At 41.1% G+C, this 72,089-nt stretch overlaps 2 protein-coding genes across 2 annotated transcripts in view; both read left to right on the plus strand.

Annotated features, from left to right (window-relative positions):
• The window catches only part of LOC109879761 (eukaryotic translation initiation factor 4E-binding protein 3-like), a 12,021-nt gene extending 10,268 nt beyond the window's left edge, over positions 1–1,753 (plus strand). The window contains exon 3 of the mRNA XM_031789722.1: positions 1,167–1,753. Coding sequence (XP_031645582.1) covers positions 1,167–1,195 — 29 coding nt within the window. The 3' untranslated portion in view covers positions 1,196–1,753. The remainder of the gene's footprint in view (positions 1–1,166) is intronic.
• Positions 1,754–18,088: 16,335 nt separating this feature from the next.
• Positions 18,089–35,738, plus strand: LOC109879770 (cysteine-rich and transmembrane domain-containing protein 1). Its single transcript, XM_020471936.2, has 3 exons — positions 18,089–18,293; positions 29,504–29,833; positions 34,565–35,738. The coding sequence occupies exons 2-3, from the start codon at positions 29,524–29,526 to the stop codon at positions 34,666–34,668; spliced, it is 414 nt and encodes a 137-aa protein (XP_020327525.1). The 5' UTR covers positions 18,089–18,293; positions 29,504–29,523; the 3' UTR covers positions 34,669–35,738.
• Positions 35,739–72,089: the final 36,351 nt, after the last annotated feature.

Below are 72,089 nucleotides of genomic sequence, written 5' to 3' on the forward strand. Positions count from 1 at the left end.
GAGATGGTCAGAGAGAAGGGAGAGGGGAGAGCGCTAGAGATAGACAGAAAGAGGGGGGTCAGAGAGAAGGGAGAGGGGAGAGCGCTAGAGAGACAGAAAGAGGGGGGTCAGAGAGAAGGGAGAGGGAGAAAGCAGAGAGGGGAGAGTGCTAGAGATAGACAGAAAGAGGGGGGTCAGAGAGAAGGGAGAGGGGAGAGCGCTAGAGATAGACAGAAAGAGGGGGGTCAGGGAGAGGGGAGAGCGCTAGAGATAGACAGAAAGAGGGGGGTCAGGGAGAGGGGAGAGCGCTAGAGATAGACAGAAAGAGGGGGGTCAGGGAGAAGGGAGAGGGGAGAGCGCTAGAGATAGACAAAAAGAGGGGGGTCAGGGAGAGGGGAGAGCGCTAGAGAGACAGAAAGAGGGGGGTCAGAGAGAAGGGAGAGGGGAGAGCGCTAGAGATAGACAGAAAGAGGGGGGTCAGAGAGAAGGGAGAGGGGAGAGCGCTAGAGATAGACAGAAAGAGGGGGTCAGAGAGAAGAGAGAGGGAGAAAGCAGAGAGGGGAGAGTGCTAGAGAGAGACAGAAAGAGGGGGTCAGAGAGAAGAGAGAGGGAGAAAGCAGAGAGGGGAGAGTGCTAGAGAGAGACAGAAAGAGGGGGGTCAGAGAGGGGAGAGTGCTAGAGATAGACAGAAAGAGGGGGGTCAGAGAGAAGGAAAGCAATAGAGGATGGTGTGCCTTCTCCACCAGTCATCTCGTAACCAATAGCAGATGCAGTCAAACCTTTGACCACACCAGGCCACACCCTCTCTGCTGTTGAAACAACGAGCTCTATTTAACTGGTTATCTAGTGTCCTTGTGCTGGCCTGACCTCAACTAACTCAGCACAGATAACCAACCTGATACTTAGTGACACTGTCCGCAACTAGTGCCCCCCAGACAGACAGAGGGGTTAAGAGGAGGGGAGGGGGAGGTGGGTGGATTGGGTTAGGGGATTGTGTCTGCTCTGGGAGATTTGTCTCTCCTGTCTGGAGTTGACAAAAACACGAAGTTGATAAGAAACATGAACACAACACTGTCCCCCCCCCCCCCAGTCAATCTGTTATTATGGGTGTGGTTAGGACTTAGTGTACAGATGCAAGTAACGACAGTTTTGTTAATGTCTCTCTTTTCTCCTCTCTCTCCCTCTAGATGACAGCCAGTTTGAGATGGACATCTGAGCAGTAGCTCTTTGCCTCCTGTGGAGAGAGCTGTTGTATCTTCTGTTCAGTTCTGATGTCTGATTGGTCCTTTACGACCAGCAAGCGTCACATATTCACCTTCTTCAACATCCTTTTTTTTTAAACTTGATTTTTTTAGGAAACTCCCCAAAAGAGAAAGGAGACGTGTTGATCCCTGAGTTAGAAAGACATGAAGCTGTGTATTAAACGAATAATACTTCAATGGCTTGGAAGAAGCAATCACTTTGTAACTTTGTTGGACAGTTTTTGATTTGTACATAAGTCAACGGTACTATAAAGGAGGGAAATGTTCAAGATTTTACATGAAAAGTACAGGGACCGCGGGATTGGTTGTGACGGCAGAGTTGCTGCGTTGTTTTTTTAAACGATAACTCTATTTTGGAGGGGCTGCTAGGCCTATGAGGGGTCCCCCTGTCTGAGCCTGGTCAAAGGTTCGAGGTGACTGTTGGACAGGCTCCTACATGCGTCTGTCTGTGGAGGAGGAACTGACATTTTATCAAAGTTCAAAATAAATAAACAAAAAGGACAAAACCTCAACTTGAGTTCTGTCATGTTGTTGTTGTTGTTGTTGCCTCATGCTTCCTCATGTGGTTCCTATTTTCAAACTATGCCAGAATATATATATATATATATATATATATATATATATACACACACACAAAATAATCTGGTGTGCTCTCTTAAATCAAAGGATTTATTGCTACTGTGCTTCTAGTATGTAACGTATGCATGTTCTAATTACTAGTCTGTTGCCCCAGCATATTCTGACCCAGTTAATGTATGTAGCCTACAGACATGTTTGTCTCTTCCCTATAGCGCCATCCCTCCAACATTAGCCTAATCTAATCAGAAACTGCCTAACCAACTATAACTATGTTTCCATCCAAAGTTTTTATGCGAGTAACGTCAGATAAAAAATGGTGTGATGGAACCAGCAAATTTGTCAGTACAATTTCCAATTGCAGACATAATACGCTAGACAATGCAGAATCTTTTTGTGTCGATAAAATGAATTATGCAAGAAATGGCAGTGAATCTTATGCGCAAATATTGATATAATAACATATTGGAGTCACGTGATTATATTGTGTTGTCCTCCCACTATGACTCGGTGAAGCATTCAGTTTATAGGTTACAGATTAAATGCACGCTTTTGGCTAGATCGCCCGTGCCACGACCAGGGTGGACAAATTCACTACTCTGACGCAACATTTTTTTGTGACAAAATCATGTGACGACCCTCCCACTCTGTCTGCCGTATTCTCTCTTTGTTATTTCCTTATTAGGATGCTGGTGGGCGGAGTTAGGAGGGTCGTCAGCTACATGGGAAACACCTGCGCCCGGTGTCTCCCAGGATAAATACACCACTTCCCCATTCATGGAGGAGACTCTCTCCATGCAGACACCTTTATAGATTTGGTTGTTTTTCTTGGTGGTTTTTTGGTTGTTTGCTTTAGCATCTTTCAACACCCTGCATTATCACATTCATGCATGCAAAACACTCACTTACACTACTGATTACTGATTACTGATTACAGACACCATTGTATATTATACTTAGTTACTTATTTAATAAATATATATTTTGTTACTCCTTATCTCCACGTTGTCTCCCTTTTGTTACGGGCTTTGAGCCGGTTCGTGACAATCATCAGTAGAGTTAAATGCGATGGAAACCCATTTCACTTTGTATTTGTTTTATTCTGTACAAGGGAATTTAACCGCAAAAGGTATTTTTTTGTGTGCAGTATGTCACCAGGCACAGCTTTTTACCGGCAACAATTAGTTTTGATAGAAACACATCTCTGATTTTAGAATATTCACATGAAAATATGTCGCCAATTGGATGGAAACCTAGCTATTGAGAAAAGTCAAACCTAGTTTGGATGGAAATCTAGCTATTGAGAAAAGTCAAACCTAGTTTGGATGGAAACCTAGCTAATACACCCGAAACAAGTCCTAGCAGTAAAGCGCGTGTTGACGCGTGTGCAGCTGTGGGGCAAAGCAGATGAGGTTGGCTTAGATTGATAACATGTAAGCTATATTTCATCTCCGGTGTTTATTTAAAACATAAATCAGCTAAACCGTCTGAACTAGGGTATAACATAATTGTATTAAGTTGTTTTATTTGAAGTCCTGGCTGTAGGAAATGAAAGCAGGAAACGACATGGATTTCATACATGCTGTCTGGGTCTTTCTGTTGTTTCAATTTGTTGCATCATTTCAAACACTGCCACCCCTCTCTCACACACACACCGGTCCACTTCTCCCCTCTATTGTAGCTTCCTCAGAACAGAAGTTAACACGTGAGCATGAAGTCCTAGGTGTCCTCTAGCTGCAGCTTACTGTAGAGTTATGGACTAACATTTAGGATGCATTGCCCGACATATGGCTCCCATTAGTAGGTGAACATGCTTTTTTCTTCCTAAAAAGGAAATTGCTCTCATTCTTTCCAAATGAAATTAAGTCAACACTGATGTTAGATCAGTTTTGGGTCTTAGTTAAATAGATGTATGATAAGGATATTTGGTAGCTAATGCTTTGTTTGAGCTGTGCGTTATAACAGCATCATATTGTCATATACAGTTAAGTCAGCATTCATTCAGTACCATCAGTATTCATGTTCCCCATGCAGAATGTGATCCCACCTTGCAGCATCATGCTTCAATCTACACTGAACAAAAAAAATATAAACACAACATGTAGTGTTGGTCCCATTGTTCATGAGCTGAAATAAAAGATCCCAGAAATGTTCCATATGCACAGAAAGCTTATTTCTCAAATGTTGTGCACAAATTGGTTTACAATTTGTTAGTGAGCATTTCTCCTTTGCCAAGATAACCTGGTGGGTGTAACATATCAAGAAGCTGATTAAACAGCATGATCATTACACAGGTGCAGCTTGTACTGGGCCTAATAAAACAACACTCTAAAGTCTACAGTTTTGTCACACAACACAATGCCACAGGTGTGTCAAGTTTTGAAGGAGTGTGCATTTGGCATGCTGAGTGCAGGAATGTCCACCAGAGCTATTTCCAGAGAATTGAACATTCATTTCTCTACTATAAACTGCCTCTAACGCTGTTTTAGAGAATTTATCAGTACGTCCAACTGGCCTCACAACCGCAGACCATGTGTAAGTAACCATGCCAGCCCATGACCTCCGAATCCGGCTCCTGCGGAATCGTCTGAGACCAGCCACCCGGACAGCTGATGAAATGTAGAAGTTTTTCTGTCTCTAATAAATCCCTTTCGTGGGGAAAAACTCAGATTGGCCTACGTCCTCCCAGGCCCACCCATGGCTGAGCCACAGCCGGTCATGTGAAATCCTTAGATTAGGGCCTAATGAATTTATTTCAATTGACTGATTTCCTTATATGAAGTGTAACTAAGTGGAATTGTTGGATGTTGAATTTATTTTGTTCAGTATAGAATAGCTCTAAAGAGGTCCAGCTGGACTGGAAGCCCAGTAGAACATGTCCTGTACTGGAAGCACAGCCCAGTAGAACGTGTCCTGTACTGGAAGCACAGCCCAGTAGAACGTGTCCTGTACTGGAAACACAGCCCAGTAGAACATGTCCTGTACTGGAAGCACAGCCCAGTAGAACGTGTCCTGTACTGGAAGCGCAGCCCAGTAGAACGTGTCCTGTACTGGAAGCACAGCCCAGTAGAACGTGTCCTGTACTGGAAGCGCAGCCCAGTAGAACGTGTCCTGTACTGGAAGCACAGCCCAGTAGAACGTGGTCTGGATCAAGGTTACAGGGGAAACAGATTATCTGGAGGTGATAGACATGAGACCAGCCAGACTCAACTAGCCTCCAGACTGATAGAAAGAGAAGATGCATAGTAACACAAAAACAGAAGTATACAGACAAAAGTACACAAACTTAACGCTCTTAAACAAATTAAAGAGCCGTTTGTTCTGAACCAACTTCATTTTATGAATAAAGAATCTTCCAAGAAAAATAAGCTAATTAACAATGAAAATTAAATCAAGGGCATATCAGTTGGGTCAAAATAAATCATCATTTCAGTCTTCCAAATTAACATTAAAAGTGGTTTCCCATAAAGTATTCTAAATCAATCTAAAATCTTCTGACATGAGAAGTTAAGAGTTTCTGGGTCACAACCATAACCCACATTTGTCATCAATAGCAATTTGACATGTGTACCGTAAAGGTCTCTTTACTGGGTACACTCTGTGAATGACTTCATATGATACAGTACTTCTTTCACCTTATTAGATGTATAATATTGGCTAGAAAGCAACAAAACTTTGTTCCAGTTCACTTGTCCTAGGGCTGCATTCCAGTATATTCTAGCAGAAGGAATAGTAACATCTTGACAGAGTTTTCTTAGATAATTGTTATTACATTTAGATTTTAAAACATTTAAATTCCTTCAAGCAGAATTGAGGCTAGAAATGACTCAACGGTTGCACTTGGAGAACCGCTATACTGCATTCTCCTAGAAGAGCACAGTACCAACCATTATTTGAAACTCCTCAGGACTGATTGGAATGGTTTGTGTTCTCATAAAGTCTGGATAATGATATAGTCACTCAATAATTGTTGATAATGCTGTTGTCAAACCAGTTCTGGAAAATGAATTGTTTTTACATCTTGTGTTTGTTATTCAGAAAGTATTCACACCCCTTGAATTTAAGAATAGAATTTGGAATATTATTCAAAAGGTTGGTGGAATTGAATTTCTCATAAAATGTAACTTTGAACTAAATAAAATGTCTCTTAAATTAGCCAATATCCATAAGCAAGTGTTACTATCCTGGTAAATTGTATACTGTATAAACATACTTTCTCCCCTCATAGGTGTTTGATTTGGAATGACAAGGACACAAAATATAAGAATAAATCTTTATTTTTCCAAAGATGGTTTGAGGACACAATTATTTCCTGAAAATGGACAACTGTATAATTAAGTTTTTGAATAAATATGTCATTTCAGTTACAGTGAACACCTACAGGGGCCTGTTGCACAAAAGTAGAATTAAGACATCCGGGATAAATGACTCAGCTGAGCTCAATGAAGCCAAAACATGTGCGTCCAGGCTTAATTGGTTGCACAAAGACCAAGCCAGGATGAGCAGACACGGATTCATTAAGCCAGGTGAAACCAATCCTGGATAGGTGCGCGCTCACGGCTCACTCAAATAGACCCCGCCACAGATCACAGATTAACTGATTTACCATGGCAACTAGAGCCGCGTACTTTTCCCCGTCGGAAGCACAAATCCTCACGGAGGCATACGAGGAGGTAAAAGATATAATTAAGAAGAAAGGCAACACCGCCACAGTGATAAAGCAAAGAGAAAAAGCGTGGCAAAGTATTGCAGACCGCCTGAATGCGTAAGTAGTGCACAATTACACACTCACCGCTCCGCTGAAACATCACAATTACAATTCAAATATTTAATTCACATCTCCAAAAATGCAGTTGTACTGTAATTATGAAACGGTTAAATTTTTTATTGAAATGCACTGCAGATATGAGTGAAATTGTGTAAAGTAACTCCATCACACTGTATAAAGCTATGATACATTTTTTGATATTTTTACTGAAAACAAGACAAAAATACCAAGTAATTTTTTGCAGTGTGACTCCATTAAATGTGTGTGTGTGTGTGTGTGTGTGTGTGTGTGTGTGTGTGTGTGTGTGTGTGTGTGTGTGTGTGTGTGTGTATAGATTAAACATGAACGGGCCAAAACGGACATGGCAGCAGGTCAAAATCAAATACAAGAACATTCTGCAGAATGGTATGGTCCCTGACTAATATTTAACAAAGCACAAGCATATATTGTACCCAGAAGGTGCCTGCTCACACATTGTCTGTACTGTTTTAGCAGTGAAAAAGAATACCCACAGACAAGGCACGGGTGGTGGGTCACCAAAGGCTGACCTTACCCCAGCAGAGGACATGGCCTTGGAGCTAAATAAAGGCAGGCCCGTCTTAGAGGGGATCCCTGGGGGGAAAGAGACGAGCATAGGTTCCTCCCAAGATGCCACCCGCTTCATTCAAGGTATGTCCTTCCATCTCTACATGGGATACAACCACATTCATATTGAATCAATTTGGACTGTCTGACTTTGGTTTACCTATTTCCTTGCAGTGTCTGGCAGCACTGTGTTCCTGTTAGAGCCACCAGCACAAGCACCAGACGATGCTGATCCAGTGAGTACTCCATCAAAGGCATACTGTAGGCCTGGCATGTCTTGTCTACTAGCTTCAATATGAATCCGATTAAATGTGATAGGGTGAAGGCCCCAGTGCAGCAGCAACAGCACATGATGGAGACGATGATGAGGAGGAGACCATCTCTCTGGATTCCAGAAGGCATGAGGTATCATGTTAAGACTGTGAAAGTACTATTTACTCTACAATGGTGAGGAGTCCTCATCAAAATCAAAAAATCTAATTTCTTTTACAGGACCCAGATGCTATACAGTGGGAAAACCAGCCTGGCAACATAGTGCGTATTAATAAAAGGACACCACATCCTGCCAAATTCCAGCTGCGCTAATTGTATTGTGTTCACAGAGCTCACAAGCTATCAGAAAGTTGTATGGCAACCACCTCCGGCGCCAAATAGAACTGGCAGACATAGACATTCAGTACAAGAAGAAAAAGATGGAAAATCTTGCACTGGAGTTCGAAATAAAAAAGAGGACAATTAGGAAACTGGACCTTGAAATAAAAAAAACTTGAGAGGGAGGTGAGATATGCCTTCAATGTACACTGTATGCTAACTGTAACACAAATGTATTAATCATTATTTTTCTTTCCTCCCCCAGCTCCAAGAAGATGACACAGCTCAAAATAAAAATTAGGTATATTCTCGTAAAGTCAAGTGAGCCATGACATATGAGCTCTTATTGTGAGCACACAGGACGGTGGCATCTTTCTAAGGTTTTTTTTATTTTCCCAGCAATCAGTACAACCAAGTCATCGTTATAAGGCATCGCCCTCTTTTGCCCACCCCCCCCCAGCACCAGGTGTGGCCACTAGCCTATATGAAGGCCCAAAATTGTGTGTTCCTTTCTGCTCTGACAATGGCATGCCCATTCGTGCGAGATGTGGTGGATGAAGAAGCTCTTGTGCTGAGGAGAGCCTTCAGGCGAGAAAGGGTCTTCAGGGACCGGTTGGACCCACTGGCCTTCCCTGATGACCATCTATATGAAAGATACAGGTTTTCTGCAGATGGCATCAGGTATCTATGCAGACTACTGGGTCCCAGGATTAAGCACCGCACTGCACGGAGCCATGCACTGAGTGTGGAGCAAATGGTTTGTGTGGCCTTGCGCTTTTTTGCTAGTGGAGCCTTCCTGTACTCAGTGGGGGATGCAGAACAGCTGAACAAGGCCACAATTTGCCGCACAATAAGGAGTGTGTGTCTGGCTATCAAAGCATTAGCAGATGTCTTCATCTCCTTCCCTGGCCACAGAAGACTCTGTGACATCAAAGAGGAGTTCTATAGGATTGCAGGTAAGAGGATCTACAAATTACAGGACAACTGTTAACACATAGTAGGATACTCATTACTTTGTGTGACAGGTTTCCCCAATGTCATTGGTGCAGTGGACTGCACACACATAAGGATAAAAGCCCCCTCAGGTGCCCATGAGGCCGATTTTTGTGAATAGGAAATCTTTTCACAGCATTAATGTTCAGGTGAACATAACTTTTTGATATTGTCCATTGACGAACACTCTGCATTGCCAGTGATGTGCATTGATTGGTGTAATATTCCTCATCTTATGATTTCAGATGGTCTGCAATGCTGACTGTGTGATCAGCAATGTTGTGGCAAAATGGCCTGGCTCAGTCCATGACTCCAGAATCTTTCGGGCCTCTGAAATCTATCAGTGCCTATCACAAGGTAAGCCACACAACCCCTATTTATAACCATCATGGCTGTGTCAAGAATATCACTGTGTTTGAGGTAGTAATGATGAGATTTTGTGTTGACAGGTGAATTCTCTGGTGTGTTGCTGGGAGACAGGGGGTATGGCTGCCAGCCTTTTCTCCTGACACCTTTCACAGACCCCCAGGAAGCACAGCAGGCCTACAACCATGCCCATGCCAGGACCAGGGCCAGAGTTGAAATGACCTTTGGCCTCCTGAAGGCACGCTTTCACTGCCTTCACAAATTAAGGGTCAGCCCTGTTAGGGCATGTGATATTACTGTGGCTTGTGTTGTCCTCCACAATGTGGCCTGCCTGAGGAAGGAGAGGGCCCCCAGAGTGCCACCAGCCATGGACTGGGACAATCCGGCAATCTTCCCTGATGACGACAGTGGTCGGCTGCTGAGGGACCAATATGTGTTGAATTATTTTAGTTAGTATGTGTGCTTTCAATTTTGGTTAAATATGTCCTGCGGTGGCAGAGGAATTTGGTTTTTTTTGGGTTCGTTTTTTGACGAATTTGGCCTCTTATGATGTTTGTGCGGTATACTGTGTGTAATACAAGGCTGCAGGGAGGCTACTGCATCCATTCATTTGTCTGTTCAGTTGATGTGTATGGATTTGTCCTGCATTTATTTTAGTGTGCAGACATGCAGGGTGTGTTATATACAGACCTTTGAATGTGTATGTATCATTTTGTATAATATGCTTGGATTCTGTGCTTTCCATCTTGTAGAGTCACTGTGACTTCAGTTTCGAAAGGAGCTGATGGTTTACCTGCTTTGTTTTGTCCTTATTCAATAAAGGAACATAATGTTACACATTGTGTTTTTATATTCATATGGAATGTGTATTTGTTAATATGACAGAGTACTAGGGCCACACTGAAGAAAAAGGATAAAGTCATAAATTTATGAGGCTGGTTCTTTCTGCAGAAAAGCTACATATTGTTTTTACAGTTTTGATACTTATGACAATGTGATACTTAATATTCTGGCACATCAGCATGTCTTTGTTTATGAAACCATACTGAAGTACAATTTCACGAAATGCCCCACATCTGTCATTTTAACAACTGTCCTCCTTTAAAACAACTGGTTACAATATTATGACTTGTGTTTTTTTCACCTCTGTGGCCCTAATATTTTATATATAGCCTTATAGTCTATGGGAAACTGTAAATTATCTAATGATAGCAACATCTAAAAATCATTTTTTATCCAAAATTAATGATCACAAACGTTTAAATAATAACAGTGGGTCTCGTTATATGTGATAACAATGTATAGTGAGCAGTGAAATAACTATTGGTTTCCATTTGTGGTGACTGCTGACTGACATTAGGGATGAGATTAAATAGATCCTGGAATTTAGCCTGGTCTGGAGCAGGCTAGCTCCACAGAATAAATCTCCATGGTAATTTATACCATAACATATCCTCCTGCCCCCTATCCATCTTTAGTGCAACCGGATTACGGATCAATTGAGCCAGGATCACCAAGATATCCTGGCTTAATCCCTTATCCTAGTTTTGTGCAACAGGCCCCAGGTCTTATCAAGTCTGCTTTTACTCCTGCAAACGTATACTGGAATTCTACATTTAATAACATTCATTGGAAAGTGGTGTCTTTTAAAATGATTAACTTCATTTATCCAGTTAATCAGGTACTGTCAATATTTAAAATATATATTGATGAAAATGTGTTTTTTTAAATGATTTGTACTAAGATTTTTGGGACAGATCTTGCTCATTTTTTGTTGATGAACTAGGTCTAGGGTACAGCTTGACGAAATGGATGTTTAACTTTTATTTCATCATCAGGATCAGAACAGTCTACACTATCGATTTTGTATGATTGATAAATGTTTTATACATAAATGCAAGTAGGCTAAAGAAAAGCCAAGAGTATTACTTTTTAAAAATGTAACTGTGCTCCATAAAAAAAGGAAACCAAAGCAAACCCTAAATGCCTGTATTCCCGTGTGTGTTTTTGTTTAAATGTGTATACCCTTGTGTGTTTTTGTTTAAATGTGTATACCCTTGTGTGTTTTTGTTTAAATGTGTATACCCTTGTGTGTTTTTGTTTAAATGTGTATACCCGTGTGTTTTTGTTTAAATGTGTATACCCGTGTGTTTTTGTTTAAATGTGTATACCCGTGTGTGTTTTTGTTTAAATGTGTATACCCGTGTGTGTTTTTGTTTAAATGTGTATACCCTTGTGTATGAAGTTAGTCTTTTTTTTGTACACTGTGTTGTAAAGTATGACTGCATATTTTGTTATTTGTTGTTAATAAAAACAATAAAATAAATTATTAGTGGAATCGGCAGTTCGCCTTCAAAATTAAAGTCTGAAATTGAAACTAATGCAAACGGATACAAATTGTGGAATCATGCCACAATTGGACTAGATCATGTTTGGAATGTTGTTATATAAATTAAACAAAAACAATTGTTATTTAATTTGACCCTCCCCCCCAAAAATGGATGTATTTGAATTCAGAATTGCATTGGGGGTGTAATTATATGCACTGTACAGCCTGACCTATGGGTTGTAAATCCCATGAAATGGTGAATCAGCCAATCAGCTGATTCACAGCATACTCAGCATACTCAGTGACACTCACAGAACACAACTGTGTAGAGTTACACAGATCTAAACTCTTATTGCGGGACTCAGAAACCACTGAAATGAGCAACATTAAGCTCACCAGTCAAACATTTTGTTCTTGTTTTGGCTCCATACCCCAGAACATTATATCATTTGAAATTATACAATGACTATGATTAAAGTTCAGTCAGCTGTAATTTGAGGGTGAACCCTTTAGAAATTACAGAACTTTTTGTACATAGTCCTCACATTTTAGGGGACCAAAAGTATTGGGACAAATTCACTTATGTGTATTAAAGTAATAAACATTTAAGTATTTGGTCCCATATTCATAGCACTCAATGACTACATCAAGCTTGTGACTTCTTGGATGCATTTGCTGTTTGTTTGTCACGCCCTGACCTGAGAGAGCCTTTTTATGTCTCTGTTTTGGTTTGTTCAGGGTGTGATTCGGGGGGGCATTCTATGTTCTATTTTCTATGTTTTTGTATTTCTTTGTTTTGGCCGGGTATGGTTCTCAATCAGGGACAGCTGTCTGTCGTTGTCTCTGATTGGGACTCATACTTAGGCAGCCTTCTTTCTAGTTGACTTTGTTAGAGGCGTTATAGCCGAAGTTAAGCGTCACGGTCGTTTCCTTGGCTACATTTTCTATAAATAAAAGGAAAATGTACGCTCACCACGCTGCACTTTGGTCCACTTATTCCTTCCAGGAAGACGGCTGTGACATTGTTTTGTTTCAGATTATTTTGTGCCCAATAAATATTTATGGTAAATAATGTATTGTATCATTTTGGAGTCATTTTTATTGTAAATAAGAATAGAATATGTTTCTAAATACTTAAACACAGGATAGTCCTGATGAATTGTGAATAATGATGAGTGACAAAGTTTACACACCCCCAAAAATGCTAACCTCCCCTGTTATTGTAATGGTGAGAGGTTAGCATGTCCTGGGGGTATGATATTTGTAACTTTCTCATTCATTATTATTCACGAAACAGGTCTAGACCAGGCTAGCCTCCACATACAGCATGATACAGGTCCATGATACCATGGTAGTAGACACAGATCCCTGCAAGACTGTGGAGTGATATTGGTTGGAATATGTGTGTGTGTGTGCGCCAGAGTGTGCCAGTGTCAGTGTCAGTCAGGTCCTCATGGGTCAGGTTGTAGTGTACAGCTGTTTCTTTCCCATGGACCCACTGACCTATCCTGAGACAACACACACTACCTAACTAACCAACCAAGCAAAAGAATGAACTGTGTAGTACGTGATCAATCACTAAAATGTTGCAGTGTTTTGATGTTGATGACAATGATCCATCTTGACAGCAGTGCAGACTAAATGAGGTGTGGTAGTAAGATGATGTGTGTAACTCTGTGTCTCATTGGTTGAGACGGGGATTCAATCCATGTCGTGCTGTAGAGAAGCACATTACACTGTTGACAATGCTCCTATTAAAGGCAATGTTCCCAACGTTCGCAGAGATCGTATTCACGGTCCAAGCTGCGGATGTGTGCGGAATTTTAATATACAGTGCATTCGGAAAGTATTCAGACCCCTTGACTTTTTCCACATTTAGTTCATTACAGCCTTATTCTAAAATGTATAAAATCGTTTTTCCAGTCATCAGTCTACACACAATACCCCATAATGACAAAGCAAAAACATTCTTTTTTGCTAATTTATTTAAAAAATGAAAATAAAAAATATAATATTTACAAAAGTAAACAGACCCTTTACTCAGTACTTAGTTGAAGCACTGTTGGCAGCAATTACAGCATCAAGTCTTCTTGGGTATGACACTACAAGTCTTCTTGGGTATGACGCTACAAGTCTTCTTGGGTATGACGCTACAAGTCTTCTTGGGTATGACACTACAAGTCTTCTTGGGTATGACGCTACAAGTCTTCTTGGGTATGACGCTACAAGTCTTCTTGGGTATGACACTACAAGTCTTCTTGGGTATGACGCTACAAGTCTTCTTGGGTATGACGCTACAAGTCTTCTTGGGTATGACACTACAAGTCTTCTTGGGTAGGACGCTACAAGTCTTCTTGGGTATGACGCTACAAGTCTTCTTGGGTATGACGCTACAAGTCTTCTTGGGTATGACGCTACAAGTCTACTTGGGTATGACGCTACAAGTCTTCTTGGGTAGGACGCTACAAGTCTTCTTGGGTATGACACTACAAGTCTTCTTGGGTATGACACTACAAGTCTTCTTGGGTAGGACGCTACAAGTCTTCTTGGGTATGACACTACAAGTCTTCTTGGGTAGGACGCTACAAGTCTTCTTGGGTATGACACTACAAGTCTTCTTGGGTATGACACTACAAGTCTTCTTGGGTATGATGCTACAAGTCTTCTTGGGTATGACACTACAAGCTTTGCACACCTGTGTTTGGGGAGTTTCACCCATTCTTCTCTGCAAATCCTCTCAAACTCTGTCAGGTTGGATGGGGAGCGTCGCTGCACAGCTATTTTCAGGTCTCTCCAGAGATGTTCGATCGGGTTCAAATCCGGGCTCTGGCTGGGCCACTCAAGGACATTGTCTTGGCAGTGTGCTTAGGGTCGGTAAACATCTCACACACTCACATATCAAAATCAAATCAAATTTATTTATATAGCCCTTCGTACATCAGCTGATATCTCAAAGTGCTGTCCAGAAACCCAGCCTAAAACCCCAAACAGCAAGCAATGCAGGTGTAGAAGCACGGTGGCTAGGAAAAACTCCCTAGAATTTACAGAACATACACTCTCTCTCTCTCTCACACACGCACACACACACACACACACATACTCTCAAACAGACAGGATATCTGAACCTTCACGGTGACTGCATGCATGACTCAGTCAAGGTAACTCTGACATTCACTCTATATCTATTTATGTAGCTAGCTCACGACACGCACGTACTCTAAACTAAAAATGTAACCCTACAGCTCACACCCACAAGGTACAGGAGGACACACACGAGACACACACAACATACACACACCCACATGACGCCGCGTAGGCCCAGAAAACAGCTCATGTGAAAAGGTACAGGTACAGTATGATACACTCATATCAGTTGTCTTCAAAGGTTATGTACTGTCTACTTACATGGGATGACAAGATGAGACCTATGGGACAGAGCTGAACTAGTACAATAGTCATCTTGTTTTGTCAACACTATGAGATCACTGATAAGGCTAACTTTATCAGAGGGCATGCAGACAGAGATAAACAAACAGGGTGTCTCTAACCAACTGCCAACATGATCCTGTTTTTATTTTGACAGAACGGGTGGTCTACTGTACAACTGTTAATAGTGAAATAGTTGTTGTGGACAATACCAAAAATAGATACATATTTACACACACACACACACACACACACACACACACACACACACACACACACACACACACACACACACACACACACACACACACACACACACACACAGAAACTATGTTCTGAGCGAAAGTAAATATGTGTCCCATTGACCTTTTCCATAGCGACTTCACCTCTCTGACCCCTCTCACACCCCTACCCTGCTCCAGTTGCCTGTAGGGTCGGATTGGGTGAGGTGCTATTTTCGTACATCTTCCCGGTACACACAGACACGCACACACTCAATGTTGATGCCACTGAGTCGCCATGGCGAAAGGAGAAACAGCTGCTCAAGTAGCACACACACACACACACATCAGCATGTTCCCCTGTAAGAGTATCTAATAGTTTACTTCTATGACTCTGCTGTCCCACGTTCTCTTTCGGACCAATTGATCACTAGGGTTTGTTCCAAAGAGCACCCTATTCTCTACATAGGGCACTACCTTTGACCAAAGCCCTATGGGCCCTCAGAAGTAGTACACTACAGGCAGTAGGGTGCCATTTGGGATACAAGCTGAGTCTGCCTGGGTAGAAATATATAGGCTTGGGTGTTATTAGTGCTGCTTGCCCAGTCTCATTCAGTGGCTTTGGGAAGAAACTAGATTTTAACAGACAGTATTGAGACAGACACCAAGCTCACTAAATATGGATATTTCACATCAAATGGATCCTATCTCTAGACAAAGCAATAACTTAGGTATGTTGCGATTGCATTGCATCATGTAATAAACCAGAGGAACACAAATATTCATAGCAAAATGGGTCAAAAACCTTGAGACTAATTACGAAAACAGATTATTTTGTAAACTATGTAGACCATTGAGAAATAATGTAGGCCGATGTTGTTTGACTCTCACGAAAGAACAGATGGCCCTTGCAGAAGAGCTTCCTAAGCTTCTGTAAAAAGGCATTTCCTGGTTAAATAAGTTAAAAAAGAACAAAGTAAATAGCAAGACGAAGGGTGGATTGCTACAGTAATGTTGTAAAGTTCTATAATGCTCTTATACAGTATGTCATGTGGGTTGATCTGGTGAGGGGCATTGTGTTGATCTGGTGAGGGGCATGGTGTTGATCTGGTGAGGGGCATGGTGTTGATCTGGTGAGGGGCATGGTGTTTCACGTAATACAATGTCACTTCTGTCATAAAGTATTATAGTACGTGGTCACCTCCAGTGCAGATGAATCCGCCTGTTATCTAGTGAATGTGCTGCTTAAGGGTTTGGATTAGAACACTTGTGTATCTATGGACCACTGACAACAGGGCTGCTGAGTAGAGTTGGTGCTAGGAGCCAGAGTAGAGATAGGGATAGGAGCTAGAGTAGAGATAGGGATAGGAGCTAGAGTAGAGATAGGGATAGGAGCTAGGACCTAGAGTAGAGATATGGATAGGAGCTAGAGTAGAGATAGGGATAGGAGCTAGGACCTAGAGTAGAGATAGGGATAGGAGCTAGAGTAGAGATAGGGATAGGAGCTAGAGTAGAGATGGGGATAGGAGCTAGGACCTGGAGTAGAGATAGGGATAGGAGCTAGAGTAGAGATAGGGATAGGAGCTAGGACCTAGAGTAGAGATAGGGATAGGAGCTAGAGTAGAGATAGGGATAGGAGCTAGAGTAGAGATAGGGATAGGAGCTAGGACCTAGAGTAGAGATAGGGATAGGAGCTAGGACCTAGAGATAGGGATAGGAGCTAGGACCTAGAGTAGAGATAGGGATAGGAGCTAGAGTAGAGATAGGGATAGGAGCTAGGACCTAGAGTAGAGATAGGGATAGGAGCTAGGACCTAGAGTAGAGATAGGGATAGGAGCTAGAGTAGAGATAGGGATAGGAGCTAGGACCTAGAGTAGAGATAAGGATAGGAGCTAGAGTAGAGATAGGGATAGGAGCTAGGACCTAGAGTAGAGATAGGGATAGGAGCTAGAGTAGAGATAGGGATAGGAGCTAGGACCTAGAGTAGAGATAGGGATAGGAGCTAGGACCTAGAGTAGAGATAGGGATCGGAGCTAGAGTAGAGATAGTGCTAGGAGCTAGAGTAGAGATAGTGCTAGGGGCTAGAGTAGAGATAGTGCTAGGGGCTAGAGTAGAGATAGTGCTCGGGGCTAGGAGCTAGAGTAGAGATAGTGGTAGGGGTTAGAGTAGAGATAGTGCTAGGGGCTAGAGTAGAGATAGTGCTCGGGGCTAGGAGCTAGAGTAGAGATAGTGCGAGGGGTTAGGAGCTAAAGTAGAGATAGTGCTTGGGGCTAGGAGCTAGAGTAGAGATAGTGGTAGGGGCTAGGAACTAGAGTAAATATAATGCTAGGGGTTATGGAGCTAGAGTAGAGATTGTGCTAGGGGCTAGGCACTAGAGAAAATACTGGTACAGGAGCTGAGGAGAGTAAGTGAGTGAAGACTGACCTCTGCTGGTGGAAAGAAGGAGTTGCATCTGTAATGGAAATGTTCTGTGTCCCACACCAGGGAATAAGTCTACTCTGTTGTTCATTATATCAAACCCATTCACAAAATCATGAAATCATGTGATTAATGGATACAGTATTATGGGTGGGAGGGGCCATGTCAGGACCTATGACGTGGTAGCCTAAAAAGCACTAGTTTTATCTTCGGTCTATTTATGCTGTATAAACACAATTTCACGTCTGTTTTTTTTGTAGAGTTTTATAAGTTTTGTTGACTCTGTATTAGTTAAATTGACATTTTTATACAGTTAAAAATATATAAATATGAATCAATCAAAGAAGCTAGATAAGGATAAGTAAGGCTTGCTCAATTTATAAGACACATTCACTGTCCTATTTCTGTGTATTTCGTCACATCTTTCTGTGATGTATAATGAATGACCAAGCAAGTCAGATGATCAGTGGTCACCACTTTCCATGAGTCCCATTCACTAGACTCTCACCGCTCTTCGCCCTGATTGGTCCGTGAAACAACGACAATTCACCACAGTCAACCAGTGAAATGTGCTTTCCCTATGCAAACCCCTCGCACCACCATCGGGATGACGTCACGGTTCCCACACAACCGAGAGATACGCACTGAGTTTTAAGACGAGGTGGTCATTCAGTGCGGTAAAAAAAGGACAAGAAATTAGCAATTTAGATCACGCCGAATAGTTTTTTTTTGAAGAGGAGCTTGACTGTCTGTTGATAAGGGATATCATTTCTCTTAAGGTAGGTGATATTATTTTATTGAGCACCATATGTCTGTGAACATTGCCTAACTCGAAGTTGCGGACTGTTGGACAATTGCAACCCGACATCGTTGTTCTTGGGCTGTGGCCCTGTGCAGGTGTTGTATTATTCCATCATTGTCTTGTAGCGAGCACGCAGTGGTCTGTTTCTCCGGAAGCATTGTATCCAACAATACTTTTTGAGATAAATTGCCACTATTGAATGTGAAAGGGAGAAAGTCGTGTCGGATGTATCATTAGCTATGATAGAATTCGTGATACAATGACTTATTTTTATTTAGGCCACTTTAAAAATGTTAAGCTATCGTAGCAAATCAACAATAGGTCTATCTATATACGACGCTGTAGAAAAGAATGGTACCAAGCAGTTAGTTGTTTATAAAGCCGAAGATGCGAGTAAAGTGTTTTGTTCCATTAATATGTCATCAATGCAACAACACTGTAGGCTAACATGAGACCCTCCAACAAAGCTGCAGAGACGCCTGATAATAGACTATTACACAGCGAAGCCTTTTAAATTTAGCCTATAAAGGACGTGGCAGGAAAAATCGACCTAATTGAGAGCGTATTTTAGACTATCAACCGCACAATGTTGAAATATCATCCCAGTTCTTTCCATTTCAACAGTCATCTCTTGATTAGTGTGATCTATGCCCCAGCCGGCTGTGGTTCTACTAGACCTAGTTCACTATTATAACCCTGGACATTTACTCATTTAGGAATGGGATCTTATTGTGTTAGAGAAGTATGTTCCATTCTCTCACCATATACTGGAACCATACACTCAAAGTGTAATCCTGGAACCATACATTAGGGTTGGGCTGTATCCAGTATGTCGTCATACTGTCCTTCTGTCATACCAAGATATATGCTATTACCGGTTTAGTACACAAGGGGGTGCTAAAAGAGGGAAAAAAATTGCATTGGGCGTCTACCAGAATGCTAATAAAATAAGCACAAGTAATAGCGCATTTCAATGGAGGCTGCTAACTACATATGCTAATGAGCACAAACTAAAATAAACAAATTGCAAAGACAGGCAATCCCGCTCATAAAGTTATAAACTCAGCAAAAAATGAAACGTCTCTTTTTCAGGACCCTGTCTTTCAAAGATAATTTGTAAAAATCCAAATAACTTCACAGATCTTCATTGTAAAGGGTTTAAACACTGTTTCTCATGCTTGTTCAATGAACCATACACAGTTAATGAACATGCACCAGTGGAACGATTTTTAAGACACTAACAGCTTGCAGACGGTAGGCAATTAAGGTCAAAGTTATGAAAACTTAGGACACTAAAGATGCCTTTCTACTGACTCTGAAAAACACCAAAAGAAAGATGCCCGAGGTCCCTGCTCATCTGCATGAACATGCCTTAGGCATGCTGCAAGGAGGCATGAGGACTGCAGATGTGGCCAGGGCAATAAATTGCAATGTTTGTACTTTGAGACGCCTAAGACAGCGCTACAGTGAGACAGGACGGACAGCTGATCATCCTCGCAGTGACAGACCACGTGTAACAACACCTGCACAGGATCGGTACATCCGAACATCACACCTGCGGGACAGGTACAGGATGGCAACAACAACTGCCCGAGTTATAACAGAAACGCACAATCCCTCCATCAGTGCTCAGACTTCCACAATAGGCTGAGAGAGGCTGGACTGAGGGCCTGTAGGCCTACTGTAAGGCAGGTCCTCACCAGAAATAACCGGCAACAATGTTGCCCATGAGCACAAACCCACCGTTGCTGGACCAGACAGGACTGGCAAAAAGTGATCTTTTTGTTGCGGTTTTGTCTCACCAGGGGTGATGGTCAGATTTGCGTTTATCGTCGAAGGAATGAGCGTTACACCGAGGCCTGTACTCTGGAGCGGGATCGATTTGGAGGTGTAAGGTCCGTCATGGTCTGGGGCGGTGTGTCACAGCATCATCAGACTGAGCTTGTTGTCATTGCAGGCAATCTCAACGCTGTGCGTTACAGGGAAGATATCCTCCGTCATGTAGTACCTTTCCTGCAGTCTCATCCTGACAGGACCCTCCAGCATGACAATGCCACCAGCCATACTGCTCGTTCTGTGCGTGATTTCCCGCAAGACAGGAATGACAGTGTTCTGCCGTGGCCAGTGAAGATCCCGGATCTCAATTCCATTGAGCACTTCTGAGACCTGTTGAATCGGAGGGTGAGGGCTAGGGCCATTCCCCCCAGAAATGTCTGGGAACTTGCATGTGCCTTTGTAACAGTATAACTTTAGACCGTCCCCTCGCCCATACCCGGGCGCGAACCAGGGACCCTCTGCACACATCAATAACAGTCACCCTCGAAGCATCGTTACCCATCGCTACACAAAAGCCACGGATCTTGCAGAGCAAGGGGAACCACTACTTCAAGGTCTCAGAGCAAGTGACGTCACCGATTGAAACACTATTTAGCGCGTACCACCGCTAACTAAGCTAGTTGTTTCACATCCGTTACACCTTGGTGGAAGAGTGGGGTAACATCTCACAGCAAGAACTGGCAAATCTGGTGCAGTCCACGAGGATGAGATGCACTTCAGTACTTAATGCAGCTGGTGGCCACACCACATACTGACTGCTACTTTTGATTTTGACCCCCCTTTGTTCAGGGACACGTTATTCAATTTCTGTTAATCACATGTCTGTGGAACTTGTTCAGTTTATGTCTGTTGTTGAATCTTGTTATGTTCAGACAAATATTTCCACATGTTAAATTTGCTGAAACTAAACGCAGTTGACAGTGAGAGGACGTTTCTTTTTTTGCTGAGTTTACATGTATAGGTAGGAGCTACTGAATGTCATTTTTGGTGAGTTTGGACATTTACAAGCGAATGTGAACGAGAGACATTGTGCAAATGAACAAAGTTTTGATGCATGCTTGTCTGAAGGAAGAACAGCATGAGGACAGGAGAAGCATGTGTAGGCTACACACTGTCTGTGTGTAGTCGCTAGGGCAACGGGCTTGTGCTCTGCTCGGAGATGAGGGGAGGGGAGAAAAAAATGCAAGGAAATCAAGATGGTGGCAGCTGTACAAATAACTAATCTAAAGAGCTTTGACTTTGCCAACACGGCAGAAAGTTAACACAATATGAAGTCACCATATTCATTCAGATTAGTTCAGCCACTTACTTAGATTAACTAGCAAGTTAAACTCAGGGGTCTCATTAATGCAGGAAAAAAGGATTAAACGCGTAAGAAATATGTTGCTGTGTTTTGTAAACACAGATGTAAAATGCTTCTTATTGTAATTTTAGCTTGGCATCAGACTAATTGTCATGTTCTGACCTAAGTCCCTTTGTTTTGTCTTTTGTTTTAGTATGGTCAGGGCGTGAGTTGGGTGGGTGGGTTGTCTGTTAGTTTTTCTATGATTTTCTATGTTTGGCATGGTATGGTTCTCAATCAGAGGCAGCTGTCAATCGTTGTCCCTGATTGAGAACCATATTTAGGTAGCCTGTTTTCCATTGTGTTTTGTGGGTGGTTGTTTTCAGTCTTTGTGTGTCTACACCAGACAGAACTGTTCCGGTTGTTTTCAGTCTTTGTGTGTCTCCACCAGACAGAACTGTTCCGGTTGTTTCCAGTCTTTGTGTGTCTCCACCAGACAGAACTGTTCCGGTTGTTTCCAGTCTTTGTGTGTCTCCACCAGACAGAACTGTTCCGGTTGTTTCCAGTCTTTGTGTGTCTGCACCAGACAGAACTGTTCCGGTTGTTTCCAGTCTTTGTGTGTCTCCACCAGACAGAACTGTTCCGGTTGTTTCCAGTCTTTGTGTGTCTCCACCAGACAGAACTGTTCCGGTTGTTTCCAGTCTTTGTGTGTCTCCACCAGACAGAACTGTTCCGGTTGTTTCCAGTCTTTGTGTGTCTGCACCAGACAGAACTGTTCCGGTTGTTTCCAGTCTTTGTGTGTCTGCACCAGACAGAACTGTTCCGGTTGTTTCCAGTCTTTGTGTGTCTCCACCAGACAGAACTGTTCCGGTTGTTTTGTTATTCAGTGTTCAGTTTACTTTATTAAAAAGATGAACACGTACAAACGCTGCGCATTGGTCCTCACCTCCTTCCACCGACAGCCGTTACACTAATGTTGTGCTTCAGTTACGGATGAGAATTCAGGAACTGGCATTCTGTCAGCAGACAGCGCTCCGACTGATGTGTTGCCTATTTTCTCCTGTACTTTTCAAATCAAATCAAATTTATTTATATAGCCCTTCGTACATCAGCTGATATCTCAAAGTGCTGTACAGAAACCCAGCCTAAAACCCCAAACAGCAAGCAATGCAGGTGTAGAAGCACGGTGGCTAGGAAAAACTCCCTAGAAAGGCCAATACCTAGGAAGAAACCTAGAGAGGAACCAGGCTATGTGGGGTGGCCAGTCCTCTTCTGGCTGTGCCGGGTGGAGATTATAACAGAACATGGCCAAGATGTTCAAATGTTCATAAATGACCAGCATGGTCGAATAATAATAATCACAGTGGTTGTAGAGGGTGCAACAGGTCAGCACCTCAGGAGTAAATGTCACTTCATAGCCGATCATTCAGAGTATCTCTACCGCTCCTGTTGTCTCTAGAGAGTTGAAAACAGCAGGTCTGGGACAGGTAGCACGTCCGGTGAACAGGTCAGGGTTCCATAGGCGCAAGCAGAACAGTTGAAACTGGAGCAGCAGCACGACCAGGTGGACTGGGGACAACAAGGAGTCATCGAGGGAGAGGGGGAGTGAGCGAGAGAGTGTACATACCTAAATTCACACAGGACACCGGATAAGACAGGTGAAATACTCCAGATATAACAGACTGACCCTAGCCCCCGACACAAACTATTGCAGCATAAATACTGGAGGCTGAGACAGGAGGGGTCAAGAGACACTGTGGCCCCGTCCGGCGATACCCCTGGAGAGGGCCAACCAGGCAGGATATAACCCCACCCACTTTGCCAAAGCACATCCCCCACACCACTAGAGGGATATCTTCAATCACCAACTTACTCTATCCTGAGACCGAGTATAGCCCACAGAGATCTCTCCCACGGCACAACCCAAGGGGGGGGCGCCAAACCGGACAGAAAGATCAAGTCAGTGACTCAACACACTCAAGTGGCGCACCCCTCCTAGGGATGGCATGGAAGAGCACCAGTAAGCCAGTGACTCAGCCCCTGTAATAGGGTTTGGGCCAGACTACACTCAATCATAGGACCTACTGAAGAGATGAAAGGTCGAGACCGAGTCTGCGTCTCTCACATGAATAGGCAGACCACTCCATAAAAATTTTGCTCTATAGGAGAAAGCCCTGCCTTCAGCTGTTTGCTTAGAAATTCTAGGAACAATATCGGAAACATAGCCCATGTAATGCTTTGTAGGTTAGCAGTAAAACCTTTAAATCAGCCCTTGCCTTAACAGGAAGCCAGTGTAGAGAGGCTAGCACTGGAGTAATATGATAATTTTTTTTTAGTTCTAGTCAGGATTCTAGCAGCCTTGTTTAGCACTAACTGAAGTTTATTTAGTGCTTTATCCGGGTAGCTGGAGAGTAGAGCATTGCAGTAGTCTAACCTAGAAGTGACAAAAGCATGGATACATTTTTCTGCATCATTTTTGGACATAACGTTTCTGATGTTTGCAATGTTATGTAGATGGAAAAAGCTATCCTTGAAACAGTCTTGATATGTTTGTCAAAAGAGAAATCAGGGTCCAGAGTAACGCCGAGGTCCTTCACAGTTTTATTTGAGACGACTGTACAACCATCAAGATTAATTGTAAGACCCGACAGCAGATCCCTTTGTTTCTTGGGACCTAGAACAAGCATCTCTGTTTTGTCCGAGTTTAAAAGTAGAACATTTACCGCCATCCACTTCCTTATGTCTGAAACACAGGTTTTTCAGTGACAAGAACATTGTTTGTTTGTGCTCATAAAGCACACAAGTTACAGTGTTTGCCTATAGTCTGAAATTGACAGTGTTTGCCTATAGTCTGAAATTGACAGTGGGAAACTTGGTTAGTAGATTATTAGATTGATAAGCGTGAGTGAGCAGTGACGCCTGTTTGAATGAGTTATTAGATCGTTAAATTGATAAGCATTAGTGCACAGTGACGCCTGTTTGAACAAGTGTATTAGATTAATGGCCATTTGCTGGTTTTGCCCCTACTTTTAACCACCCACACACACCTGCATACGCACAACCTGAATACATACACACACCTACATATGTAACCATGGTTTCTCCTTCTGAAAATAATCTGTGGCACAACCTCTTCCAGGTCCTGATGATTATAATAATATGGTTATTATGTGCTAAAACAGCAAGGAGTTCCTTCTTACTAAAGCCAATTCTAAAGTATAGTTTCACCAGTCTTCTAACTGAGGCATTTCATCGGTGGTGAGCACACAGAAAGGGACAGGGAGACATGCAGTTACCCCATACTTTAATCTTCAAATATACCTGTGACTTCATTTAAAAAAAATTGACTTTATTCTACAAATTTTGACTTTATTTTCGAAATTACATTTTAAGTTTATTCTCGAAATATTGAAGCAAAAAAACCCTGCTGACTTACAATAGAAAACGTGGCTTCTGTCAACACACAGCTGGACACACCTGCTCCCTCTTAATCCTGTTGGGCTATTTACAAACAAACACATGACTGGCTCAGCTGTTCTGGGTAATCTTCATAATGTCATCTGCTTTATCTGCTAACGTATTGTTGACTGCAGGTATTTACTTAAGTAGCTATGAATATTCAAATGTGTTGAAAAATTTCCAAGAAATAGATTCAACGATATTGAAAAAGGGTCTTCAGTTGTGCAGAAGTCTCTCTCCCACAGTTGGGTCTTTGTTTTTCAGATTTCAGTTTTATACTGAGATCACTCTCTATAAAACTGTATGGTATTCGGTATTTGGGGTATTTGGGATATTTGGAAATGTTTTCAATACTGTTGAAACAATTTTTTTGTCTGTTCAGCTGTTTCGATCCTTGGTTTGAGCTTTACTAATCGTCCGTGACTTTTACTTGGTTCAACCTAAAACTGTGCAACTGAAGACCTAGCTGTTTGTACCACTACCAAGTCATTCAATTATATTTATGTAAAGGGTGGGTTGAATGGAGAGATAACAGAGGCAAACTCTAGCTTTTCACTGGGGAAAATGAGTCAATGTGGTGCAGGATTTTCCAGGTGACAGGTGAGCCAGGAACAGGTGAGGTCCGTTTTGCCTGATGACTATAATATGGATCAGGGAGAAGGAGGTTAGAGGGGTCATGTGGTGTTGTTTTAGATGCCAGTTTCTATGAGTATACACTACCGTTCCAAAGTTTGGGGTCACTTAAAAATGTCCTTGTTTTTGAAAGAAAATAAATAAATTGTCAATTTAAAATAACATCAAATTGATCAGAAATACAGTGTATACATTGTTACTGTTGTAAATGACTATTGTAGCTGTAAACGGCAGATTTTTATGGAATATCTACATAGGCGTACGGAGGCCCATTATCAGCAACCATCACTCCTGTGTTCCAATGGCACGTTGTGTTAGCTAATCCAAGTTTATCATTTTAAAAGGCTAATTGATCATTAGAAAACCATTTTGCAATTATGTTAGCACAGCTGAAAACTGTTGTCCTGATTTAAAGAAGCAATAAAACTGGCCTTCTTTAGACTAGTTGAGTATCTGGAGCATCAGCATCTGTGGGTTCGATTACAGGCACAAAATGGCCAAAGACCTTTCTTCTGAAACCCGTCAGTCTATTTTTGTTTTGAGAAATGAAGGCTATTCCATGCGAGAAATTGCCAAGAAATTGAAGATCTCGTACAAGGCTGTGTACTACTCCCTTCACAGAACAGTGCAAACAGGCTCTAACCAGAATAGAAAGAGGAGTGGGAGGCCCCGGTGCACAACTGAGCAAGAGGACAAGTACATTAGTGTGTCTAGTTTGAGAAACAGATGCCTCACAAGTCCTCAACTGGCAGCTTCATTAAATAGTACCCGCAAAACACCAGTCTCAACGTCAACAGTGAAGAGGCGACTCTGGGATGCTGGCCTTCTAGGCAGAGTTGCAAAGAAAAAGCCATATCTCAGACTGGCCAATGAAAATAACAGATTGGCTTAAGAACACACACTGGATAGAGGAATTTTGCCATGAAGACCAGCATCCCGGAGTTGCCTCTTCACTGTTGACATTTCTAAGTGACCCCAAACTTTTGAACGGTAATGTATATGTGAGTGTGTTGTGTTAGCTAATGAGCTCACATGGGGAATAGTCAGGTAGATAATACAATACATCTACCTACAGTTCAGCTGTAGTTTTAGTGATGTTACCTGTCTCCTGAGTTACAGATCAGCTGTAGTTTTAGTGATGTTACCTGTCTCCTGAGTTAGCTAGGCTCCCAGATTAGCTGTAGTTTTAGTGATGTTACCTGTCTCCTGAGTTAGCTAGGCTTCCAGATCAGCTGTAGTTTTAGTGATGTTTCCTGTCTCCTGAGTTACAGATCAGCTGTAGTTTTAGTGATGTTACCTGTCTCCTGAGTTAGCCAGGCTTCCAGATCAGTTGTAGTTTTAGTGGTTTTTGAATTCAGTACAATACCTTTGTTTGACAATCCTACTGTGTGTGTGTGTGTGTGTGGTCAACCTCTATTACACACACAACTCGACAACAGATGGTAGGTAAAAAGTGTGTACAGGTGATGTTTTTATTTAACTTTATTTAAGTCAGTTAATGACGGCCTAGCAACAGTGGGTTAACTGCCTTGTTCAGGGGCAGAATGACAGATTTAGATCTAGCAACCTTTCGGTTACTGGCCCAACGCTCTAACCACTAGGCTATCTGCCGGGTTTAATAACCCTTCAGGTCACATCAGGTCACACACAGAATGTGTGGTGATTATTCATATTTTCAGCAGGCGAAGATTAGGACTACTCACAACACACAGATTACAGGAAGATTAGGACTACTCACAACACACAGATTACAGGAAGATTAGGACTACTCACAACACACAGATTACAGGAATATTAGGACTACTCACAACATACAGATTACAGGAATATTAGGACTACTCACAACACACAGATTACAGGAATAGTAGGACTACTCACAACATACAGATTACAGGAATATTAGGACTACTCACAACACACAGATTACAGGAATAGTAGGACTATTCAAAACACACAGATTACAGGAATAGTAGGACTACTCACAACATACAGATTAGAGGAAGTCAAGTTATGCCAGGTTAAAAATGTAAAGAAAATATTCCTCTTGATCTGACTGGTCTCAATTTGGAATTTGTGGTTTTCTAGCATGTTCTTAGTAGACCGCTAGGGCCCTGTGTTTTGGATAATCATCTGACCCACTCCAGCCTCCCTAGAACCTCATTTATCACCTGATTTACTTAACAAAAGGCCTGTCTCTAATAGGAGGTCCATGCGTCCTCTGTCACTAGCTAGTTAGGTAGTAACTACACACAATAATACCGAAGACTGTCAGCATGTAAAGAAGCTAGTTAGCTGTAAAACATTTATGAGTCTACAATCTCACCATGTTCAACCTGCAGATTAATGTGCCTCAGAGTGGAGTTTGACCTTGGCAACTGCACCATGCAATGCACCCTGGACTGAAGAGGCAGACGGACAGGAGAAATGTTAGACCCTCTGTTAAATGAAAACTTTCTTGAGATAGGAATATCGTAAAAAAATATGATGAATGGCTCATTCTCGAGAAGACAACCAGCCAGTATTGAAATCTGACATGTATGATAGACTTTTTACATCTGAAAGTCATATTCCTATTGACTTCCAGTGTAGTGAGAGACTTTATCATGGTGCTACGTCATACCGGACAGATTTCTACCTGCTTGAACGCCAATAACTCAGATACACATGAAAACCTAGAAATGACCCAGAGATGATCTGGTCAGGTGATGTTCTCCAGGTTGTGAGTGGGAGGGAGTGGGGGTGGGAGGGAGGAAGGGAGGGACTGACTGACGCTCGGCTTTAGGTATTTACAGCAAACACTGTGTGTGTGAAAATAGCCCAGCGAGGGATGGAGGGACAGTACCCAATTCCTTTCTGTCCCGCAGTTTGTTGTGCTGTGGCATTCCCAGCTGATGGGGGAGAGGCAGTGTTTCACTACTCAACAGACCCAGCGTAGGGCTTAATGGTCTTCTAGGCCGACAATCTAAACCAGCAGAATGTTTTACATGTACGTCTACCTTGTTACATAGACTTTTTATTTCTTGAGTCCGCTCGCTCACACACAGCTAGTAGTCACAGCCAGTAGCTACTTCATTGTTTTACAGTGTGTATTATTTACTCCGTTTACTGTGTTTTAGTGTCTCCTTACTCTGTGTGTGTGTGTGTGTGTGTGTGTGTGTGTGTGTGTGTGTGTTAGCTGGGTAGAGAGCAGAGAGGCTAGGCCACTCCATTTCAGGTTCAGGGGTGTGAGTCACGATGCACTCAGGCTTTGTATGGTCCTAATGCCCACCGTTGCCTTGTCACATTCCAATAATACAACTTGGAGGGACAATGGCCCCTGGCCATGCGGATGACTTACACAGGGAAACCGGTGATACACCAGTGATACTAAGGTTATTAACCTGGTTATTAACCTCTACTACTGGAGAGCTTTGCTCCAGACCTTCTGGCACAAAAGCCTGCACTGCCTGTAGCTGTTCAGGAGTAGGGTTGACCAGCCCTGACCTAGTTCATAGCTCTCTGTGGGGGGAACCTTTTATGTTCTAGAAACGTGTGTTGTCGTGGCAACAGTTAAATCACCAAGGGCCTCTTTTCAGAATGTCTTTAACTATGGACTCCTGGCCAACCGCTGGCTAATGGGACTCCTAAGGCCTCCGTGCCATGACAACCACTGGCTAATGGGACTTCTAGGGACTCCTGGCCATGACAACCGCTGGCTAATGGGACTCCTAAGGCCTCCGTGCCATGACAACCACTGGCTAATGGGACTTCTAGGGACTCCTGGCCATGACAACCACTGACTACTGGGACTCTTATCTCCGTCCTGTGTTGACTTTGCAGGGCTGTGAAACTGCAACAATACTTTTGTTTGTCCCTCTCCTCCTCCAATCTCTCCTTTTTTTCCATTTACTTTCATAAATGGTCCTTCCTCATTCTCTCTCAGTTCAGTTACATTCAAATTAGCTCTCCCTCTCCTCCTTTCCCCTCTCTTTCTCCAGGTGTCTCTGTTGTCTAGCAGATGAATTTTGAGCAGCCTCCTCCGTACCAGGGCCCAGGCCCCACGGCCCCCGGTTACCCTGCGCAGGGCTATCCTCAGCAGGGATACCCTCCCCAGGGCTACCCCGTCAACATGGAGCAGCCTGGTGGATTCCCTCCTCAAAACCCGGCCTACCCCAACTACCCTGGTGGCCCTGGGGGCCCTCCTGGACCCTACCCTGGCCAGGGACAAGCAGGCCCCTACCAGGGGGCGTACCCAGGACAGCCTCAGTTTGGATGGCAGGGAGGACCACCCCCAGGACCCATGTATGGAGAGGCACCCAAAAACACAGGTGAGAAAGAGGGGGAAGGAGGGGAGGAAGTGAAGAGAGGGGAGAAGAGGAGTGAGGAAGGGAGGGGAGGAAGATAAGCACGAGAAGGTGATGGGAGGAAGAGGAGAGGGAGAAAGGGAGGGGTGGAGAGGGTAGGATAGGATATTGTTTGCCTTGACTACTTGGTATGCAAAGAGACTGGATGTGCTTTGGGAACAATGTTGTTTATACCAGTGGTTCTCAAACCTCTCCTTGGGGACCCCAAGCCGTTCCAAGTATTTGATATTTTCTATAGCTAGCACACCTGATTCAACTAGTCATCGAGCCATTGACTAGGTGAATCAGATGAGCTACTTCAGGCCCTTGACTAGGTGAATCAGGTGAGCTACTTCAGGCCCTTGACTAGATTAATCAGATGAGCTACTTCAGGCCCTTGACTAGATTAATCAGATGAGCTACTTCAGGCCCTTGACTAGGTGAATCAGATGAGCTACTTCAGGCCCTTGACTAGGTGAATCAGGTGAGCTACTTCAGGCCCTTGACTTGGTGAATCAGGTGAGCTACTTCAGGCCCTTGACTTGGTGAATCAGGTGAGATACGTCAGGCCCTTGACTAGGTGAATCAGATGAGCTACTTCAGGCCCTTGACTTGGTGAATAAGATGAGATACTTCAGGCCCTTGACTAGGTGAATCAGATGAGCTACTTCAGGCCCTTGACTTGGTGAATCAGATGAGATACTTCAGGCCCTTGACTAGGTGAATCAGATGAGCTACTTCAGGCCCTTGACTAGATTAATCAAATGAGCTACTTCAGGCCCTTGACTAGGTGAATCAGATGAGCTACTTCAGGCCTTGACTAGGTGAATCAGATGAGCTACTTCAGGCCCTTGACTAGGTGAATCAGATGAGCTACTTAAGGCCCTTGACTAGATTAATCAGATGAGGTATTTCAGGCCCTTGACTTGGTGAATCCAGTACATTCACTGGGAACCAGTGGTTCAGACAGTTCTGACTAGGGCTGAAAAGCTACCAGTAATTTACCAGAATCTTCAGTAATTTAGGTAATTAACAGAACATCTATGGCAATCTATCATCGATTTGGTAATTTATACTTGAATATGTTTTCAAAAAATGTATTCATATAGTGCCTTCGGAAAGTATTCAGACCCCTTGACTTTTTCCACATTTTGTTACTTTACAGCCCCATTCTAAAAATTATGTACATTTTTTCCCCCTCAATCTACACACAATACCCCATAATGACATCACAGTACCCCATAATGACATCACAGTACCACATAATGACAAAGCAAAAACAGGTTTTTATACATTTGTATACACCAGTTTGATGCCAAAGCATTGATGCCAAGGACATACTGACGTAGTCAAATGAATAGGTGTGTAAAAAGATAAAGGATATTTCATGCTGAAACCCTCATACTTAACACATATGGTATTCACTAAGTTGATAGTTAATATTTGCGACTCATTTGAGGAAACCAGGCGTTTAAATATAAACTCTTTTTTTTTTTTTTTTTGGGGGCAGAAATGACTTCTGGAACATGTGAACTTTCATGTGCCTTAATAACAAACTTGTATGCATCTGTAAATACGAATACAATTGTTAAATTACGAGCCTAGTTGGTTTAGCCACTGAAAAAGACCTTCCAGCTAGCCATGATTGGCTGAGATAATGGTTGGGCTGGACATTCCAAGATATGAGTTCGGATTGGTCTGCCATGTAGGGCGCTTCTGTCTATAACATGAGTTGGTCAATATGTGTAGGTAATCCTTTCTAACGCATATTTTTTGAAAGATATCATGTAGTAGAACTGCAAACATGTTGGTCTCCACTTTCTGGAGGACTGGGTTTTGAAATCAGTTGAATGCCCGGTGGAATTAGAGAAGGATAGCTAAGGAGATGGAGAAAATTCAGGCTTTTGATTGCAAATATGCAGACGGAGTCAAAAAGAGAACGCACAGAAGGCTGTTGTGTAAACCACCTGTCTCCTGATTACATCTTCAAACTAAGGCAACTGTGACAGAGAGGGAGAAGCGTCCATCCATGTATACGGGTAAGATAGTCTAGCTTGCTACATTTTCAGATATTACACGTTTCTAATTTTGTCAAAGTCATTTTCATTTCAGTTAAAGCGTACTGCTAGATATTTAGCTAATGTTACCTGGCTGGCTCGCTAGCTAGTAATATTATTTGTGTCTCAGAGCCATTTGCATTGCTAGTTATAGCTAGCTAGCTAACATTGAACCTGGTTAGTTAGCTACCTGCAGATTCATGCAGGGTAGTAATGTTATGAGATGGGATTATGGTTCATAGCTAGCTACATTAGACTCCATTACGCAAGTACCAATTTGAATAGAATGTTAACGATGTCGCTGCGACAACTGTCGATAGATGTAGCTGGTAAATTCGCTCTGGCTATGTACTCCGATTCCAGAGCGCAGAATAACTGACGAATTTACAAACGCTTAACACCCGCTGAATATGGCTGGTGTCAGTAAAAAAGCATGATTAAATTGTTGCCAGCAGCACAGTTGCAGTCACCAATGCTCTGGATATCATAAAAACAGCCTAATCAGCTCTGCTAAGGCGAGTAAAATGGGCAGAGTGAGCTGTTCCTTCATTTGTGTCTGGAAGTAGCTAGCCAACGTTAGCTTGGGTGCTTGACTGTTGTTGTTAGGTTAGAACGCTCAGATCAACCCTACTCCTTTGCCAGAGTGTCCAGTGTGCATTCTGAATGCTCCGAGAGCAAAACGCTCTGAGTTACGAACGCCTGGAGCACACTCTGAGCAAACGTTGGTGCTCCAGATTGGATTTACGAACACACCCCTAGTATAAACCAGCCTTTAGTCATGAAATCTTTGGTTGTTTAGTACATGGCCTCACATGTAAATCCTTAAAGAGCTGGGCGGGGATAAAGCTTAAGAAGGTGTGAACGATGCGGAATGGGTGTAGACAAAGAGCTCTCCAGTAGTAGTACCAAAACATTCAAGGTCCATTTTCTCAAAAGTGAGGTTACAAGTTTATCAACTTTCAAAACAGAATTACTTTCCCAATGTTCCTCAAATGTAGTGTATGATATACAATTTTCTAGCTATTTATTTCACGTGAAAAACACATTTTCAAATTTTGCTACATAAGCCTGAATTGATCCACGTTGGTTAAATGTAGGGTAATGTTTTACAGCTTTTGTCATTCAATTTATTTTAAAATCCTCGTATTTAATGATTTCATATATTTTACGTGTGATAAACCCTCACAGAGGGCCAGAGATAATTACAGATAAGTACCCAAAAGGGTCACTAGATAGATGTCATGTAACATCTTTGAAAGATACCAAAATTCTGGTAGTTTGCTGGTAAAATCTGAATGTTTCCAGTAATACACCCTCCCTTTGCAACCCTAATTCTAACACAATCGTCTTTCATTCAGTAAGTTTCCATTACCTCTGCTATTAGGATTGGCAAGTATTAGGATTGGCAAGTATTAGGCTATTCAAAGGTCAATTTCCCTACATCAAGGTAATTTATTTTGATAGCGGCGAAAGTAAAAGATTAACGAGGCTGTTTTATATTGTCCTTTTTATATCAGTATCCTGGTGTGTGTTCTTAAAGTGGAAGGTTTTTTATGTTGAAGCTAATCACATTATAGCCAGATCAGTTTCTGCTTGAATCAACTATTTTGTCCTGGTCATACCATGATTAAAGGGGCATTGTTTTAAAGGAGTTAAAGCAGGAAGTGAACTTTCCAGACTGCCCTTTGTTTGTTTATCTGTATAAGACCCTCTCAGCGGTGAATAGTGGACTGCCCCTTTAAGAAACCAGGCAATGGGAGGTTAATGCTGCATTCAAACCAAGTGGGAGGTGGAAATGTACTAGTTGTGAAGTCGTAAATACTAGTTGGATGCATTTCTGTGCTTTGAACTTGAGAAACACTGATTGGCTAATGGCCAACAATTTGCCTAAGCCATAAACTAAAGTACAGCTATCACGCTTGTAAACAAATTATAGTGTTAAAAAAAACATTAATAGATTGCTTTTTATAAATACATTTTTGTTGCACTAAACTGCCGAGAACTGCTGTTTATCAAGGTCATTTCCTTAATAGATGACGTCAGAGGTCAGAATGTTGGAGAAGTGGGAGTTCAGGATGATAGATGAGTTTCACACTAGTAATTACCAGTTGGAGGGCCATTCAAATAGATTTTTTCTAGTTGTACTTGGTAAATACTATCTTCCCACTTGGTTATGAATGCAGCATAACTTACTGCCTGGCAACTGTTGCTAGAGAGCAGTCCCTTTCTACTGCGGCAGTACCTTGTCACTCAGGTAACACATAGCTTACCTCACTCATTCAAGATGGCAGCCTTCAGAAGTTTTGTGTGTGTGTGTGTACACATGAATGACTAACAGCAAATGTACCAAAGATAACAAGAAGAGTAGGTTGTTAGGCCGACGTGTCTGTCACGTGAGTATTCCAAAGGTGGCAGGTAGCCTAGCGGTTAGAGTTGGGCCAGTAACTTAAAGGTTGTTGGTCTGAATTCCCAAGCCAACAAGGTGAAAAATCTGTCTGTACCCTTGAGCAGGTCTATTAATCATACTATATGGCTGACCCTGTAAAATAACACATTTTACTGCACTTTTCCGGTGTTTGTGACAATAAAACATGTTTTACTGGCAGTTGTAAAGGTTTAACTTTAAGTGAATGTCTACCTCTCTTTCTCCTCTCTCTAGTGTACGTGGTGGAGGAGAGGAGAAGAGATGATTCAGGCGACACGTGTCTGACTGCCTGTTGGACGGCTCTCTGCTGCTGCTGCTTGTGGGACATGCTCACATAACGTCTGACCCCTGACATTTACCTTTGACCCTTACCTGCTCTGACCCTTACCCTTGGCCTCCTAACCCTTAACGCAAAGTCCCTTTCATCTTAACCTAACCTTTGACCCCTGAGTCTAAACCACTGACCCAGTCTCACCTAACACACTATCCCTCCATCTGCCCTTACCACCTTAATCCTTCTCTCTCTCCTTAACCTTTGCACTCCTGCTGTCCAGCCCCAACCCCCATACCTCCTGACCCATGGTAGCATTATATGATAACCTCTTATCTTTTTGTGCTCCCACACCTGACCTAGCCCCTCCCAGGGCTGTGCTCTGCCCTGTAAACGGTGTATGTTCTATAAATCTCAGGCGCTGTACTGTAGATAATGCTTCTTGTGGAACACAAACTCCTGCTCAAAGACGACACACAGAATATGCACTCAGATCTCAGGCGTTCTGCTGTAGACGACACACATGCATGCATACACGCTCTCTCCTGGGCACTTTAACCTCTTACCTCTGCAAGGTACTTCTCCTGCCTCCCTCCATCCCTCCTCCACAACAAACCTCTAGTCAAACCACCCCTTATTCCCTACACCATAAATCCTAAAACACCATATCAAATGACTCTCTATCTACGCCATATCAGTCATGGCTACCTAGACCAATGGAAGCCAGTAAGCTACAGTGTCCCCCCACCCCCCTGTCAACCCCCCACTGTACGATGCTGAAGTTTGAACCGTCCTCTCTGTTATGTTTGCACAACAGCTACTGTTGTGCAAACAGCTACTGCCTGTTTTTCTTAGGATGAATCCTATGACAACAAATTGAATGCATTTTGAAAGACGATGACAATGAAAATGTCATGTTTAATTTCATGTAATATTGTTCCTATGCTTGCAACATTTCTTCCTGTTTGAGTGTTTTAATCCTGAATGAATATGATTTGATTGCTATTTTCTTTTTAATACCCTCATTCCTTGAAGGAGAGAACATGAAACATTTTTTAAATGGTGAATGTTTATGTAGATGACTTTGCCTTACATGAGAATCTTGCGTTAAGAATAAATTATTCCCAAAACAGTCAACATTGTCTGGTGTCTTTCATTGTCTGGTGGTCTTAGAGTCAGTAGAGGTAGTATCCGGTGTGTGTTTTACTGGAGAGGTCGTATCTGGTGGTCTTAGTCAGTAGAGGTAGTATCTGGTGTGTGTTATACTGGAGAGGTCGTATCTGGTATGTGTTTTACTGGAGAGGTAGTATCTGGTGTGTGTTTTACAGTAGAGGTAGTATCTGGTGTGTGTTTTACTGAAGAGGTCGTATCTGGTGTGTGTTTTACAGTGGAGGTAGTATCTGGTGTGTGTTTTACTGTGGAGGTAGTATCTGGTGTGTGTTTTACTGGAGAGGTAGTATCTGGTATGTGTTTTACAGTGGAGGTAGTATCTGGTATGTGTTTTACAGTGGAGGTAGTATCTGGTGTGTGTTTTACTGGAGAGGTAGTATCTGGTATGTGTTTTACAGTGGAGGTAGTATCTGGTGTGTGTTTTACAGTAGAGGTAGTATCTGGTGTGTGTGTTTTACAGTGGAGGTAGTATCTGGTGTGTGTTTTACTGGAGAGGTCGTATCTGGTATGTGTGTTTTACAGTGGAGGTAGTATCTGGTGTGTGTGTTTTACAGTAGAGGTATCTGGTGTGTGTTTTACTGTAGTAGAGGTAGTATCTGGTGTGTGTTTTACTGGAGAGGTAGTATCTGGTGTGTGTTTTACTGGAGAGGTAGTATCTGGTGTGTGTTTTACAGTAGAGGTAGTATCTGGTGTGTGTTTTACTGTAGTAGAGGTTGTATCTGGTGTGTGTGTTTTACAGTGGAGGTAGTATCTGGTGTGTGTTTTACTGGAGAGGTAGTATCTGGTGTGTGTTTTACTGGAGAGGTAGTATCTGGTGTGTGTTTTACAGTAGAGGTAGTATCTGGTGTGTGTTTTACTGTAGTAGAGGTAGTATCTGGTGTGTGTTTTACTGTAGTATAGGTAGTATCTGGTGTGTGTGTGTGTGTTTTACTGTATGTGTAGTATCTGGTGTGTGTTTTACTGTAGTAGAGGTAGTATCTGGTGTGTGTTTTACTGTAGTATAGGTAGTATCTGGTGTGTGTGTGTGTTTTACTGTATGTGTAGTATCTGGTGTGTGTTTTACTGTAGTAGAGGTTGTATCTGGTGTGTGTTTTACAGTATAGGTAGTATCTGGAACATGTTTTACTGTAGTTGAGGTTGTGAGTGTGTTTATAGATTTCGATCGTTAGTAATTGGTTCCAGGATAGATCCGAGTCTTTTTATACTGCTGAACTGCCGTGACCTTGGCTGGCGTGTCACGTTGGACTGCCGTGACCTTGGCTGGGGAGTCACGTTGGACTGCCGTGACCTTGGCTGGGGAGTGGGGTGGTGGACACAGGGTTTGAACTCCAGTGGGGAGGCAGACAGGTGATATCAGGGATTGAACCCCAGTGGGGAGGCAGACAGGTGATAGCAGGGATTGAACTCCAGTGGGGAGGCAGACAGGTGATATCAGGGATTGAACTCCAGTGGGGAGGCAGACAGGTGATAGCAGGGATTGAACCCCAGTGGGGAGGCAGACAGGTGATAGAAGGGATTGAACTCCAGTGGGGAGGCAGACAGGAGGTGGACACAGGGATTGAACCCCAGTGGGGAGGCAGACAGGTGATATCAGGGATTGAACTCCAGCAGGGAGGCAGACCGGTGATAGCAGGGATGGAACTCCAGTGGGGAGGCAGACAGGTGATAGCAGGGATGGAACTCCAGTGGGGAGGCAGACAGGTGATAGCAGGGATGGAACTCCAGTGGGGAGGCAGACAGGTGGACACAGGGATTGAACTCCAGTGGGGAGGCAGACAGGTGATAGCAGGGATTGAACCCCAGTGGGGAGGCAGACAGGTGATAGCAGGGATTGAACCCCAGTGGGGAGGCAGACAGGTGATAGCAGGGCTTGAACCCCAGCGGGGAGGCAGACAGGTGATAGCAGGGATTGAACCCCAGTGGGGAGGCAGACAGGTGATAGCAGGGATTGAACCCCAGTGGGGAGGCAGACAGGTGATAGCAGGGATTGAACCCCAGTGGGGAGGCAGACAGGTGATAGCAGGGATTGAACCCCAGTGGGGAGGCAGACAGGTGATAGCAGGGATTGAACCCCAGTGGGGAGGCAGACAGGTGATAGCAGGGATTGAACCCCAGTGAGGAGGCAGACAGGTGATAGCAGGGATTGAACCCCAGTGGGGAGGCAGACAGGTGATAGCAGGGATTGAACCCCAGTGGGGAGGCAGACAGGTGATAGCAGGGATTGAACCCCAGTGGGGAGGCAGACAGGTGATAGCAGGGATTGAACCCCAGTGGGGAGGCAGACAGGTGATAGCAAGGATTGAACCCCAGTGGGGAGGCAGACAGGTGATAGCAGGGATTGAACCCCAGTGGGGAGGCAGACAGGTGATAGCAGGGATTGAACCCCAGTGGGGAGGCAGACAGGTGATAGCAGGGATTGAACCCCAGTGGGGAGGCAGACAGGTGATAGCAAGATTTGAACCATTTTTCTTGGTCTCGAAATATGTGTCAGCCAAATAACATTGTCGTAGATGCACATGATCAAACGCTGTATAGCGTTCAGATTTAGGAATGTAAAGCCTTTCATACTCACTTCTCAGCTGAAAACCCTCCCACTTGCTGGCAACATTTTCTCGTGGAGTTTTCATTCAATAGTGTTTTCACTACATTTATCTAAAGCCATCCCTTTAAATGTGGACCTTTTCATTAGAATTTTTTCGACAGAGAGAACGGTTCAGAATATTTGGGATCAATGTATGAAAGCCATGTAAATATACACAAAGGCCAATTCGTCAGATTTTCAGCACCAATTGGTCGATTTTAAAATACTCTGATCTTGTATATTATTTAAGGTTAGCCAAATATTTGATAATAATTAAAGGTTGGAGAGCCTTTATGCACAAAATATATAGGTGAATCAAAAATACAGTGGTTCGATTCATCCTGGGTGTTTCCATATTCAATTGTTCAACAATGAAATATTAGAAGGTGAGAAAAGAGTACAGTAGGGGTTGGATAGTAGTCTATAGAGTAGTCTAAATCTACCCCAATAATCCTAACTGGTTATACAATTAAAACATTATAGAAATCTTCCATTTACTCGGTAGGTTTGGCTCCATAATGTCATGTGCACATGGCTATAGAAGCATTTCATAAACTTCACTGTGGAAAAGATTATAATTTTTAATGTGCTTCAGTTTTATGCCATGTGTCTGGCTTCACATTTGTCTCCAGCGATCGGAAGGTAAAATAGATCTAAAGCAATTGGTAAGGGTTCTCGTCCTCCTCTTCTGAGGAGGAGTAGCGAGAAGGATCGGAGGAACAATGCGCAGCGTGGTAAGTGTCTATAATGTTTTTTTAATAAAGACAATGGAACACTCGAACAAAACAACAAACGATGACGTGAATATACAAAACCGAAAACAGTACTGTGTGGACCAAACACTCACATGGAAAACAAACACTCACAACCCAAAAGTGAAACCCAGGCTACCTAGGTATGATTCTCAATCAGGGACAACAATTGACAGCTGCCTCTGATTGAGAACCATACTAGGCCGAACTCAAAAACCAACATAGAAAAACAAACATAGACTGCCCACCCAACTCACGCCCCGACCATACTAAAACAAAGATATAATAACAGAATTAAGGTTAGAACGTGACAAATTGTCAGTTATATTTACAATCCCCTTATCCAAACAGCTTAATCATTTACCAGGCTCTTATCAATTTGTAAATGACAGTGTGTGGAGAAGGGTGTTATTTCTATTAGAAACGTTTTTCCACTTGGAACCAACAGGTTGCTCAACCTTATTCATTGTTGTATTGCGTGTAAAAGTGTTGGAATTATGAGTGAATTAAGTCAAGGTCAAAATACAGCGTATCTGTAGACAGAGAAACCTCCCTTCATTCGATCGCCACACCCAAAGTATAGCGGGTGAATATCATGCTGTAATTAATTGGAGGTCAGAATACGCATAGAGAGAAAGGTGCGTAAAAAGAGAATTACGTTCTATTTACAGGATGTTAACTCGTGTCGGAATTCTCCCTTATGTTAGCTGTTCCCATCAAATGATCTGGCAGACGTAGCCCTATGCTAACCTGTACAACTGGCTGTGATTATATTCGGCTCAAATTCCGTATTAGCCAATTGAAATCGTAGACGTAGTTCGACGCGATCCAACACTTGTTCATGAACGCGTCCTTGTTAAATCAATCAAATCAGATTTTATTGGTCACATACATATATTTCACAGATGGTATTGAAGGTGTAGTGAAATGCTTGTGTTCCTAGCTCCAACAGTGCAGTAGTATCTAACAATTCACAACAATACACAAATGGAATTAAGAAATATATAAATATTGGGATGAGCAATATTGGTGTGGTATTGACTAAAATACAGTAGAATAGAACACAGTATATACATATGAGATGGGTAAAGAATTATGTAAACATTATTAAAGTGACAAGTGTTCCATTATTAAAGTGGCTAGTGATTTCATGTCTATGTATATAGGGCAGCAGCCTCTAAGGTGCAGGGTTGAGTAACCGGGTGGTAGCTGGCTAGTGATGGCTATTTAACAGTCTGATGGCCTTGAGATAGAAGGTGTTTTTCATTCTCTCGGCCCCAGCTTTGATGCACCTGGACTGACCTCGCCTTCTGGATGATAGCGGGGTGAACAGGCAGTGGCTTGGGTGGTTGATGTCCTTGATGATCTTTTTGGCCTTCCTGTGACATCGGGTGCTGTAGGTGTCCTGGAGGGCAGGTGGTTTGCCCCCGGTGATGCGTTGGACAGACCGCACCACCCTCTGGAGAGCCCTGCAGTTGCGGGTGGTGCAGTTGCAGTACCAGGCGGTGATACAGCCTGATAGAATGCTCTCAATTGTGCATCTGTAAAAGTATGTGAGGGTCTTAGGGGCCAAGTCGAATTTCTTCAGTCTCCTGAGGTTGAAGAGGCGCTAATGCGCCTTCTTCATCACATAGTCTGTGTGGGCGGAACATTTCAGTTTGTCAGTGATGTGTACACCAAAGAATTTGAAGCTTTTCACCTTCCCCACTGTGGTCCCGTCAATGTGGATAGGGGCGTTCTCCCTTTGCTGTTTCCTGAAGTCCACGATCAGCTCCTTTGTTTTGTTGACATTGAGGGAGAGGTTATTTTCCTGGCACCACTCCGCCAGGGCCCTCACCTCCTCCCTATAGGCTATCTCATCATTCTTGGTAATCAGGCCTACTACTGTTATGTTATCTGCAAACTTGATGATTGAGTTGGAGGCGTGTGGGGCCACATAGTCATGGGTGAAGAGGGTGTACAGGGAGGGCTGAGTACGCACTCTTGTGGGGCCTCTGTGTTGAGGATCAGCGAAGTGGAGGTGTTGTTTCCTACCTTCACCACCTGGGGGCGGCCTGTCAGGAAGTCCAGGGCCCAGTTGCACTGGGCTGGAATCAGACCCAGGGCCCCGAGCTTAATGATAGGCTTGGAGGGTACTATGGTGTTGAAGGCTGAGCTATATTTAATAAACAATATTCTGACGTAGGTATCCCTCTTGTCCAGATGGGATAAGGCAGTGTGCAGTACAATGGCGATTGCATCATCTGTGGACCTATTGGGGCAGTAAGCAAAGTGGGTCTAAGGTGTCAGGTAAGGTAGAGGTGACATGATCTTTAAGTTGCCTCTCAAAGTACTTAATGATGACAGAAGTTAGTGCTACGTGGCGATAGTAATTAGTAGTTCAGTTACCTTTGCTTTCCTGGGTAACAGGAACAATGGTGGACATCTTGAAGCAAGCGGGGAGAGATTTAATATGTCCATAAACACTCCAGCCAGCTGGTCTGCACATGCTCTGAGGACACGGCTAAGGATGCCATCTGGGCCGGCAGCCTTGTGAGGGTTAACACACTTAAATGTCTTACTTACATTGGCCAAGGAGAACGAGAACCCACACTCCTTGGGAGTGAGCAGCGTTGGTGGCACTATGTTATCCTCAAAGCGGGTGAAGGTGTTTAGCTTGTCTGGAAGCAGGACTTCAGTGTCTGCGACATGGCTGGTTTTCCCTTTGTAATCTAAACCCTGCCACGTACGTCTCGTGTCTGAGCTGTTAATTTGCCACCCCACTTTGTCTCTGTACTGAAGTTTTGCCTGTTTGATTGCCTAACAGAGGGAATAACTACACTGTTTGTATTCAACAATATTCCCAGTCACCTTGCAATGGTTAAATGTGGTGGTTTGCACTTTCGGTTTTATGTGAATTCTGCCATCTATCCACGGTTTCTGGTTTGATTAGGTTTTATTAGTCACCGTGGGAACAACATCCCCTATACACTTCCTTGATGAACTCAGTCACCGTGTCCGTCTATACGTCAATGTTATTCTCAGGGGCTACCTGGAACATATCCCAGTCTGCATGATCATTTGTCAGACCAGCGTTGAATAGACCTTAGCACGGGTACTTCCTGTTTGAGTTTCTGCCTATAGGAAGGGAGGAGCAAAATGGGGTCGTGATCTGATTTGCTAAAGGGAGGACGGGGGAGGGCCTTGTAGGTATCTCGAAAGGGTGAGTAGCAGTGGTCTTGTGTTTTTTCTAGAGCGAGTACTACAATCAATGTGTTGATACAACTTTGGTAGCGTTTTCCTCAAATTTGCTTTGTTAAAATCCTCAGCTATAATAAATGCGTCCTCAGTATTTGTCGTTTACAGTGTAGTTCCTTGAGGGCCGTCGTAGTATCGGCTATGGGGAATATACGTGGCTGTGACTATAACCCGAAGATAATTTTCTTGGGAGATAATATGGTTAAGGTTTGATTGTGAGGTAGTCTAGGTCGGGTGATCAAAAGGACTTGAGTTTCTGTATGTTATCACAATCACACCATGAGTAGTTAATCATGAAACATACACCACTCCCTTTCTTCTTCCCGGAGAGTTCTTTATTCCTGTCTGCGTGATGAACTGAGAACCCAGCTGGCTGTATGGATGGGGACACTATATACCGAGAGAACCATGATTCTGTGAAATAGAGTATGTTACAGTCCCTGATGTCTCTCTAGAAGGAGATCCTTGCCCTGAGCTTGTCTACTTTATTGTCCAGAGACTGAACATTACGTAAGTAAGATGACGCAGACAAACATGGCAGCTTTGCTCCTAAGCAACTTTGCAGTATTTTTCTTTTTTTGGTGGATATTTCTTACATTATTATCCCAGAACGTGTTATGTGTTATTACATACAGCCGGAAATAACTTTTGGATATAAGAGCATCATTATTGCGACTAGGAATACAGCTTTCCCAAATTGGATACTTTGTTCGTACCCTCCAGGGCAATTGAACTCATCCCAGAGGTTTCTCCAAGACGCCGCCGGCAGAGAAGAGATATTTGGAGTGGACTTCTAGTTCGACTCAGGAGGCGTGCACACCATCCACCGCTTCCGAGTATATCACTTGATAATCTCCAACCCCACATTCTGATAATCTAAGCAACTGTTTGACCGTCTAGTCAAATGTTTTTTTGTGTAGTGTGTCGAACTCCACGTAATTGCTGCAGATTGTGACAACGGTTCAAATCTCACAAGTTTTAACCCCCCTGTGAAATGTAGAATTACGTTTATTGTGTTAGTGTTTTGAGAAGAGAAGTGCAGGCAAAACCTTGTAAATGAAGATTACGAATACATAATGAGGAGCTTCTTGTTGAGAGTCCCTCTTGCAGACAACACATAGGCTCCTAGCACTGTTACATAAATAATTGTCGTTGTTATAGGCTATTATACTGAACAGAAATATAAACGCAACATGTAAAGTGTTGGTTCCATGTTTCATGAGCTGAAATAAAAGATCACAGAAAATGTTCCAAAAGCACATAAAGCTTATTTCTCTCAAATGTTGAGCACAAATTTGTCTACATCCCTGTTAGTGAGCATTTCTATTTTGCCAAGATAATCCACCCACCTGACAGGTGATGCATACCAAGAAGCTGATTAAACAGCAGGATCATTACACAGGTGCACCTTGTGCTGGGGACAATAAAATGCCAATCTAAAATGTGCAGTTTTGTCCCACAACATAATGCCACAGATGTCTCAAGTTTTGAGGGAGCGTGCAATTGGCATTCTGACTGCAGGAATGTTCCACCAGAGCTGTTGCCAGATAATGTAATGTTAATTTCTCTACCATAAGCCGCCTCCAATGTTGTTTTAGAGAATTTGAAAGTACAGCCTCATAACCGCAGACCACGTGTAACCAGGACCTCCATATCTGGCTTCTTCACCTGCGGAATCATCTGAGACCAGCCACTCGGACAGCTGATGAAACTGTGGGTTTGCACAACCAAAGAACTTCTGCACAAACTGTCAGAAACCGTCTCAGGGAAGCTCATCTGCATGTTCATTTTCCTCACCAGAGTATTGATCTGACTGCAGTTCAGCATCGTAACCGTCTTCAGTAGGCAAACGCTCAGCTTCGATGGCCACTGGCATGCTGGAGAAGTGTGCTCTTCACAGAGGAATCCTAGTTTCAACTGTACAGGGAAGATGGCAGACAGCGTGTATGGCATTGTGTGGATGAGTGGTTTGCTGATGTCAACGTTGTGAACAGAGTGCCCCATGGTGGCGGTGGGGTTATGGTATCGGCAGGCATAAGCTACAGACAACAAACACAATTTCATTTTATCGATGGCAATTTGAATGCACAGAGAAAACGTGATGATACCGCACTCTACCCTTGAGACTGACCAAGAGGAACGTTCAAGGAAACCTTGAATTTGGAGGTTTAAAGTATCCCTCTGCTTGGTGGATATAAAGTTTAAGATCTTTGATAGGCTGATGCGGAATTTGTTACAGGAAATAATCACTGCCAGCTGGATCAGTTTAAAATAGCATGTGGCAGGTTATTTGATGAGAAAAGCTAATATGCAGCGTTTGATCACGTATACTACGTCAACGATTTTAATTGGCTGAGAGACTGAGAATTTTTTAAATTGATTCTAATGTTCGCAAGTATGAGCCCCCAGTAAAGAGGAAAATAAAACTTGACGCCAATGAATGAAGTAAACAATTACTTTTTATTGATAAGGTTCTCAGAAGAGTCTCTTTTCAGTGTATAAGAATCATTGTCATTCCTTCCTTACTATTATTATTATTAATCAATAATACTGATTTGGTACATTATGACATCCAGTACTGAACGAGCCTCTTCACAGTGACATGAATCAATCCACTTCTACACTTTTTGGGATCTAGAACTGGGGATTGATATTGTAGATATTGGGATAATAGATATGATTAGAGTCACACAACTCTAGAGTAGGTAATACCAGCTAAAGGTTAGCACGTTACAAGCCACTTCCTCAATAGAAATATAAAACTGGATATTCTGAACAATATTCTACTGTGCTGCTGCATAAAGGTAAGTCTATACACTGTACATCCAGATATATTTAAAAAAACAAGTTTCACAGTTGAATGACTTTATTTAAAGAATAAACCATTTTTTAAACCATTTTATTACATAAACTATTATTTTGGAGTGTGACTATTATTTGCTCTGGGAGCAAATGTTTTAATTAATATAACAAAAAAAACATATTGAGCAAATAAAATAAACGTAATGTCCTCTTCGATAAAACTAGTGACTCCCTTCATGATTGTCATTTAGTACTACAAATAATAAATACATGTAAAAATAATAAAATAAAATAAATAGGTTTTGATAATACTAGTTCCATATGTATTCTGGACTTAGTGTACGGTAGGTGTTTTTACATTGTTTCTGTACAGAAGTGCCTTGGTGAAAGTTTCACGATGCTACTGCGACTGAAACATACACAACTACTGCTTCTACCGCTACTATACGTAACACCCTGAACTGTAGTATAGTAGTCTGAACTGTAGTGTAGTAGTCTGTACTGTGGTATAGTAGTCTGAACTGTAGTGTAGTAGTCTGAACTGTAGTATAGTAGTCTAAACTGTAGTATAGTAGTCTGAACTGTACTGTAATAGTCTGAACTGTAGTATAGTAGTCTGAACTGTAGTATAGTAGTCTGAACTGTAGTATAGTAGTCTGAACTGTAGTGTAGTAGCCTGAACTGTAGTGTAGTAGTCTGAACTGTAGTATAATACTCTGAACGGTACTGTAGTATAGTAGTCTGAGCTGTACTGTAGTAGTCTGAACTGTGGAATAGTAATCTTAACTGTAGTATAGTAGCCATCTGAACTGCAGTGTAGTCATCTGAATTGTAGTGTAGTCATCTGAACTGTAGTATAGTAGTCTGAATTGTAGTATAGTAGTCTGAACTGTAGTATAGTAGTCTGAACTGTCATGTAGTAGTCTGAGCTGTAGTGTAGTAGTCTGAACTGTAGTATAGTAGTCGGAACTGTAGTATAGTAGTCTGAACTGTAGTATAGTAGTCTGAACTGTAGTTTAGTAGTCTGAACATTAGTACAGTAGTCTGAACTGTAGTATAGTAGTCTGAACTGTAGTATAGTAGTCTGAACTGTAGTATAGTAGTCTGAACATTAGTACAGTAGTCTGAGCTGTAGTATAGTAGTCTGAACTGTAGTTTAGTAGTCTGAACATTAGTACAGTAGTCTGACCTGTAGTGTAGCAGTCTGAACTGTAATGTAGTCTGAACTGTTGTGTAGCAGTCTGAACTGTAGTATAGTAGTCTGAACTGTAGTATAGTAGTCTGAACTGTAGTTTAGTAGTCTGAACATTAGTACAGTAGTCTGAACTGTAGTATAGTAGTCTGAACTGTAGTATAGTAGTCTGAACTGTAGTATAGTAGTCTGAACATTAGTACAGTAGTCTGAGCTGTAGTATAGTAGTCTGAACTGTAGTTTAGTAGTCTGAACATTAGTACAGTAGTCTGACCTGTAGTGTAGTAGTCTGAACTGTAGTGTTGTAGTCTGAACTGCAGTGTAGTAGTCTGAAGAGTTAAATAGTTGTCTGAACTGTAGAATAGTAGTCTGACCTGTAGAATAGTAGTCTGAACTGTAGTGTAGTACAGTCTGAACTGTAGTATAGTTGTCTGAACTGTAATGTTGTAGTCTGAACTGTAGTATAGTAGTTTGAGCTGTAGTATAGTAGTCTGAACTGTAGTATAGTAGTCTGATGTGTAGTGAAGTGGTCTGAACTGTAGTGTAGTAGTCTGAACTGTAGTATAGTAGTCTGAAATGTAGTATAATAGTCTGAACTGTAGTATAGACTGAACTGTAGTATAGTAGTCTGAACTGTAGTATAGACTGAACTGTAGATTAGTAGTCTGAGATGTAGTATAGTAGTCTGAAATGTAGTGTAGTCATCTGAACGGTAGTATAGTAGTCTGACCTGTAGTATAGTAGTCTGAACATTAGTGTAGTAGTCTGAACTCTAATATAGTAGTCTGATATGTAGTAAAGTAGTCTGATATGTAGTAAAGTAGTCTGATATGTAGTAAAGTAGTCTGATATGTTGTAAAGTAGTCTGAACTGTAGTATAGTAGTCTGAACTGTAGTGTAGTAGTCTGAACTGTAGTGTAGTAGTCTGAAATGTAGTATAATAGTCTGAACTGTAGTATAGTAGTCTGAACTGTAGTATAGTAGTCTGACCTGTAGTTTAGTAGTCTGAACATTAGTACAGTAGTCTGACCTGTAGTGTAGTAGTCTGAACTGTAGTGTTGTAGTCTGAACTGCAGTGTAGTAGTCTGAAGAGTTAAATAGTTGTCTGAACTGTAGAATAGTAGTCTGACCTGTAGAATAGTAGTCTGAACTGTAGTGTAGTACAGTCTGAACTGTAGTATAGTTGTCTGAACTGTAATGTTGTAGTCTGAACTGTAGTATAGTAGTTTGAGCTGTAGTATAGTAGTCTGAACTGTAGTATAGTAGTCTGATGTGTAGTGAAGTGGTCTGAACTGTAGTGTAGTAGTCTGAACTGTAGTATAGTAGTCTGAAATGTAGTATAATAGTCTGAACTGTAGTATAGACTGAACTGTAGTATAGTAGTCTGAACTGTAGTATAGACTGAACTGTAGATTAGTAGTCTGAGATGTAGTATAGTAGTCTGAAATGTAGTGTAGTCATCTGAACGGTAGTATAGTAGTCTGACCTGTAGTATAGTAGTCTGAACATTAGTGTAGTAGTCTGAACTCTAATATAGTAGTCTGATATGTAGTAAAGTAGTCTGATATGTAGTAAAGTAGTCTGATATGTAGTAAAGTAGTCTGATATGTTGTAAAGTAGTCTGAACTGTAGTATAGTAGTCTGAACTGTAGTGTAGTAGTCTGAACTGTAGTGTAGTAGTCTGAAATGTAGTATAATAGTCTGAACTGTAGTATAGTAGTCTGAACTGTAGTATAGTAGTCTGACCTGTAGTTTAGTAGTCTGAACATTAGTACAGTAGTCTGAACTTTAGTATAGTAGTCTGAACATTAGTACAGTAGTCTGACCTGTAGTGTAGCAGTCTTAAATGTAGTGTAGTAGTCTGAACTGTAATGTAGTCTGAACTGTAATGTAGTAGTCTAAACTGTAGTATAGTAGTCTGACATGTAGTGAAGTGGTCTGAACTGTAGTATAGTAGTCTGAAATGTAGTATAGACTGAACTGTAGTATAGTAGTCTGAACTGTAGTATAGACTGAACTGTAGATTAGTAGTCTGAACTGTACTATAGACTGAACTGTAGTATAGTAGTCTGAGCTGTAGTATAGTAGTCTGAACTGTAGTGTAGTCATCTGAACGGTAGTATAGTAGTCTGACCTGTAGTATAGTAGTCTGAACATTAGTGTAGTAGTCTGAACTCTAATATAGTAGTCTGATATGTAGTAAAGTAGTCTGATATAGTAGTCTGATATGTAGTAAAGTAGTCTGATATGTAGTAAAGTAGTCTGAACTGTACTGTAGTAGTTTGAGCTGTTGTATAGTAATCTGAACTGTAGTGTAGTAGTCTGAACTGTAGTATAGTCGTCTCAACTGTAGTATAGACTGAACTGTAGTTTAGTAGTCTGAACTGTAGTATAGTAGTCTGAACAGTAAAATAGTTGTCTGAACTGTGGTATAGTAGTCTGAGATGTACTGTAATAGTCTGAGATGTAGTATAGTAGTCTGAACTGTAGTGTAGTAGTCTGAACTGTAGTATAGTAGTCTGAACTGTAGTATAGTAGTCTGAACTGTAGTGTAGTAGTCTGAACTGTAGTGTAGTAGTCTGAACTGTAGTATAATACTCTGAACAGTACTATAGACTGAACTGTAGTGTAGTAGTCTGAGCTGTAGTGTAGGAGTCTGAACTGTAGTATAGTAGCCATCTGAACTGCAGTGTAGTCATCTGAATTGTAGTGTAGTCATCTGAACTGTAGTAAAGTAGTCTAAACTGTAATGTAGTAGTCTGAACTGTAGTATAGTAGTCTGAATTGTAGTATAGTAGTCTGAACTGTAGTATAGTAGTCTGAACTGTAGTATAGTAGTCTGAACTGTAGTTTAGTAGACTGAACATTAGTACAGTAGTCTGAACTGTAGTATAGTAGTCTGAACTGTAGTATAGTAGTCTGAACTGTAGTATAGTAGTCTGAACTGTAGAATAGTAGTCTGAACTGTAGAATAGTAGTCTGAACTGTAGTGTAGTAGTCTGAACTGTAGTGTAGTAGTCTAAACTGTAGTGTAGTAGTCTGAACTGGGGTAGTCTGAACTGTAGTATAGTTGTCTGAACTGTAGAATAGTAGTCTGAACTGTAGTGTAGTAGTCTGAACGGTAGAATAGTTGTCTGAACTGTAGTGTAGTAGTCTGAACTGTTGTTTATTCTGAACTGTAGTACAGTAGTCTGAGCTGTAGAATAGTAGTCTGAACTGTAGAATAGTAGTCTGAACTGTAGTGTACTAGTCTGAACTGTAGTGTAGTAGTCTGAACTGTAGTGTAGTATTCTGAACTGGGGTAGTCTGAACTGTAGAATAGTAGTCTGAACTGTAGAATAGTAGTCTGAGCTGTAGTTTAGTAGTCTGAACTGTAGTATAGTAGTCTGTACTGTAGTGTAGTAGTCTGAACTGTAGAATAGTAGTCTGAACTGTAGTATAGTAGTCTGAACTGTAGTTTAGTAGTCTGAACATTAGTACAGTAGTCTGAACTGTAGTATAGTAGTCTGAACTTTAGTGTAGTAGTCTGAACTGTAGTATAGTAGTCTGAACTGTAGTTTAGTAGTCTGAACATTAGTACAGTAGTCTGAACTGTAGTATAGTAGTCTGAACATTAGTACAGTAGTCTGACCTGTAGTGTAGCAGTCTTAAATGTAGTGTAGTAGTCTGAACTGTAATGTAGTCTGAACTGTTGTGTAGCAGTCTGAACTGTAGTGTAGTAGTCTGAACTGTAGTGTTGTAGTCTGAACTGCAGTGTAGTAGTCTGAAGAGTTAAATAGTTGCCTGAACTGTAGAATAGTAGTCTGACCTGTAGAATAGTAGTGTGAACTGTAGTGTAGTAGTCTGAACTGTAGTATAGTTGTCTGAACTGTAATGTTGTAGTCTGAACCGTAGTATATTCTGAACTGCAGTGTAGTAGTCTGAACTGTAGTATAGTAGTCTGAAATGTAGTATAATAGTCTGAACTGTAGTATAATAGTCTGAACTGTAGTATAGACTGAACTGTAGTATAGCAGCCTGATCTGTAGAATAGTAGTCTGAACTCTAGTGTAGTAGTCTGAACTGTAGTGTAGTTGTCTGAAATGTAGTGTAGTAGTCTGATCTATAGTATAATAGTCTAAACTGTAGTGTAGTAGTCTGAACTGTAGTATAGTAGTCTGAACTGTAGTATATATTAGTCTGATCTGCAGTATAGTAGGATGAAATGTAGTGTAGTAGTCTGAACTTTAGTGTAGTAGTCTGAACTGCAGTGTAGTAGTCTGAACTGTAGTGTAGTTGTCTGAACTGTAGTATAGCTGTCTGAACTGTAGAATAGTAGTCTGAACTGTAGTGTAGTAGTCTGAACGGTAGTTTTTTCTGAACTGTAGTACAGTAGTCTGAACTGTAGAATAGTAGTCTGAACTGTAGAATAGTAGTCTGTACTTTAGTGTAGTAGTCTGAACTCTAGTGTAGTTGTCTGAACTGTAGTTTATTCTGAACTGTAGAATAGTAGTCTGAGCTGTAGTTTAGTAGTCTGAACATTAGTACAGTAGTCTGAACTGTAGTATAGTAGTCTGAACTGTAGTATAGTAGTCTGAACTGTAGTATAGTAGTCTGAACTGTAGTATAGTAGTCTGAACTGTAGTTTAGTAGTCTGAACATTAGTACAGTAGTCTGACCTGTAGTATAGTAGTCTGAACATTAGTACATTAGTCTGACCTGTAGTATAGTAGTCTGAACATTAGTACATTAGTCTGACCTGTAGTGTAGCAGTCTTAAATGTAGTGTAGTAGTCTGAACTGTAATGTAGTCTGAACTGTTGTGTAGCAGTCTGAACTGTAGTATAGTAGTCTGACCTGTAGTGTAGTAGTCTGAACTGTACTGTAGTATAGTAGTCTGACCTGTAGTATAGTAGTCTGAACTGTAGTTTAGTAGTCTGAACATTAGTACAGTAGTCTGAACTGTAGTATAGTAGTCTGAACTTTAGTGTAGTAGTCTGAACTGTAGTATAGTAGTCTGAACTGTAGTTTAGTAGTCTGAACATTAGTACAGTAGTCTGAACTGTAGTATAGTAGTCTGAACATTAGTACAGTAGTCTGACCTGTAGTGTAGCAGTCTTAAATGTAGTGTAGTAGTCTGAACTGTAATGTAGTCTGAACTGTTGTGTAGCAGTCTGAACTGTAGTATAGTAGTCTGACCTGTAGTGTAGTAGTCTGAACCGTAGTATATTCTGAACTGTAGTGTAGTAGTCTGAACTGTAGTGTTGTAGTCTGAACTGCAGTGTAGTAGTCTGAAGAGTTAAATAGTTGCCTGAACTGTAGAATAGTAGTCTGACCTGTAGAATAGTAGTGTGAACTGTAGTGTAGTAGTCTGAACTGTAGTATAGTTGTCTGAACTGTAATGTTGTAGTCTGAACCGTAGTATATTCTGAACTGCAGTGTAGTAGTCTGAACTGTAGTATAGTAGTCTGAAATGTAGTATAATAGTCTGAACTGTAGTATAATAGTCTGAACTGTAGTATAGACTGAACTGTAGTATAGCAGCCTGATCTGTAGAATAGTAGTCTGAACTCTAGTGTAGTAGTCTGAACTGTAGTGTAGTTGTCTGAAATGTAGTGTAGTAGTCTGATCTATAGTATAATAGTCTAAACTGTAGTGTAGTAGTCTGAACTGTAGTATAGTAGTCTGAACTGTAGTATATATTAGTCTGATCTGCAGTATAGTAGGATGAAATGTAGTGTAGTAGTCTGAACTTTAGTGTAGTAGTCTGAACTGCAGTGTAGTAGTCTGAACTGTAGTGTAGTTGTCTGAACTGTAGTATAGCTGTCTGAACTGTAGAATAGTAGTCTGAACTGTAGTGTAGTAGTCTGAACGGTAGTTTTTTCTGAACTGTAGTACAGTAGTCTGAACTGTAGAATAGTAGTCTGAACTGTAGAATAGTAGTCTGTACTTTAGTGTAGTAGTCTGAACTCTAGTGTAGTTGTCTGAACTGTAGTTTATTCTGAACTGTAGTGAATGAGTCTGAACTGTAGTATAGTAGTCTGAACTGTAGAATAGTAGTCTGAACTGTAGTGTAGTTGTCTGAAATGTAGTGTATTTGTCTGAATTGTACTATAGACCGAACTGTAGTATAGTAGTCTGATCTGTACTGTAGTACAGTCTGAACTGTAGAATAGTAGTCTGAGCTGTAGTTTAGTAGTCTGAACATTAGTACAGTAGTCTGAACTGTAGTATAGTAGTCTGAACTGTAGTATAGTAGTCTGAACTGTAGTATAGTAGTCTGAACTGTAGTATAGTAGTCTGAACTGTAGTTTAGTAGTCTGAACATTAGTACAGTAGTCTGACCTGTAGTATAGTAGTCTGAACATTAGTACATTAGTCTGACCTGTAGTATAGTAGTCTGAACATTAGTACATTAGTCTGACCTGTAGTGTAGCAGTCTTAAATGTAGTGTAGTAGTCTGAACTGTAATGTAGTCTGAACTGTTGTGTAGCAGTCTGAACTGTAGTATAGTAGTCTGACCTGTAGTGTAGTAGTCTGAACTGTACTGTAGTATAGTAGTCTGACCTGTAGAATAGTAGTCTGAACCGTAGTATATTCTGAACTGTAGTGTAGTAGTCTGAACTGTAGTGTTGTAGTCTGAACTGCAGTGTAGTAGTCGGAAGAGTTAAATAGTTGTCTGAACTGTAGAATAGTAGTCTGACCTGTAGAATAGTAGTCTGAACTGTAGTGTAGTAGTCTGAACTGTAGTGTAGTAGTCTGAACTGTACTATAGTTGTCTGAACTGTAGAATAGTAGTCTGAACTGTAGTGTAGTTGTCTGAACTGTAGTATAGTAGTCTGAACTGTAGTGTAGTAGTCTGAACTGTAGTGTAGTAGTCTGAACTGTAGTGTAGTAGTCTGAACTGTAGTGTAGTAGTCTGAACTGTAGTGTAGTAGTCTGAACTGCAGTGTAGTAGTCTGAACTGTAGTGTAGTAGTCTGAACTGTAGAATAGTAGTCTGAACTGTAGAATAGTAGTCTGAACTGTAGTGTAGTAGTCTGAACTGTAGTGTAGTAGTCTGAACTGGGGTAGTCTGAACTGTAGAATAGTAGTCTGATCTGTAGAATAGTAGTCTGAACTGTAGTGTAGTAATCTGATATGTAGTGTAGTAGTCTGAACTGTAGTATAGTAGTCTGAACTGGGGTAGTCTGAACTGTAGAATAGTAGTCTGAACTGTAGTGTAGTAGTCTGAACTGTAGTATATTTGTCTGAACTGTAGATTAGTAGTCTGAACTGTAGTGTAGTAATCTGATATGTAGTGTAGTAGTCTGAACTGTAGTATAGTAGCCTGATCTGTAGAATAGTAGTCTGAACTATAGTGTAGTAGTCTGAACTCTAGTGTAGTAGTCTGAACTGTAGTGTAGTTGTCTGAAATGTAGTGTAGTAGTCTGATCTATAGTATAATAGTCTAAACTGTAGTGTAGTAGTCTGAACTGTAGTATAGTAGTCTGAACTGTAGTATAGCTGTCTGAACTGTAGAATAGTAGTCTGAACTGTAGTGTAGTAGTCTGAACGGTAGTTTTTTCTGAACTGTAGTACAGTAGTCTGAACTGTAGAATAGTAGTCTGAACTGTAGAATAGTAGTCTGTACTTTAGTGTAGTAGTCTGAACTCTAGTGTAGTTGTCTGAACTGTAGTTTATTCTGAACTGTAGTGAATGAGTCTGAACTGTAGTATAGTAGTCTGAACTGTAGAATAGTAGTCTGAACTGTAGTGTAGGTTTCTGAAATGTAGTGTATTTGTCTGAATTGTACTATAGACCGAACTGTAGTATAGTAGTCTGATCTGTACTGTAGTACAGTCTGAACTGTAGAATAGTAGTCTGAGCTGTAGTTTAGTAGTCTGAACATTAGTACAGTAGTCTGAACTGTAGTATAGTAGTCTGAACTGTAGTATAGTAGTCTGAACTGTAGTATAGTAGTCTGAACTGTAGTATAGTAGTCTGAACTGTAGTTTAGTAGTCTGAACATTAGTACAGTAGTCTGACCTGTAGTATAGTAGTCTGAACATTAGTACATTAGTCTGACCTGTAGTGTAGCAGTCTTAAATGTAGTGTAGTAGTCTGAACTGTAATGTAGTCTGAACTGTTGTGTAGCAGTCTGAACTGTAGTATAGTAGTCTGACCTGTAGTGTAGTAGTCTGAACTGTACTGTAGTATAGTAGTCTGACCTGTAGAATAGTAGTCTGAACCGTAGTATATTCTGAACTGTAGTGTAGTAGTCTGAACTGTAGTGTTGTAGTCTGAACTGCAGTGTAGTAGTCGGAAGAGTTAAATAGTTGTCTGAACTGTAGAATAGTAGTCTGACCTGTAGAATAGTAGTCTGAACTGTAGTGTAGTAGTCTGAACTGTAGTGTAGTAGTCTGAACTGTACTATAGTTGTCTGAACTGTAGTGTAGTAATCTGATATGTAATGTAGTAGTCTGATATGTAGTGTAGTAGTCTGATCTGTACTGTAGTAGTCTCTACTGTAGTATAATAGTCTTAACTGTACTGTAGTAGTCTGAACTGTAGTGTAGTAGTCTGAACTGTAGTGTAGTAGTCTGAACTGGGGTAGTCTGAACTGTAGAATAGTAGTCTGAACTGTAGAATAGTAGTCTGAACTTTAGAATAGTAGTCTGAACTGTAGAATAGTAGTCTGAACTGTAGTGTAGTAGTCTGAACTGTAGTGTAGTAGTCTAAACTGTAGTGTAGTAGTCTGAACTGGGGTAGTCTGAACTGTAGTATAGTTGTCTGAACTGTAGAATAGTAGTCTGAACTGTAGTGTAGTAGTCTGAGCTGTAGAATAGTAGTCTGAACTGTAGAATAGTAGTCTGAACTGTAGTGTAGTAGTCTGAACTGTTGTTTATTCTGAACTGTAGTACAGTAGTCTGAGCTGTAGAATAGTAGTCTGAACTGTAGTGTAGTAGTCTGAACTGTAGTGTAGTAGTCTGAACTGTAGTGTAGTAGTCTGAACTGGGGTAGTCTGAACTGTAGAATAGTAGTCTGAACTGTAGAATAGTAGTCTGAGCTGTAGTTTAGTAGTCTGAACATTAGTACAGTAGTCTGAACTGTAGTATAGTAGTCTGAACTGTAGTATAGTAGTCTGAACTGTAGTATAGTAGTCTGAACTGTAGAATAGTAGTCTGAACTGTAGTGTAGGTTTCTGAAATGTAGTGTATTTGTTTGAATTGTACTATAGACCGAACTGTAGTATAGTAGTCTGATCTGTACTGTAGTACAGTCTGAACTGTAGAATAGTAGTCTGAGCTGTAGTTTAGTAGTCTGAACATTAGTACAGTAGTCTGAACTGTAGTATAGTAGTCTGAACTGTAGTATAGTAGTCTGAACTGTAGTATAGTAGTCTGAACTGTAGTATAGTAGTCTGAACTGTAGTTTAGTAGTCTGAACATTAGTACAGTAGTCTGACCTGTAGTATAGTAGTCTGAACATTAGTACATTAGTCTGACCTGTAGTGTAGCAGTCTTAAATGTAGTGTAGTAGTCTGAACTGTAATGTAGTCTGAACTGTTGTGTAGCAGTCTGAACTGTAGTATAGTAGTCTGACCTGTAGTGTAGTAGTCTGAACTGTACTGTAGTATAGTAGTCTGACCTGTAGAATAGTAGTCTGAACCGTAGTATATTCTGAACTGTAGTGTAGTAGTCTGAACTGTAGTGTTGTAGTCTGAACTGCAGTGTAGTAGTCGGAAGAGTTAAATAGTTGTCTGAACTGTAGAATAGTAGTCTGACCTGTAGAATAGTAGTCTGAACTGTAGTGTAGTAGTCTGAACTGTAGTGTAGTAGTCTGAACTGTACTATAGTTGTCTGAACTGTAGTGTAGTAATCTGATATGTAATGTAGTAGTCTGATATGTAGTGTAGTAGTCTGATCTGTACTGTAGTAGTCTGTACTGTAGTATAATAGTCTTAACTGTACTGTAGTAGTCTGAACTGTAGTGTAGTAGTCTGAACTGTAGTGTAGTAGTCTGAACTGGGGTAGTCTGAACTGTAGAATAGTAGTCTGAACTGTAGAATAGTAGTCTGAACTTTAGAATAGTAGTCTGAACTGTAGAATAGTAGTCTGAACTGTAGTGTAGTAGTCTGAACTGTAGTGTAGTAGTCTAAACTGTAGTGTAGTAGTCTGAACTGGGGTAGTCTGAACTGTAGTATAGTTGTCTGAACTGTAGAATAGTAGTCTGAACTGTAGTGTAGTAGTCTGAGCTGTAGAATAGTAGTCTGAACTGTAGAATAGTAGTCTGAACTGTAGTGTAGTAGTCTGAACTGTTGTTTATTCTGAACTGTAGTACAGTAGTCTGAGCTGTAGAATAGTAGTCTGAACTGTAGTGTAGTAGTCTGAACTGTAGTGTAGTAGTCTGAACTGTAGTGTAGTAGTCTGAACTGGGGTAGTCTGAACTGTAGAATAGTAGTCTGAACTGTAGAATAGTAGTCTGAGCTGTAGTTTAGTAGTCTGAACATTAGTACAGTAGTCTGAACTGTAGTATAGTAGTCTGAACTGTAGTATAGTAGTCTGAACTGTAGTATAGTAGTCTGAACTGTAGTATAGTAGTCTGAACTGTAGTTTAGTAGTCTGAACATTAGTACAGTAGTCTGACCTGTAGTATAGTAGTCTGAACATTAGTACATTAGTCTGACCTGTAGTGTAGCAGTCTTAAATGTAGTATAGTAGTCTGACCTGTAGTGTAGTAGTCTGAACCGTAGTATATTCTGAACTGTAGTGTAGTAGTCTGAACTGTAGTGTTGTAGTCTGAACTGCAGTGTAGTAGTCGGAAGAGTTAAATAGTTGTCTGAACTGTAGAATAGTAGTCTGACCTGTAGAATAGTAGTCTGAACTGTAGTGTAGTAGTCTGAACTGTACTATAGTTGACTGAACTGTAGAATAGTAGTCTGAACTGTAGTGTAGTTGTCTGAACTGTAGTATAGTAGTTTGAACTGTACTGTAGTACAGTCTGAACTGTAGACGAGTAGTCTGAACTGTAGTATAGCAGTCTGACATTTTTTTTATAGTAATCTGAACTGTAGTGTAGTTGTCTGAACTGTAGTATAGTAGTCTGAACTGTAGTGTAGTAGTCTGAACTGTAGTGTAGTAGTCTGAACTTTAGTGTAGTAGTCTGAACTGTAGTGTAGTTGTCTGAAATGTAGTAAAGTAGTCTTAACTGTAGTGTAGTAGTCTGAACTTTAGTGTAGTAGTCTGAACTGTAGTATATTAGTCTGAAATTTACTGTAGTATAGTTGTTTGAACTGCAGTACATTAGTCTGAACTGTATTACAGTAGTCTGAACTGTAGTGTAGTAATCTGATATGTAGTGTAGTAGTCTGATATGTAGTGTAGTAGTCTGATCTGTACTGTAGTAGTCTGAACTGTAGTATATTAGTCTGAAATTTACTGTAGTATAGTTGTTTGAACTGTAGTATAGTAGTCTGAACTGTAGTTTAGTAGTCTGAACATTAGTACAGTAGTCTGACCTGTAGTATAGTAGTCTGAACATTAGTACATTAGTCTGACCTGTAGTGTAGCAGTCTTAAATGTAGTATAGTAGTCTGACCTGTAGTGTAGTAGTCTGAACCGTAGTATATTCTGAACTGTAGTGTAGTAGTCTGAACTGTAGTGTTGTAGTCTGAACTGCAGTGTAGTAGTCGGAAGAGTTAAATAGTTGTCTGAACTGTAGAATAGTAGTCTGACCTGTAGAATAGTAGTCTGAACTGTAGTGTAGTAGTCTGAACTGTACTATAGTTGACTGAACTGTAGAATAGTAGTCTGAACTGTAGTGTAGTTGTCTGAACTGTAGTATAGTAGTTTGAACTGTACTGTAGTACAGTCTGAACTGTAGACGAGTAGTCTGAACTGTAGTATAGCAGTCTGACATTTTTTTTTATAGTAATCTGAACTGTAGTGTAGTTGTCTGAACTGTAGTATAGTAGTCTGAACTGTAGTGTAGTAGTCTGAACTGTAGTGTAGTAGTCTGAACTTTAGTGTAGTAGTCTGAACTGTAGTGTAGTTGTCTGAAATGTAGTAAAGTAGTCTTAACTGTAGTGTAGTAGTCTGAACTTTAGTGTAGTAGTCTGAACTGTAGTATATTAGTCTGAAATTTACTGTAGTATAGTTGTTTGAACTGCAGTACATTAGTCTGAACTGTATTACAGTAGTCTGAACTGTAGTGTAGTAATCTGATATGTAGTGTAGTAGTCTGATATGTAGTGTAGTAGTCTGATCTGTACTGTAGTAGTCTGTACTGTAGTATAGTAGTATAGTAGTCTGAATTGTAGTTTATTAGTCTGAACTGTAGTATAGTAGTCTGAACTGTAGTGTAGTAATCTGATATGTAGTGTAGTAGTCTGAACTGTAGTGTAGTAGTCTGATATGTAGTGTAGTAGTCTGATCTGTACTGTAGTAGTCTGTACTGTAGTATAGTAGTCTGAACTGTAGTATAGTAGTCTGAACTGTAGTATATTATTCTGAACTGTAGATTCGTAGTCTGAACTGTAGTGTAGTATTCTGAACTGAGGTAGTCTGAACTTTAGTATATTAGTCTGAACTGTAGATTAGTAGTCTGAACTGTAGTATAGTAGTCTGAAATGTAGTATAGTAGTTTGATCTGTACTATAGTATAGTTGTTTGAACTGTAGTGTAGTAGTCTGAACTGTAGTGTAGTAGTCTGATATGTACTGTAGTAGTCTGAACTGTAGTGTAGTAGTCTGAACTGTAGTATAGTTGTCTGAACTGTAGTGTAGTAGTCTGAACTGTAGTGTAGTAGTCTGAACTGTAGTATAGTAGTCTGACATTTTTTTATAGTAATCTGAACTGTAGTGTACTATTCTGAACTGTAGTGTAGTACAGTCTGAACTGTAGTGTAGTAGTCTGAACTGTAGTGTAGTACAGTCTGAACTGTAGTGTAGTAGTCTGAACTGTAGTGTAGTATTCTGAACTGTAATGTAGTAGTCTGATCTGTAGTATAATAGTCTAAACTGTAGTGTAGTAGTCTGAAATGTAGTAAAGTAATCTTAACTGTAGTGTAGTAGTCTGAAATGTAGTAAAGTATTCTGAACTGTAGTGTAGTAGTCTGAACTGTAGTGTAGTAGTCTGAACTTTAGTGTAGTAGTCTGAACTGTAGTGTAGTTGTCTGAACTGTAGTATAGTAGTCTGAACTGTAGTGTAGTAGTCTGAACTGTAGTGTAGTAGTCTGAACTTTAGTGTAGTAGTCTGAACTGTAGTATATTAGTCTGAAATTTACTGTAGTATAGTTGTTTGAACTGCAGTACATTAGTCTGAACTGTATTACAGTAGTCTGAACTGTAGTGTAGTAATCTGATATGTAGTGTAGTAGTCTGATATGTAGTGTAGTAGTCTGATCTGTACTGTAGTAGTCTGTACTGTAGTATAGTAGTCTGAACTGTAGTATAGTAGTCTGAATTGTAGTTTATTAGTCTGAACTGTAGTATAGTAGTCTGAACTGTAGTGTAGTAATCTGATATGTAGTGTAGTAGTCTGAACTGTAGTGTAGTAGTCTGATATGTAGTGTAGTAGTCTGATCTGTACTGTAGTAGTCTGTACTGTAGTATAGTAGTCTGAACTGTAGTATAGTAGTCTGAACTGTAGTATATTATTCTGAACTGTAGATTCGTAGTCTGAACTGTAGTGTAGTATTCTGAACTGAGGTAGTCTGAACTTTAGTATATTAGTCTGAACTGTAGATTAGTAGTCTGAACTGTAGTATAGTAGTCTGAAATGTAGTATAGTAGTTTGATCTGTACTATAGTATAGTTGTTTGAACTGTAGTGTAGTAGTCTGAACTGTAGTGTAGTAGTCTGATATGTACTGTAGTAGTCTGAACTGTAGTGTAGTAGTCTGAACTGTAGTATAGTTGTCTGAACTGTAGTGTAGTAGTCTGAACTGTAGTGTAGTAGTCTGAACTGTAGTATAGTAGTCTGACATTTTTTTATAGTAATCTGAACTGTAGTGTACTATTCTGAACTGTAGTGTAGTACAGTCTGAACTGTAGTGTAGTAGTCTGAACTGTAGTGTAGTACAGTCTGAACTGTAGTGTAGTAGTCTGAACTGTAGTGTAGTATTCTGAACTGTAATGTAGTAGTCTGATCTGTAGTATAATAGTCTAATAGTATAATAGTCTAAACTGTAGTGTAGTAGTCTGAAATGTAGTAAAGTAATCTTAACTGTAGTGTAGTAGTCTGAAATGTAGTAAAGTATTCTGAACTGTAGTGTAGTAGTCTGAACTGTAGTGTAGTAGTCTGAACTTTAGTGTAGTAGTCTGAACTGTAGTGTAGTAGTCTGAACTGTAGTGTAGTAATCTGATATGTAGTGTAGTAGTCTGATATATATAGTGTAGTAGTCTGATCTGTACTGTAGTAGTCTGTACTGTAGTATAGTAGTCTGAACTGTAGTATAGTAGTCTGAATTGTAGTTTATTAGTCTGAACTGTAGTATAGTAGTCTGAACTGTAGTATAGTAGTCTGAACTGTAGTATAGTAGTCTGAACTGTAGTATAGTAGTCTGAACTGTAGTATAGTAGTCTGAACTGTAGTGTAGTATTCTGAACTGTAATGTAGTAGTCTGATCTGTAGTAGAATAGTCTGAACTGTAGTATAGTAGTCTGAACTGTAGTGTATATTAGTCTGATTTGCAGTATAGTAGTCTGAACTGTAGTGTAGTAGTCTGAACTGTAGTGTAGTATTCTGAACTGTAGTGTAGTAGTCTAAACTGTAGTGTATATTAGTCTGATCTGCAGTATAGTAGTCTGAAATGTACTGTAGTATAATAGTCTGAACTGTAGTGTATATTAGTCTGATCTGCAGTGTAGTAGTCTGAAATGTACTGTAGTATAATAGTCTAAACTGTAGTGTATATTAGTCTGATCTGCAGTATAGTAGTCTGAAATGTACTGTAGTATAATAGTCTGAACTGTAATGTAGTATTCTGAACTGTAGTGTAGTAGTCTGAACTTTAGTATAGTAGTCTGAACTGTAGTGTAGTAGTCTGAACTGTAGTATAGTAGTCTGAATTGTAGTGTAGTAGTCTGAACTGTAGTGTATATTAGTCTGATCTGCAGTATAGTAGTCTGAACTGTACTGTAGTAGTCTGAAATGTAGTAAAGTATTCTGAACTGTAGTGTAGTAGTCTGAACTGTAGTGTAGTAGTCTGATATGTACTGTAGTAGTCTGAACTGTAGTGTAGTAGTCTGAACTGTAGTATAGTTGTCTGAACTGTAGTGTAGTAGTCTGAACTGTAGTGTAGTAGTCTGAACTGTAGTATAGTAGTCTGACATTTTTTTATAGTAATCTGAACTGTAGTGTACTATTCTGAACTGTAGTGTAGTACAGTCTGAACTGTAGTGTAGTAGTCTGAACTGTAGTGTAGTACAGTCTGAACTGTAGTGTAGTAGTCTGAACTGTAGTGTAGTATTCTGAACTGTAATGTAGTAGTCTGATCTGTAGTATAATAGTCTAATAGTATAATAGTCTAAACTGTAGTGTAGTAGTCTGAAATGTAGTAAAGTAATCTTAACTGTAGTGTAGTAGTCTGAAATGTAGTAAAGTATTCTGAACTGTAGTGTAGTAGTCTGAACTGTAGTGTAGTAGTCTGAACTTTAGTGTAGTAGTCTGAACTGTAGTGTAGTAGTCTGAACTGTAGTGTAGTAATCTGATATGTAGTGTAGTAGTCTGATATATATAGTGTAGTAGTCTGATCTGTACTGTAGTAGTCTGTACTGTAGTATAGTAGTCTGAACTGTAGTATAGTAGTCTGAATTGTAGTTTATTAGTCTGAACTGTAGTATAGTAGTCTGAACTGTAGTATAGTAGTCTGAACTGTAGTATAGTAGTCTGAACTGTAGTATAGTAGTCTGAACTGTAGTATAGTAGTCTGAACTGTAGTGTAGTATTCTGAACTGTAATGTAGTAGTCTGATCTGTAGTAGAATAGTCTGAACTGTAGTATAGTAGTCTGAACTGTAGTGTATATTAGTCTGATTTGCAGTATAGTAGTCTGAACTGTAGTGTAGTAGTCTGAACTGTAGTGTAGTATTCTGAACTGTAGTGTAGTAGTCTAAACTGTAGTGTATATTAGTCTGATCTGCAGTATAGTAGTCTGAAATGTACTGTAGTATAATAGTCTGAACTGTAGTGTATATTAGTCTGATCTGCAGTGTAGTAGTCTGAAATGTACTGTAGTATAATAGTCTAAACTGTAGTGTATATTAGTCTGATCTGCAGTATAGTAGTCTGAAATGTACTGTAGTATAATAGTCTGAACTGTAATGTAGTATTCTGAACTGTAGTGTAGTAGTCTGAACTTTAGTATAGTAGTCTGAACTGTAGTGTAGTAGTCTGAACTGTAGTATAGTAGTCTGAATTGTAGTGTAGTAGTCTGAACTGTAGTGTATATTAGTCTGATCTGCAGTATAGTAGTCTGAACTGTACTGTAGTAGTCTGAAATGTAGTAAAGTATTCTGAACTGTAGTGTAGTAGTCTGAACTTTAGTATAGTAGTCTGAACTGTAGTGTAGTTGTCTGAAATGTAGTAAAGTAGTCTTAACTGTAGTGTAGTAGTCTGAACTTCAGTGTAGTAGTCTGAAATGTAGTAAAGTAGTCTTAACTGTAGTGTAGTAGTCTGAACTTCAGTGTAGTAGTCTGAACTGTAGTATATTAGTCTGAACTGTAGATTAGTAGTCTGAACTGTAGTATAGTAGTCTGAAATGTACTGTAGTATAGTAGTCTGAAATGTACTGTAGTATAGTATTCTGAACTGTAGTGTAGTAGTCTGAACTGTAGTGTAGTTGTCTGAAATGTAGTATAGTAGTCTGATATGTACTGTAGTATAGTTGTTTGAACTGCAGTACATTAGTCTGAACTGTATTACAGTAGTCTGAACTGTAGTGTAGTAATCTGATATGTAGTGTAGTAGTCTGATATGTAGTGTAGTAGTCTGATCTGTACTGTAGTAGTCTGTACTGTAGTATAGTAGTCTGAACTGTAGTATAGTAGTCTGAATTGTAATTTATTAGTCTGAACTGTAGTATAGTAGTCTGAACTCTAGTATAGTAGTCTGAACTGTAGTATATATTAGTCTGATCTGCAGTATAGTAGTCTGACCTGTAGTGTAGTAGTCTGAACTGTAGTATATTAGTCTGAACTGTAGATTCGTAGTCTGAACTGTAGTATAGTAGTCTGAACTGTAGTATAGTAGTTTGATCTGTACTGTAGTATAGTTGTTTGAACTGTATTAGAGTAGTCTGAACTGTAGTGTAGTAGTCTGATTTGTATTGTAGTAGTCTGATCTGTACTGTAGTAGTCTGAACTGTAGTAAAGTATTCTGAACTGTAGTGTAGTAGTCTGAATTATAGTTTATTAGTCTGAACTGTAGTATATATTAGTCTGAACTGCAGTATAGTAGTCTGACCTTTAGTGTAGTAGTCTGAACTGTAATGTAGTATTCTGAACTGTAGTAAAGTATTCTGAACTGTAGTGTAGTAGTCTGAACTGTAATGTAGTATTCTGAACTGTAGTAAAGTATTCTGAACTGTAGTGTAGTAGTCTGAATTATAGTTTATTAGTCTGAACTGTAGTATATATTAGTCTGAACTGCAGTATAGTAGTCTGACCTTTAGTGTAGTAGTCTGAACTGTTGTGTTGTATTCTGAGCAGTATTGTAGTAGTCTGATCTGTAGTATAATACTCTGAACTGTAATACTCTGAACTGTTGTGTAATAGTCTTACACATGTGGAGCTATTACAGTAGTATGATAATCTCACTAATTTCAAAATAAAACCATGTGATACTATTTATGATATCCGCAAATATACAACAAAAAATCCTCCAACTTAATGTGTGTCTAAAACGTTTTTGTTTTCTTTAGTTTGAAGTCTTTTAAAGGATCTCAGTGGTGTGAGTGTTGGTAGCTAGGATATGTTGCTGCAGTAGCTAAGAACAGTTCTCTGGTGGAGAATGGGAGGCCTGAGACAGTGAGATGACTCATCGTTTTACTCCATTTTACGTCCCTATGCTGCAGTGCTTGTTGCCGTTGGTGATTTTCTCTTCCGATCAGTGTTGTGATTGGCTGGGCCCTGTGGTGGCTCTGTATCCCTATTGGTCCCTTTACTCTACAAGTTCATTTCAGAGGCAGGCCCTTATCAGAGCACCCAGCACAACACAGCGCCACCATCAGTTCAGAGTCTGTCATTACGCCCTCAAAGTGACCCAAAAAATATTGATTTATTTTTTAAAAAGGGGAATCTTAGTTATTAAGCAACAGTTTGTTTTTCAAGGTTCATGAGTGCCTTTCTCCACAGTCTGTTTTCAACATCAACAAAAAATACAAATAAAATAAACTTCTTTCTAAATGTTAGATTTTTTTGCCCTTGGCAGAAAAAGTAAAAAAAAAAAGTTTTCTAGTATATTCTTCTTTTCAAAAGTCCCTGCAGCGTTCAGTGAGAAACCCCATTTGTTTTTTACATTTTCTGCGGGGTTGGAGGGGAAAGAAGGAGAAGGCAGGGAGGTGTGGGAGCGAAGAGAGGAAGGAACTAGTAACTAGGACGAGGGAATGAAAGGGAGGAGGAGGAGAAGGTGAGGAGGAGAGTCAGTGAGAGAGAGAGAGTCAGCCAGTCCTCCATCCCAGTCCAGGTGGGCTGTTACCTCTTGCCCATCTCGTTCTGTCTCAGGAACTGGATGTTGGTGCTGCTGTCAGCCAGTTCTGGGTACTGTTCCACAGGTAGAACATAATACCCGTCGTACCCCTGTACCCTCCCCGCGGTCAGCAGCTGTTGCTTCTCTCCCTCCGTCCACAGCCGGCTCCCCTCCTTCCCATCCTTGGCCCTCTGCTGCTCCCTCAGCCAGGCCCCAGCCAGGGCCCTCTGCCGGGCTAGTTCCAGCAGCCTCACCCTCTCCTCGTCCACCACGTCCAGCGCTAGCCCATACCGCACGCTGAGGGCTAACGACGGCAACGCAAACTCCACTGTGGCGCCACGCCGCGACCTCCCGCTCACAGTCACGTTGATCCCGCTCTCCAGCGCCATGCGCCCGCTGGTCAGCCCCAGCATCAGTAGATCACTATCGACCGAACCGACTTTAACGAAGTAGTGACAGTCACATCCATCCTGCGTGTAGTGCGTTCCGTCCAGGTAGATGGCGCCGTTGAGGACCAGGGACACCTTTCGGCTGTCGTCGGTTGCCATGGAGCTAACTGCCGCAACCACACGTCCTTCCTTCAATGCTAGCATCACTCCCCGGCCGATGATGGGCGTTGATGTGCCGAACCAGTGTCCGGGCTTGTCGTGGCGGTCGCGGGGGTCCTTGTTAAGGAGCCGTCCCTCCAGGGCCATGAAGGCCTGGTTGTGGCGCTCCGCTGCCTGCTGCACCCCCGTTATCAGCTACAGGAGAGACAGGGGTAGGAGAGAGGTTAAAGGTCACTGGTCAACCAGAAGAATGCAGACGAGGAAACACTTATACTGTCTGGTTTACAGCTACTCTCATCTATTCATGTCCAGATTTCACTGTAATCATTGAAGGTTCATATTACTGATTCTGTATTCAATGTCGCATCTAATTGGCATCCGACTCTGAGAGAAAGAGAGAGGACTGTTTATCTATAATAGCAGGCCGCATTTGGCTCAATATAATCAATATGGTGCAATGGAGCTGTAGGCTGTCCCAGGCCTTCTCACCTGTCCATTTTCACAGTCCTGGCTGGCCTGCAGCTCGTAGGGAGGCTCTACGAAGTAGAGGGTGTGACGGGGGAACCCTGGAATGATGTTACTGAGCTGGAAACCAAACATCACCAACCAACTCTTCACGTCTGGGGAGCAAAGACAACAGAATGAATGAAAATGAAAAATAAAGAAAGAGAACTACACATTGACAATGAAAACACAACGCCCCCCACTCAGCTCTATCTCCTTTACCTTCAGTAACAATAATGCATGGGTTTTCAAGGATCCAAAGACGCTCTACCTGTGACGTAGTTCTTGATGTCCAACACGTCGCTGAGGGGGTTATTGTTCTTGAACATATATAGGTTGAAGGGTGCAGGGTCCTTGCCGATCTTGGGCCAGCTGGCATAGTCTGGCGAGGTCCACCGGCCTGCCAGGACGTCATAGTCCCTCTGGGTGAAGTGGACCAGCTTGGTCAGGGTGTCATAGAGACCACCATGGAACCCAACCACCAGCTGGAACTCTGGGTTAGAGTCCAGGTACACCTCCCCGTACGCTGTGTACTGTACCTGGAGGTCACAACAAGCACAGACACATGTTTCACTTCAATTCACTACAACTTTATCCCCTCTGGGGAAATTAGGAAAGACAAAGTTGGTTTATTTGTCCATTTTTTGTATTTTTTTTTTGAATAATCAAATTGACCTCTCTGGACATCAAGTACTAACTTATCTTATCTTGGCTTATCTTATTAACATGTGGATGATAGGCCTTGAGATATTTAAAAATCATTAATAGTATTATTATTACTGTCATCCTGATTACCTGTTTGATCATCTGTCCGTTGCTGCTGAAGACAGCCAGTGGTGTTCCGGTGTTGTCTGAGGCGATGTAATACTCCTCTCCACTACTCACCTCCATAGCAAACAGATGACCCTGAGGGGAAACAGTATGGGCTTTACACCATAACTCACAGACAGTCACGTCACCATAACTCACAGTCACATCACCATAACTCACAGACAGTCACTTCACCATAACTCACAGACAGTCACATCACCATAACTCACAGACAGTCACATCACCATAACTCACAGACAGTCACGTCACCATAACTCACAGACAGTCACTTCACCATAACTTACAGACAGTCACGTCACCATAACTCACAGACGGTCACTTCACCATAACTCACAGTCACATCACAGACAGTCACATCACCATAACTCACAGTCACATCACCATAACTCACAGACAGTCACTTCACCATAACTCACAGACAGTCACTTCACCATAACTCACAGACAGTCACATCACCATAACTCACAGACAGTCACATCACCATAACTCACAGACAGTCACTTCACCATAACTCACAGACAGTCACATCACCATAACTCACAGACAGTCACAACGCCATAACTCAGACAGTCACGTCACCATAACTGGGTGATAATAGTTATGAGATTAAAGTAATGATAGTGTCCCTGACTCAGTTAGGCTATATCACAATAAGTTAAATAATGATAGTGTCCCTGACTCAGTTAGGCTATATCACAATAAGTTAAATAATAATAGTGTCAATGACTCAGTTAGGCTATATCACAATAAGTTAAATAATGATAGTGTCCCTGACTCTGTTAGGCTATATCACAATAAGTTAAATAATGATAGTGTCCCTGACTCAGTTAGGCTATATCACAATAAGTTAAATAATGATAGTGTCCCTGACTCAGTTAGGCTATATCACAATAAGTCACAGATGGTGACATCACCATTAATGTGTGATAATAGTTATGCGATATACTCTGTAATGATAGCATCACAACAACTTGGTTATATGACAACCACAACAACTTGGTTATATGACAAAGATAACAAGGTCATAAGACAATCACAATGAACAGTATTTAGCACATTGTAGCCCGTTGATGAACCCATGTTTCTCTAATAATCTGGTAGCCTACCTGCAAGTCATAGTACAGTGAAGCGATATCTGAGCTGGAGTGGTTGAATATATGTGTGACTCTTGCCGGGTGGTTCAGATCAGCGTAGAAGAACTGGAGGTGTTGTCCCAGACTTGTCCGAGTGGACACTCTCCTTCCCAGTCCGTCATAGCGGTACTGGATGCTCCAGCCTCCCGGTAGCTTGTTATATGCTCTAAGGAGCTGGCCCTTGGAGTTGTAGTCAAAGACATCCGAGCCTCGCTGGCTCAGGAAGCCGTCCTCATCCAGACGGTACTGAACGTCACCCAGGCGTGTGATGCGGTCTCGGAGGTCGTAGCGGAGTGGCGTGAGGCGGGCGCTGTTCCCGGGGTTGAGGAGGTGCAGGTTACCGTTCAGGTCGTAGCTGTAGCGCCACGTGGACCAGTCGTTCACCTGGAGGCATAGAGAATGAAAAGAACTTTGACACACCTGAAGTCATCTCTTTAATACCAAACCTGAAGTCATCTCTTTATTTTTTTGTTGTATTTTCTATCAAAAAAATGTATAGCCCTTTTTCTCCCCAATTTCGTGGTATACAGTCTTGTCCCATCACTGCAACTCCCGTACGGACTCAGGAGAGGCAAAGGTCGAGAGCCGTGCGTCCTCCGAAACACAAACCCAGCCAAGCCACACTGCTTCTTGACACAATGCCCGCTTAACCTGTCTAGAACTGGGGAACCCCGTTCCGCTAGCGGAACCCCCCCTACAACAGCCAGTGAAAGTGCAGGGCGCCAAATAAAAATAAAAAAAAATCTCATAATTACAATTCCTCAAGCATACAAGTATTTTTACTTGTATAAACCATTTTAAAGATAAAATTCTCGTTAATCCAGCCACAGTGTCTGATTTCAAAATGGATTTACAGCGAAAGCACCACAAACGATTATGTTAGGTCACCACCAAGCCACAGAAAAACATAGCCATTTTTCCAGCCAAAGAGAGGAGTCACAAAAAGCAGAAATAAAGATAAAATTAATCACTAACCTTTGATGATCTTCATCAGATGACACTCACAGGACTTCATGTTACATAATACATGTATGTTTTGTTTGATAAAGTTCATATTTATATAAAAAAATCTGAGTTTACCTTGGCGCGTTACGTTCTAAAACATGCGGTGATTGTGCAGAGAGCCACATCAAATTACAGAAATACTCCTAATAAACATTGATAAAGATACGACTATTATACATGGAACTTTAGATAAACGTCTCCTTCATGCAACCGCTGTGTCAGATTTCAAAGAAACTTTACAGAGAAAGCAAACAATGCAATAATCTGAGTACAGCCTTTAGACAACAAAGCAGCCAAAAAGATACCATCCATATTGGGTAGTCAACATTACTCAGAAATGGCATTTTAAATATTCACTTACCATTGACGATCTTCATCAAAATGCACCCCCAGGAATCCCAGTTCCACCATAAATATTTGATTTGTTCGATAATGTCCATCAGTTATGTCTAAATATCTTCTTTTGTTAGGGCGTTTGGTAAACAAATCCAAAAGCGCATTCCGTTACAGCCCATAGAAAAAGTTCTGTTACAGCCCATAGAAACATGCCAAACTAAGTATGGAATCAATCTTTAGGATGTTTTTCACATAAAACTTCATTAATGTTCCAACCGGACAATTCCTTTGTCTATACAAATGAAGTTGAACGTAGCTACCTTTCACGTAAAGCGTAAGGCTGTGGCACTCTGCCAGACCACTCACTCAAAGAGCTCTTATGAGCCCCTCCTTTAGAGTAGAATCCTCAAAACAGTTTGTAAATACTGTTGACATCTAGTGGAAGCCTTGGGAAGTGAAACATAACTAATATCCCACTGTATCTTCAATGGGGGCTGAGTTGAAAAACTACAAACCTCAGATTTCCCACTTCCTGGTTGGATTTTTCTCAGGTTTTGCCTGCCATATGAGTTATGTTATACTCACAGACATCATTCAAACAGTTTTAGAAACTTCAGAGTGTTTTCTATCCAAATTCACAAATTATATGCATATTCTATCTTTTATGGCTGAGTAGCAGGCAGCTTAATTTGGGCACGTTTTTCATCCAAGCTACCCAATACTGCCCCCTACCCCAAAGAAGTTAACCCGGAAGCCAGCCGCACCAATGTGTCGGAGGAATCACGTACACCTGGCAACCGTGTCAGTGTGCATTGCGCCCTGCCCGTCATAAGACTCACTAGTGCGCGATGGGACAAGAACGTCCCTGCTTGCCAAACCCTCCCCTAACCCAGATGATGCTGGGCCAATTGTGTGCTGCCCAATGGGTCTCTCGGTCGCATGATCTCTAGTGGCACAGCTAACACTGCGATACAGTGCCTTAGACCAATGCGCCACTCGGGAGGCCGAAGTCATCTCTTTAAAATCAAACCTGAAGTCATCTCTTTAATACCAAAGGTGAGTAGACAAATCAACTGCCTATGCTCCTTATAGGAACCAAGGGCTTTGTCATGACTCTCCTGTGACAATCTGAAGGATCAGGTTACAGTGGGTCCTCTCACTGTAAGGTTACCGTACTGCTTTCTCTCGTAGAGGGGGAGAGCGGAAAGTCGGCTGTGACGTTGTAAATACAGAAACTCCTTTCCCCACTCTGCCAAGATGAAAGTTGAGAATCACTTTGTTACTACAGAGAAAGCAGTACGCTAACCTCAAAAGGTTTTCTAATGTAACAATATTTCTGTATTCCAACCATTTGGAATGGTTTGTGGGTATTTAAACAATAATCATGTCCAACCTTTACTGTGTGGTAATATCATTAAAGATGTTAAAACGGAAACATTGTAACTTTAAGAGCTTTCACAATGTATATATCAGATGTACATCTACATGTTGTGGAACGTATATGATTAAATATGAAACTATTTGTGAGAAGATGTAATGTGATGGCCTTCTAAATGAGATACTTGTTTAGATATGAAGTTTTAACTAGTCAGTGGCCACACCCCGTGAGTACAGACATTTACATCTGCGTAATGGAAATGCCCCCTTTTCTACTCTAGTATAAAATCCACTTCCAACAAAATGTACATTAGACCAGAAAATACGGAGCTGTCGCTAGATGTTGAAATGGTTGGCAATTTAAACTAGGGTCAAGATAATGCCGGGATGAGATCCCCACGTTGGAAGGGCTATCACTCTTTAGACCAAAACACACCAGGTGAAGCTGGTGTGTGAAGTGGTTTAAACTACAACTTTACCAAAGGACAAGTTCAGAAAACACGAAGCAGTAGCTACATGTTGAAATGGTTGGCAACTCAACAAGAGTAAAAACCCAGGGACGAGGTCCCCACGTTGAAATGGCTAATAAATCTACAAACTTCCGAATAATTATTCAGGCTGCAGCTGTTATACTTTAGTCTGGTAACCAGATCCATTCTAAGAACATTTCCGAATGGTACTCAGAAGTATCCATTATAACAACTACAACCATGAAAAAGACCTTGGGACTCCTGGGGAACGCACCCCTTCCCTTTGTCTACCAAGCCATCATATCAGCTTATCCCACTAGGAACTTTTCTATCATGTCAGTAACCAATGTGTGTGTGTTTATGTAATTCTGTGATTGATTAAGATTAAGTAAATAAATAATTAAGCCAATTTGTATGTCGCTGATTCATGATCTAGGCTAAGGTTTGCGATATTCAGAATATGACTGATGAGGTAATAATACATTAATAAGTGACTGTAATTGATAATATATGAAAATATCTGAAGAGTTATATTCTGGAAATTCACACTCTATAAACAATTTTTTCCTGTGGTGTCCCGACTTCCTAGTTAATTAAAGTTACATGATTAGTTTAATCGCGTAATTAAATTACACACAGAGAATTTATTTGATAATATACAGTCTTCACATTTAATGATAGTCAAAGCTTTTGACAGCTTAAATCAGGTAATTGAACGTAGGAGAATCTAAAACTGAAGTGTAAAGTGAAAAGGAAAAACATTCTCTGTATTTGCAAAGAAAACCAACATTTAATGATGACCAATGTTTCAGGAAGGGGTCTGTAGTAATCTTCTAGGATTGTGATTTGGTGCTCAACTACTGCAGGACTAGTATCACACTGGACAAGTCAGATCTCCTACCTT

The sequence above is a fragment of the Oncorhynchus kisutch genome, linkage group LG15 (assembly GCF_002021735.2).
Source record: "Oncorhynchus kisutch isolate 150728-3 linkage group LG15, Okis_V2, whole genome shotgun sequence".
Classification (NCBI taxonomy): Eukaryota; Metazoa; Chordata; class Actinopteri; order Salmoniformes; family Salmonidae; genus Oncorhynchus; species Oncorhynchus kisutch.

What these genes read in the sequence shown, in the direction of transcription:
- LOC109879770 (XM_020471936.2), top strand. Translation starts at nt 29,524, where the DNA reads ATGAATTTTGAGCAGCCTCCTCCGTACCAGGGCCCAGGCCCCACGGCC. An exon ending in AGAGGCACCCAAAAACACAG is followed by an intron (nt 29,834 to 34,564) that starts GTGAGAAAGAGG and finishes TCCTCTCTCTAG; the next exon opens with TGTACGTGGTGGAGGAGAGG.